The sequence below is a fragment of the Phaethon aethereus genome, assembly GCF_964289735.1.
Source record: "Phaethon aethereus genome assembly, chromosome: 20".
Taxonomy (NCBI): domain Eukaryota; kingdom Metazoa; phylum Chordata; class Aves; order Phaethontiformes; family Phaethontidae; genus Phaethon; species Phaethon aethereus.
In genome coordinates this window covers 9,906,535-9,969,780 of record NC_138596.1, presented here as the reverse complement: position 1 = coordinate 9,969,780, position 63,246 = coordinate 9,906,535, and the positions used below count along the sequence as shown (strand labels likewise).

The following is a 63,246-nucleotide window of genomic DNA, read 5'->3' as shown; positions in this document are numbered from 1 at the left end:
GCCTGCCCACCGCTCCCTCGTCCACCAGGTGCCATTTTATCTGCGACCGTCACCGCCGCGTCTGGGTGGCGGGAGGCAGCCGTGAGGATTCACCTTCTCTTTCCAGCTGATCGAGAGCGTTTTCTAGTTTCTTCATACGTTTTGGCAGAACGTCACAATGTAATTGTTGGAAACAAGAGCAGGAAATATTAGCAGCAGCGGCACAATAGGATTTTAATTTAGCTTCAGGATAGAAATGGGTCTCTAGCAGAGTGCCAGGCTCCAGGATTGCCTGCGAGTACGAGGAGCCTGGAGTTTGCCTAATAGTTTGCACAACTGGGGTAATTCTGTAGGGATACGAGGGACTTAATTGGGCTCATGCTTAAACATCCTCGTAATGCGAGGCACACTGCGTGCTCTGAGCATTATTATTAAACAGCCCATTTCGCTTTTTAATGATCATCTCGGATCACCGTAACAGTGATCAGCAAATAATCCTGGACAAATAAACATCTGTCTGCAGCATTTCCCCAGCCGGGGCTGCCGCTGGGCTCCGAGCCTGGATGGGGTGGCGGGACAGCCGTGCCCCCAGGCCCACGGAAGCCCCACGTATCCACCCCCCCCCGCCCAGCACCCTTCATCGGGCGGGGGGGCTCGGAGGTCGGGGCTGATCCTCAACACCAGGTACCCCTTGGGCCATCAGCGTCTGCCCCAAACGCCGCGGGGCCGCACACGCAGGAGGCACGTCGCTGCCCGCCTTGACATCGAGGTAAAATATGGGACATCACTAAATTATTCAGTTGGTGAGAGGGGCTCTCAGGATGGTGTGTTGCTCTTCTGCAGTGTAATTAATAGTCTTTAGATTAAATATGAAATCATTCCTAGTCATTAATAATTTAGCCGCAGCATGGCGATCTTTAGAGAGCAGCAGCACTTCATATTCTTCTCAAGTATGTTGCCTGAAAGGCTTTGGGGGAAGCCGGACGCCCTTTCATCCATCTCAATTACAATTGCTGGCTGCTCATTTCCTTCTTGAACACTGTTTCGCAAAGGTGTAAAACTCTTCTGCTCCTGCTTTTCCTGAGACGGCGCTTGATAGCATCAGTGCGTCCTGGGAGCGAGGGGCTGGAGCCGTACATGGATTTGCGGCAGAGGGGAGGTGCAGACCTCCAGCGCTGCCCCAGGCGTCTGTGCTCGAGCCCTGGCACGCGCCGCACGAGTTTCTGGGTCGGATTTAGCTCGAACGGGGATGGGATGGTCCGCACCCACGGACCGGCCGTGGGCCCCGGGAGGGGTCTGAGCGTGCCCCTGGTCCTTGCCGACCTCGCGGCCGGAGGTGGTGGGGTGGAGAAGAGCTTTCTGTGGCCGAGGTGCCGGTGCTGCCGCGGCTTTTTGTGGTAGTGCCGGTGACCTCGGGCACGGCCGACCTGCCGGCACCAGTCCCAGCTCCGCAGAATGGTAATCTGGTCCCTGTAATTTCCAGAAAACGGGAGCTGACCCGACTCTCCCTCCATCTCTTCCAGCCCCCAGGCCCCACCGCTGTGCTTTTTGCAGGCGGGATGGAGATGACAGCTTTTGCTAATGCTGACAACTACCATAATTTAGCTTTACGCCAGCACTAAAGCTGGAGAAGAAATTCATGTCCTGGGACATCTGTGCCACAGTTGCGGCTGCCGGCAGATTTATGCGCAGACCCAGCAGCTCCTGGCAAGGAAAACACCCCGGTGCATACGGAGAGGTGCAACAGCCCCGCTCCTCTGCCCCCAAACCGGCTCCCACCCTCACTGGTGAAGCGCTTCGCGTCAGCCATGGCGTTGCAGCTCTCCGAGCGGACCCTCCCCCGTGGGGACAGACCCCTGCGTCGCCTTAGCCCAGTGCGATCCGTGGGAAAGGGGGGGGACAAGCCCCATCCGCACCCGCTCGGCCACGCTGACAGAGGATCAGCTTAAAAAACTTTCCAAAAAGAGTGTCTGAAGTTGGAAACTGGAAAAACTTGTGGGCAATGCCCATCAGGCTGTCACTGCCGGCACTGGTTCAGGACCCACAGCACCCCAGGGCCGCAGGCGGGCAGGAGGGTGCTGCTGGAGCAGGCGGGGGTGCAGGGTGCCCTGGAGAGAGCAGGGGTGCTCCGAATTCCCGTTTCCAAACAGCGAACAGATGTTAGGCAGCTGCTGCGGGAAGATTTGAAACCAAAGCCAGGTGCCCCAGGGGTGCCAGCAGCGGCTGCGGCGAGACGGGGCGAGGGATGAGGCTGACCCCGGCGCGGGGCAGGGGACGCAGCCCGGGGCTCTGCGGGGCGACGGCGGCGGCTCGGGGGTCCCGGCGAGTCCCACGGCCCCGGCAAACGCAGGCACTAAATGTCACGTCTCCCAGGGCGCCCGAAATAACCGTGGGGCCGCTGTCACCTTTACAGAGCCCTCCTGCCTCGCGCCTTAGCTCTCACAGTAGGATAAACTCATTCGCACACCCGGGTGCTTTAATTCCTTCGCGCCGCCCCGCGGCTTCCCCCGAGGGCCAAACGGCTCGTGCGCTGGCGGAGGCTGAGCGTCTGCTCGCCCCCACACCGGCTCCCCCGGCAGCCTCCCCCGGGACGGCCAGAGCCCCTCGGGCGCGGGGGCTTGGCCCAAAGCGCGGCGCTGGCCCCGAGGCGCAGCTTTCCGGCGAGCGGGAGGACGTGGGGTGATGGGGCGAAGGGGCAGCGAGAGGCCAGCGACACCTCAGGGGGCCGAATGGCCTCCGGCAGAGCCCCATGGTGTCCGGCACCCTTCCAGGAGGGGCTGGCCCCCAAATCCCCCGGTGGTCCCGCTCCCGAATAACGGGATCCCCACATCCTACGGGGAGAGCGGCCGGGGCGGTGGGTGAAGGCGCCGATCTGGTGCTGGCGAGGAGGAGACAGTGCTGGGTCTGGACGGATTCCCCAAATCACCCCAAAGGTGCCGGCGTCCCCCCGCTGCCCACCGGGGCGTGAGGGGGGCTGGGGGGGGCCGGGCGACCCCCGCCGGGGCTGCCGGGTGGTTCCCGAGCGGTGGTCCCGAATTAAACAGGACACAGACCCAGGCGGGGACTACAGAGGCGATTTCCGAGACCTGTTTCATTCTGGGGACCAGGTTAGTCGTAGCCCTTCCGCACGGTACGGCGGGGTGAAAAACGGGGCCGTAAGGGAGCATGTAATGAATATGGAAACCTTCTTTTCTGGTATTGCGCGCTCATAAATGAATCCACTTTATAGAGCCATAGCAGAGAGGAAATGACTATTCGGAGCCTGATTTATCTGCTCAAATGCTTTGTAGTACTTCGGATTAATAAAAGTATTTAATAAAGAATCAAGATGGTTTATCTGTAATGCAAAGAGAATCACGTCCCCTGTATTTTTATTACTGAAAAATTGGAAGCGAGAAGAAATAATGATATAAGCTACTGTATAAATGACAAAAATACCCATTCTAGTTATATGCATTGCTGTACAATCTTTTTCTATCCTATAAACATAATATATTCTTATGCCTATTTCAACTGATTCAGTAGTCATATGCTGCATTGTGCGGTTTAATACCATCCCGTCCTCAACAGCTCTGGCAAGTGATTAAATAAGAAATAAATTTTGCTGTCATTGCATTTAAAATCAAATCAAGGATCATTTGTTACCCCAAACGAACCAGTTATCCTTCTCTGCTCATAAGTAGGCTGCTGTTTGCTGAAGCATTTAGAAATGTATATATAGTAAACTCTTTGCATAATGGCTTGTACTGTAATATGATCTTTATGAGCCTGCCGCTCCGGAGACACTCGGAAGAACCAATAAACAGTACATTGCTTTTTTAATTTAAAGTTATAGGTATGAGACGTTTCATATTCTCCTCAGATTCACCCGAGCCTCCTTGGCCGTGCCAGAGAGCTGGGGCCAAAACTTCGCTTCCCACCGGTGCCCCCCAGACCCGGCACGGCCGCGGGGCATCGCCGCGATACCCCCCCGCTGCCGGCGGGTGCCGGCCGCGTCCGCGAGCTCTGCCCGACCTCTGGAGCGTCGGGGGTCCCCGGCACCGCTGCCCCCCGGGGCGAAACCCAGCAGCGCTGAGCCCCAACCACCCAGCCCGGAACGCACCCGGAGCCGGAGGCCGACGGCCCCATTCGCCAAGGACCTGAAATTTAACGTCACCGCCTCGTTAACGGCCCCTCGCGTTACAGAAACTCCCAACTTAACCGCGGTACCTTCTAAAGCTTCTTTAACTGCTGCCGAGATGAAACCTGGCTAAGCGCCATAATTTTAAAGTCCAGTTTTTTAGAAGATTGTATCTGACCAAACTTCTTTTGTTGGCTCGTTATTTTAATTTCCCTCCTCCCCCCCGAGACTTGCCATTTTTTGGCCACCGACACGTTGTCGGTCTTCACTGGAGGGCGGCTGCTATTTCTTATATATTATATATTCTTATATTTCTTATCCATATCACTGATGGATGAGCCTACAAAGCTCTGACGAGCACCCTGCCTCGTGCTCCAGCTGTGTGACGAAGCCCGTCATGGGAACCTCTTTTCTTCGAAAGAAAAAATAAAAGAATTTTTATTAAAAAAATGACCGTTGTAAGAAAAAGGGTGTTGCCCGGGGTGCCCCACGCAGGGTCGGGCACCACCGCTGGCTCCCGGCCCCTCGCCGTCAGCCCTGCGTCTGCCACGGATCCCGCCAAATCCAGTGGGTAAATTATTTGTTGCAAATTATTTGCTCAGCTTTAATTATCAAGTTTTGGCACCCATTAGTTAAACCGGTTAATTTTATTACAGAGAAAACAACAAATCACAAGGCTGACAATAATGAGGATGAACAGGCATTTAATTATCCTTGTTCTAGACAGAACAATTATTAATTTTAAATTGCAAAAACTCATTTGAAAAGTTTGGAGTCTGGAGGATTATCGCGGGCGGCATAATATTGCTGCGGGAGATCTACGGTCAGCTGTTTCATTAATACCAGTAAATCAAGCAAATCAATTCCTTCGCCGGCCTCTTCCTCCCCGTTGTAAAACGCAGGAATAAAACCAATAAACTTTTGTGCCGGCGTCAGTCTTAAAAGAGGTCTGCTGGCCCCAGAAGAAGGCTGGTCTAGAGCCCCTCTCCCAACCGCCGTGCTTGTGCCGGACCTGGAGACGTTTGCAGCCCCCCTCTGCGAGGGCATTTTATCTGAAGTCAGGGAAGGGACCCCCCGGCAGTGCAGCCGCCGGCTGGCGGGCGACCCAGCCTCGACGGGCACCCATGGGTGTCCTTCGGGGTGAGCACTGACCCCCGGCTGCAGCAATCACGGCTCGCCCCGAGCACGGTGTCCCCCGGTGAGGACGAGGAAGGTGCGATGTCCCCAGGTGCGATGTCCCCAGGTGTGATGTCTCCAGGTGAGGACGAGGAAGGTGTGATGTCCCCAGGTGTGATGTCCCCAGGTGAGGATGAGGAAGGTGTGATGTCCCCAGGTGTGACGTCCCCCGGTGAGGATGAGGAAGGTGTGATGTCCCCAGGTGCGATGTCCCCAGGTGTGATGTCCCCAGGTGTGATGTCCCCCGGTGAGGACGAGGAAGGTGTGATGTCCCCAGGTGTGATGTCCCCAGGTGTGGTGTCTCCAGGTGAGGACGAGGAAGGTGTGATGTCCCCAGGTGTGATGTGCCCAGATGGGATGAGAGCAGAGGGGTGGCACTTGTGCTCACCAGGGCACAGCGTGAAGGAGCCCCACGACTATGGGACACTGCAGTTCCCTTCCCGCAGGTCCTGCCCTGAGCAGCTCAGGGTTGAGGCAACCTATAGGCAAAAAAAAAAAAAAAAAAAAAGTCAGGAAAAAGAATCTGAAGCTTGAAGAAACAAATGAAATCTCATCATTTATCCCAGTGGTCAGTGGCACAGATAACATTTTTCAAAGTGTAATTGCAGTCAATTGTACTTTCCCCCCAGTGCCCGTCAGCTCATCTTAGTTGGCGTGATAAATGTTAGCTTTTAAGCAAGAATGGATTGATTATTAATAGCTTAGATACCAGTTACAGGAACTGCAATAAAACTAGATTTTAATTTCCCTCTCTATTAAGGAATCTCATGTTTCATTCAACGCAGAGAGAAAATAGGGGTTTTTGCAAAGATATTAGATTTACTGCCGCTGTAAAAGATCACTGATACACCCGACTCTGGGCTACATCTGACCCAGATCTATTATACCTGGTTTTTCACCAAAAGGCAGCCCGGTGGGTCGCCGAGGCCGCCCGGCGCCCGGCTCGGCCCTCGCGGCGGGCCGGGGCTGGCGGATGCTCCGGCAGCGTTAGGGCTTTACTGTAAAAGAACCAGCACCTCAGGGCAGCGCCCGTCTCCTGTGCCGGGGGAACTCGCCATCGGGGTGGCGGGACGCAGCACCCCGGGGTGCCCCGTGCCCATCCCCGCGCCCCGAACCTCCCCGCCGGCGGCGAGCCAGGGGTTTCTGCGGCATCACTGACGGCAGCAGCGCCCGGCACCCGCGCCCGCCCTGCGCCGAGCGCCCTCCCGCGCGCTCCCGCTCGCCGTTAAAACAAAAATCCCTGCAGAAAATCGCTTAATCAGGGTAAAGGATGTTTCGGCTGTGATTTGTGTCTAAATCAGGAGAAAAAGCATAAAAGCTGCCTTGACTGAAGAACACAGTTGTGCATTTTAATCTCTTATAACTTACTTTTATGATGTAATTCTGAATTATGTTATTGCGTTTGTATTTAGAGAGCACACCAGATGGTGCACGCAGTAACACTTTAAATTAGGGTTTCCCAAATACACATTAAATTTAGATTTAATAAGACAGTTATCACGTGGGAATTAAATACCAATTGATCATTTATAAAAAGTCACCGCTCAGCAAAGCGTGCGACTCGGCCGCTTTCTTGCGCGGCGGCTGAGGCGGGGAAGCGCACCGTTAGGGAGCGACGGGGGCTCCTGCCGGGCGCCGACGGCCACTGGCCTCCCCGGCTCCGTGCCACCTCGTCCACCTCCTCGGCAGCTTTTTCGGCAGCGGAGGGTGGACACGAAGGGAGGGACTCCGCCGTCCTGGCCCCAGCCAGGCCAGCGCCCCGGCGTGCCGTCCATCCCAAGCGTCACCCAAATCGGAGCGGCGACTCCCGGCCCGGTGGCCGGAGGGGGCTGCGGCTCATTCCGCCGTGCCCGGGAGGCCCCTCCAGCCACAGAAACCCGCGCGCGTCCCCTTCGGCCGCGCGCAGCCATGCGCGTCGCCCGCGGCCCCGCGCCTACGCCCCGCCGGGCACGGCGCCGCCGGGAGGTGCTGCCGCCCGGCTCGGCCCCGTGGCGGGTGCCGGTGGCACGGGGGTCCCCGGGGACACGGGGCAGCTCCGCCCTGGGGTGCCCAGGCACAGGGACCTGGACCCGGCTCCATCCGGGCAGCGATCCCAGCTCAGCCACTGCCCGAGCGGCTCCGTGCCGTGAAAACATTTAAGATCCTTTGCCACCGCTGATTTATTTTCTTTTATTATTATTATTATTCAGAACTGCAATATGCTGCTCATATACTCTGGGTAATTTACTTTTCTAATCAAATTGATTTCCATTCAAATGAATTCTCTTGTCCGTCTCTATTCCAGTAATGTTATTTTAGGCATAAGCTGTGTCTTGGTACAAATGTATAATCAAAGGGGTAGATGCAGAGGGCATTGTGGTGCTTTGTGGTGAATCGAATACAAGTGAAATTATAGAAGCTTTTAGGCGCAATAATTTATGTATTGTAACTTCTGGTTGGGACCAGCGAGTGAGATCACATTCCCCTCCTGGATTTATCTGTCATCTCGGTTTGTGGCTGGGCGTTTCTTCTTCTTTTTTTTTTTTTTTGTCTTTTTTTTTTGTTCTTGCATTGAATCTAATTCCTCTCCCAGAGGGAGCAAAGCCCTGGGGGGACGCGGGCCGGGCGAGGGCTGCCGGCCTTGCGGGACCCTGCCCAAACCCGGCAAGGAACGGACCCCCCCCGAAGATTTGGGGTGCCCAATCCCCACCCCAGCCCCAGCACAGGCAGCATCAGCTGGGGCCCAAAATCGAGCGCCTGGTTCACTTAGTCGCCCTCCCGCGACGCGTCCCCGTTAGCGGCTCGGGGGCGGCCGCACGCGAATTGCCAGCACGCCGGCGGCAGCTTTCCGCAGGAAACACCGCAGGAACGTGGTAACTGCCGCCGCGCTGCTGCCGCGGCCCCGAGGATGTGGCCATCCGCCATGCTCGCACTCCAGCCCATCCCTGCCACGCCCATCCCGTCGCCAACCCCGGGGCGTTATCGTGACTATTTTTATTATTACTCCTACAATAGCGCTCCAAAGCCCTGCTTGCCGAGGCTGATTTACGTGCCAGTGGCAATCTTGATTCAGCGCCGGCGCACCCAAGTCAGCGCCGCAGAGCGAGGCGGGCACGGCGGCGTGCGCTGGGAGCGATGCGGTTCCTACCCTTCACCCTTTATTTGTATTTTCTGTCCTGTACGATATATATCAGCCAGCGCCGGCGCTGGAGTGCCGCTCCACAGTCTATTATAAAACGGCTTGGTGCAAAAGATGCATATAAATAAGAGAGGCTGTGAAGTGTTCCTCAGCCGCTGGTGCGGGGAGCGCTCGCCGCCGTGATTCATGGCGTCTGCTCGATGGGCCTCTCTGACATAAATCTCGCGCTTCATTCACACGTATGGAGCGAGGGAGAGGGAGCGGCAGCACCCCTGGCACCCCGTGGTCCCCCCCGCGGTCCCTCCTGTGCGGCAGTCTCGGGGAAAAGCAGGCAAGCCGGGACGGATCCGGCCATACCTGGTGTCGGCTCCGGCCAGGCGCAGCTCTCGCTCTCTCCTCTTTCCCGCAGCGCTGAGAGCAGGGATGGTGCTGGAGCTCGGTGCTGGAGGAGTAGCGCGGTGCTGGGATACCGCAGCCCCTGGTGTCCGCTGGCCGCCCGCCGGCATCCCCAGGCTGCAAAGGCAAGGACCAACGCCTTCTGCAGTGGCCACCGCCTTCTGCAGTGGCCACCGCCTTCTGCAGTGGCCAATGCCTTCTGCAATGACCAAAGCTGTCTGCAATGGCCAACACCGTTAGTGATCGCCAACAGCTTTTGCGGTGGCCAGCACCATCTGCAGCGGCCAATGGCATTTGTAATGGCCAATGTCTTTTGCACTGGCCAACATGGCTATGCCCGCCCGGGGCCGTGACGCACCCCAGCCCTCCCGGACGCGGTCCTGGCCACTGGCTTCCAGAGCCTCCTGCTTTCCCCTGTCTACAGCTCACATTTCGGGACCCCCCCAGGCACCTGGGAGCAAGTTCCTGGCCCTTTCGGTCTGGCCGTGTTTGGTTGCAGCCGGGCGGTCTCACCTCCTCTGCCGCGGTGCGTGACGGGCTCCCCTTCGCCCTCCTGGGGTGGGACATCATCAGGAGCTGGCGCAGAGCAGCGCTGGAAAAGATAAACTATAAAAAAATCAAAACCCAGCCTAAATCTGCAGGCTGGCGGGGACAGCGGCAAGCGGAACGGCTTTCACTCAGTTTGGGCTTTTTGTGTGCTGGGGAAGGAGGGAGCCGCTGGGCGCTGTGAGAGACCTGGGTGTATTTTCTCGCCGGCCACGCAGGGCGGCGCAGTGTCCCTGCCCCCCCGGGGCTGGTGGTCCCTCACCCCAGCACCCACCTGGCTGCGTCCCAGGGGGCCCATGGGAGGGACAACCTGCACGCAGGGCAGTCCCGTAACACCCCGGGGACCGAAAACCGTCGGGGATGGAGGTGAAGAGGCAAATTCCCAGAGTTTGAGCGGGTGCAGCGCTCCCGTGCCTCTCCCTCCGGAGCAGATCCCAAGAAAAAGATGACAGGTCGAGTCTTGAAAAGCCAGCGCTGCCTCCCAGAGAGCAGCCGTGGCCCAGTACAGCATCCGCAAATCGACATTTTCTAATGCCCGGGGAAGAGCGCACCCATGGGTGCACCCATCGCCCCGCCGCTCGCCCTCCTCCCTCCCAGCCGGGGGGTGCTGCCGAAATGATGGCCCCGCGCCGGGCAGGGGGAGACCGGCCGTTTTATAACGACAACAACAAAAATAATAACATTAACATCACGAGGAATGCTTTCCCCACCCGCATTCGCTCCGCCGGTTTCCCGGCGCGGCACGCTGGCTCCTCTCGGCTGCCGCAGTGCGAGGCACGTCGCAGCGCGGTCCTGCCCCCCCCCGCACACTTTCCCTCTGCACATTTCTACGGCAACGTCGTTTACTTGGTTAAATAACTCATTTATCTTTTTATGCTCTCTGCAGATCATAATACACCCGCTCTGACAATACCGCACACCAAAGACCTAATTTTAGAAATGGTGTTTATAAGTAATCAGTTTGAAATATTGGAGCGGTCGTACGATGGTTTTTTTTTCCTGAAACACTGACGTTTGCAAGAAAGCTGCTCATAAGGAAAATTCTGATTATAACAACTCATTTAGAATAAATCAGTTTGAAATGGTTTATATAACATGGCAGTATGTGTCGTACATGAGCATCCAAGTTTCTGTGTTTTTCCTTTCAGTAAGATGAGATTAAATGAAAGCCCAAATGCAAGTGGTTTTGGGCACTTTTTTTTTCTCTTTTTCTTTTTAAGCAGAGGAAATGCAGCTTCTCAGCAGTTTTATGGCCAATTGGGTTGGGGAAAAAAAGAAAAAAGACAGACAAAAATTACGGAGAGCAGAATTACCAGCCTCGCAGCCCGCCCTGCTCCCAGCCGCCCCGACACCCCGGCGCTCCCTTCCGGCTGGGGGGGGTCCCTTGCACCCCGCCGCACCCGCCCTGCAAGGGCATCTCAGGCTCTCGGGCTTTGCTGGGGGCTTTGCAACCCTTTTCGCCCCCTCCCCACCCCAAAGACAACACCAGCCCCTGCAACCAGCCCATCCCTGGCCAGAACCCGAGCCAGGAGCCCCGGGGCAGGGCTCGGACCTGCCGGTGCTCTCCTCCGGCCTCGCCGCCGGCGCATCTTCCACGTCCACGCCGGTACCTCATGCCCCGGCGGCAGCGACGGCGTACGCAGCCGCAAGCGCCGCATCTCACGGAGCATCCTCACCCCGCGCCGGGGCCGGCCTCCAGCCACCCGCTGCCCGAGGCCCGGCAAACTCATCGCAGGGGTCCGTGGGCTGGGTGCCGACTCCCACCCTGGAAGCGGGGCTGCCCGGCCGAGGCGCGGGGGAGCCGGCCGGCCGAGCTGCCCCTCGCAGCAACGATTGACCTGCCCGGATTTTCGGAGCCCGGCGAAGGTGTTCCCCGGGTGAACGGGCAGAAGGGGCCCGGCGGAGCGGGGCAGCGGCGGGTTGGGCTGGGGCGGCGCCCGCCGGCCTCGGCCGGGCTCCCGGCGGCGCGCCCGAGCGCCGCCCCGGGGGCTGTGAAGTCCCTTAACAAAACGCTCGTCCGTAAAGTGAGCGCGGAAGCGAGGGAGCGTGTGACGCCTCCAGGAAAAAAAGCCAAAAGGTGCCGAAGCTCCGGTGAGGTGGGGGCGAGCCCGGGGCGGCGCAGGGCCCCCGAGAGCCCCCGAATTTGGGCAAAACCACGCAAGTGGCCAAGGCCGGGGCTGGTTTCACACCTCAAAGCGGCGCCTGGCCCTCAGGGCAGCACCGGGACGTGGGGCCCCTGCAGCACCTGTTAACTTCCCATTAACCGCACCCACGACCCGGAAAGAAAAGGGAGCAAAGAAAGGCTTTTAATTGTAATTTACTTTATTATTTTGTAAATGTGAATTTTACAAAGCGTTTTACAATTAATGATCACGTTGGGTTTGTTTCTTTTTAAATGGATTTTTCATCATATGAAAACAGCTATGAGCACAGTTCCAACTCGGGGGGGGGGTCTTAATCTTTTCTCTTTTTTTTAGTTACCGATATATTGTGTCAGCCGTGGCTACAAAATAACAGTCTTAACTATACAGAGTAAGAGCACATAAATACTAGTGAATAATGCACGATTAAAAAAAAAAAAAAAGAAGCTAGCATCGTTCGTGGCTGAGACAGTTGAGGAACAGAATTCAGTGGTACTGTGAGATTTCCTTACAGCACAGAAATTATTTTTAACAGTCATGAATTACAGTACTACTTAATACCCTATGAAGACGCTTTAAAAACAACCTTGTACTTTAAGTCCTTTTTTCCCAAACATTCTGTCCAAAGGATTAATGTTCTATTTGAATCAAGTGCCATCCAAATGTTCAAGTCAAAAATATTTATACATTTATACTCAGTTGTTTTTTATTTATTTATTTATTAATTTTTTTTTTTGTCTGCTAAAAATAGTATTGCAAGTTTTGGCTTTTACCTTGACATAAAAATCACAATTTTGTGTGCAAAACGCTTAACAGTGGAAGAAACTCATGGGGAGAGTGGAGGGGTTTCCCATGTGAGTGCGTCAGACGTCGGGCCCCCCGGGCGCGCGGGGCCGGGGAGCTCCCCGCTCGCTTCCCTCCCCGCCCGCGCGCTCGGGGTCGCTTGGCCGACGGCGCGGCCGATTCGGACAGCGGGAACGCTCGGGCCGGCGGCTGAAGCCCGCGATGGCTGCGGACTGGCGACGCGGCGGTGGGGGTCTACAGCCGGGGAGGCGGCCGGGGCTCCTCCCGGCTCCCGTTCGCCCTTCTCCCCTCGCAGCAAGTTATTTCCAGAAAAACAACGATCCGAGCAAAACCCCGGGGGTCACGGACTGAGGGGACGCGGCACCCCCGGCACACCACCACGGCTGGGATGCCCCGCTCCCTCCAACGCCGGCTAAGTCACGGGCAATTCCAGTTTCGGGGGGCCGCGTTGAACCCCTCGCCCGGCCGGAGGAGCGGAGCTCCGGCGCGTGCCACCCACGGCCCCCGGTCGCCCCCGGGGGAATTTCTAGGGTGAAACCACAGTTAGAAGAATTAAACCATCAAGGTGGCAAAAAGGACCCGCTCCCCATCTTCCGCCGGCGACACGGCGACGCTGGCGCCGTCCCTCCTCCCGAGCCCCCGCCCTGGGCAGCTCCTGCCTGCGCCGGCGTCGCCGCGACCGTCACGGGCCCGTGGGACGCCGGGGGCTTCGCCGCGACGCCGGCCCAGAGCCGGACCCGCAGGACGCCGAGACGCGGGACCGCGGCGCGGCAGAAGGTCATGCAGCCCTTCCGCAAGCGGCAGCCCTCGGGATGGTGCTGTTAATTGGCGCTAACGAGGAGAGGGGCTGGCTTCTACACTATATGGCAGCTGCAGGTAACTTGTATGCTTACACTCCGTTTTCTTTAAAGGTGCTTGGTATAACTTTAGATATATAATATACATGTAATATTGCTAATAGTCAAGCATAAGAATAAAGGTGCAGACATACCATAAATACTGACGCTTTGATTTTACGCTACCAGACCTAGATGAATGCAGTTTCCTATTCACATTATAAAGCAGCCCCAAATTCTATAATTTAAAATAGTGTCGTAAACAAAGAGGAGGAAGGAGTCGGTTATGATCTGATCTTCTTAATCTGTTTTCCTTGGAAAAAATGATCAAAAAATTCTAAGGCACTCAGGAAAGCCGCATACAATCGATGGACTGCTCTGTTCTCACCTTACATTCAGTATTTTAAAGGGGTTACTTTTTTTTTTTGTTTGGTTTTTTTTTTTTTTTCGGAAGAATACAATCATTACCATATAACATTTTCAAACATATCATTAATCCTCCACACACAGGAAACATTAGTGCAAAATGCTTGCCCTCATCTACCAGATAAGGAAAAAACCCAACACCCTTCACATTTTAGAAGTTTGCCTTCCTAATAATAATAATTAATAAAATAAACAAACCCAAATAAAAAAAAATAAAAAAAAGAAAGAAAAAACCCCAAAAATATACAGGAAGTTGTGCTAGGTATAAAAATATATATTTTCACTGTGCAACTTGACTCTCTTCAGACTCTCTGTCCTAAGCCATTCAAGTACTGCTGCCGCCGCCCCCCGGGGTGGCCCTGCCGCCGGGGCCGTCTCTGGGCGCGGGTTTGGTCCAGGATTAACACCTACAGCCAACTGCGGACCCCGGCTGGGGGGCTGGGCCCGCTCGCAAAGCCCAGCAAGCGCCGAAAGGAGGGGGAATCCTTTGCAATACCTTTCACGTGTGTGTACGTACATACATAGATATAGCTATAGATAGATGTGCACATGCACACCGAGAAGGGACGACTTCAGATCTCCAAGGCCCGGATCCGCTCCCAGCTTGCCGCAAGCTTTTGGGGAAGTGACGGGGAACCCGGGAGGCTCCTCAGCCAAACCTGACCCCGAGAGCCGGCCCCCAGCCACCGCTCGGGGGGACGGGGACACCCCAGGGCCAAGGCACTGGGCGGCTCCATCTCCTCGGGGATGGCTGGGGCAGAAGCCCACCCCAAGCTCAGCTCCCTGGTCCCCCTGCTCGGGCTTGTCCTCCCGCGGTGCTGCCAGGCGGGGGACGAGCCGTGCCAGCTCCAGGCCTCGGCAAGAGCGCGCGCTTTGTTTGCTGATGTGGGTAAAGTGCAAATTAGAGCCCTCGGCCGCGCTCGTCCCCGCTCCCCGCAGCGCCGCGCGCCTCCGCACCAGCTCATCGTGCCGCCACCCGCACCGGTCCCCGCTGCGCCGCCGCCGGCGGGACACCCGCTGCGGGGCGTCGCGGTCCGCCCGAGCCAAGCCGCGCCAAAACCCGAGAGCTGTGCGAGGCGCGAGGCGGAAGCCACCCCGGCATTGAGTTTGATTTTTTTCCCCCCTCAGGGCAAGGAGCAGCGGAGCAGGCTGAGCGCCGGGCAGCTTTGTTACTAGGATGCAAAAAACTGCTTCAAGTATCGAAGAAAAAAAAAAAAAAAACAAATGGCCAAAAGTTGGGTTATCCTCTCCCCCCCCCCCTTTCCCAATGGAAATACAAAGAAGGAAGAAAGCCCTGAGCAAAGCGCTGTCCGGATTCAGGAGCCAAAGTGGGGAAGAAGAGCGGAGCCCAGCCACAGCAGCCTCCGGGGTGACTCTCTGCGCACCTCGCGCTTGCTCGCAGCCCCCAGCTTGTCAAAGAACAAGCTGTGCGTATCATTACAGCAGGCCGTTTAGTCACAGTAAAAATAATAATTAAAGGAGAAAAAAAGCCATACTTGGCTTTCACGTCGCTGCCCCCATCCCTCGGGGACAACCCCGGCCGCGGCCGCCCCGCGGGCGCCCGGCGAGGCCCTGCCCGGCGGCAGCAGCCAGGGCGAAGCTGCAGCAAGCGGGGACGCGCAGCGCCCGCGCCCCTCGCCCGCAGAAGGGGTTACGGTGGCTTTGGGGCATTTCCCAGGGCAAGCGGGCGGAGCCGGCGCAGGCAGGAGGCAGCGAGCGGGGGGTGAGCGGGTACGCGCTGCCGGGCCAGGAGCTGGGGGCACCTGTGGGTCCCATCCTGGCGCCCGCGCCACCCAGCCAAGGCCGGCCGGGGCCACCGAGGACATCGCAGCGTGGGGACATCGGCTTTCAACAACCCAGTCCAACCAGTAACTCACACTGAGCTGTTCCCGAGAAGGGCCTGGCTGAGGATGAGCAAGACACGAAACGCTTCCTCCCCCACAAAACCTCTCCAGAGGGGCACAAAGCTAATTTCTGTTAAACCTTTCTGCATCCAGTACACTCCAAGTTATTAAAAAGTGAGAGCCCGGCTGGCCTGGGGTGGAGGAGAGGGGGCAGCGGGCGAGCGCCGCACACCGGTGGCTACGCCACGCTCTGCCTCCGGCGCGAACGCTGCCGGGAGCCGACGCCAAGAGCTCCCGGCTCCGTGCCCTTCGGAGCAAGAACAACGTGCTTTCCGTGCTCAGAGTCCTCTCCAAAGCCCTTCGCAGGCAGCTGAGGGGGGCTACTCCCCCCCGCAGGAGGTGGCCCCTGGACTTGGTCCGCCTGCCTGCGCTCCCCGCTGCCCCGAGGCCGCGGGGCGCAGAGGGTGACGCGAGCCGTTCGCCCAAGAAGCGGGTGAGGTGAAGGTGCAAGCAAGGAGAAGCAAACGAAAAGGATTCGCTGGGAGGGAGGGAGGGAGGGAGAAACCAAACCCAAAACCCAGCCCTCTTGGGAAAAAAAACAACAACAACCACTACACCGGCCGGGGTCTCCACCTGCACCCTGCGCAGTCCTCCAGACACGTGCAAGCCTGAACTCCTGCGGAACCGTCCCTGCTCCGGGGAACCAGCTAAAACTCCCCGAGACAACGGCACCGAGCCCCCGCCAGCCTCCGGCCGCGGCTGGGCACCAAGGCACCCTGCCCCGCAGCACCCATGGCAAGGGGCTCCCTCCGACACCAGAAGCCTCTCACGATCTCCCCCACCCTGTCCCACTTGGCTAGAACCCTTCTGCTAGAGACATCGCCAGTCGCAGCACTTGTACCGAACACACCTTGCTTTCCTGTTACGTGACGCTGAAACTTCCTTTAGAGGACACGGTTAACGATGGCTTTACTTCTGAGCTGAGGAATGGATGGGGTGGTGATGACGGGGGTGGTGGTGGTTGGGGGGTGGCTAGCTTTTCTCCTCCCCTTCTTAAAATTAAAAACAAAAAAAAGGAGAAAAAAAAAGAAAAAAGCTACAATCTTATAGACTAACCTCAGGAATATCAAAAAAGGAGCCCAATATTTTTTTTTAAGTAGGTCGCCACAGACCTAGTCGTTTACAGTATAACGAATGCGATTATTTCCTTCATAAATTTTAAATACAAGCAGAATAAAAATCACATTTTTTTCAGGCAACAGTAGCAGTTCAGTAGGTAAGTGGCTTGATCACATTTTTTGTTTTGTATTAGTAATGCATGCAAGCAGCTTTAGTATTACAGATCCCTTATAGGTCACGAAACGTTTGCTCTCTTTATAAAGTCCCTCCATAAGTACCATCTTGTCTTCTCACGGGAGTTTCGGGCCGGCTGGAGGAGCCTGAACCTTGTTCAAAAGGTTGCGGAGTGCTTTGGGTATCCGATGCCATAGCATCTGTGGCAGCTGCCTCCTGTATCACAGAGCCAGCCCCTTCGGCATCCTCGCTCTGTTCGAAGGACTGGCTGGATCCATTGCTCAGCTCTACATTCACCGTGTTAGTTCTCAAGGCTACTATAGTTCCTGAATCGCTCCTCCGTTCTGCATAGATTCGCTGCTCAAAGACCTGAGCAGTGTTGGGCTGGAATTCAGGATCCAGAGGGACACTGTTTGTGGTGGAGCCCATGACCGTGCGGTACATCTCCATCCCCTCCGGCAGCATGGACTTAATCTTCGGCAGCCAGCGCTTGCGGACCCGGCGGGCGTTGGTGCACATATCGGCTGCTATGACATTCATCTCGCTTTCTTTAAAGCTCGGGGCAAAATTCTGACAATACACTGCAAAGACAGGGATACATACAGCTGAGGATTCAGAGAAAGCAACACAAAGGCGGCACAAAGGTGATCACAGCCTCTGCCCCGTCCCAGAGACCTGCGCGAGTCTCAGCACGGGCTGATGCCACCCACGTGCCAGACCTCTCGCAAGGAGAGACTTACGGACACGGACTCCTCAGCTCGAGACAGAGACAGTCAAGAAGGGATAAAACCGGAAGGCGTAAAAATCCCAGGTAGCACGGGGCAGGGGGCTGGAGAAGGTGGAGAAGGAGCACTCACTCCCGGGAACCCAGCGAGCCCCGGAGGTACCAGGCTCCTGCCTGCAGGACCCAGCCTCCAGCCGCAGCGCGGCACCCGCGGCCGCAGCGCGCTGGGACGGTCAACAGCAGAGCTGGACACGGGAAAGGTCAACACAAGCTCCTCCACAGTAGATCCATTAATGGCTCTTAAAACCACGGTGGGGCAGGCACAGCTTGCAGGGCTGGAAAATGCCAGAGCCGTTGGCGGCCGAGCAGAGGAGACTGCCTGAAGGACCGTCCTCTGCCTGTCCTACGCCTCGTGCCGGCCACCGCAGCGACCGGTACGCTGCACAGACCACCGGCCCGGCCAGCGCGGCTGCTCCAACAGCCCACCACCAGCACATCAGCTGGCACGTACCCCGCAGAAGCCCAGCAACACGTCGGCTGCAGCCCTGCGAGGAGCGTAACGATGTTGTGGAGCCGGCCAAGCACCCGATGGTATGGAGCAACACCCAAGGAACTACCACGGCGAATAATTACCAACTACAGCTTGTGCGCAGGATAAAACTCAGGCAGTAAGAAGCCATCTTATGCCCTGCCCCATGACAGCACGTCGTAGGCACTGTCACTGGACAGCAATGCCTTTCCAACCTCTGAAGGTATTGGCAAGCCTTAGCAAGGGCCAAGGCTGGAAGGTCCAAACCCAGGGCTCTCCAAGGTGAAGCTGCTAACAGGGAGGCTGTCTCAGGAAAGCACCATGCACGAGCTACAGGCAAGCACCAACAGCACAGTTTAGCGATTATGTCTTTATGTATTGGACATCTGCCATCTTATCCTTTCTCTCCACGTGCTACAGATCTCAGAGGGTGGCTGGAAGGACCCTGGAGTTCAGCAGCACAGCAACAGTTAGGGAGAGGAAAGATTTATGTTCCAGATCTTAAAAATAAAAAATAAAAAAAACTGCTTAGAGTTTCATTTTCCAGTGCAATAACATATACATAAAGATTTACTATCCAGAATCCAGTGAGGGTGAGAGAACACATTGCTTTCCACGGTGTATCAAGCCCATGGTTAAACGGGCTTCGCCACACTAACCCATCAGGGTTTCCTACACCACCCAGGTCCTCAGGCACCAGTAGGCACCTTCTGTCCCACACCACGTGCCTTGTTTTCAAGGAGGACTTGCAAGAGCCAAATATTTAACCATTTTTTTCGGGTGCCTGCCATAAATAATTAAACTACCTTGATGGAAGTAACAAAACTCTCCTTTTCTTGTATAAACACCAGGCGCTGGGCACAAATATGCACAGTGAAGCAGGTAGCCCTGCACATCCCAGCGCTGGCCGAAGTTAGGGTGCCGTGTAGTCACGCAAACGCAGGGGATCCTGCCTGCGGAACAGCAGAAGGGGTGCTCAACAGCTGAACCTTTTGTAGCCCCGGCTCGGAGACAGAGCTCAGCGGCTCTACTCAGCGACAGACCGGCTAGCTGCGCTGCGTGGCGTGACGCAGAACTTTGCGGTTCAAACGTTAAAAACAAAAGCTCCTGTTGCTTTATGCAATCTTTTAAAAAAGGGCAGTTATTTGCAGCACGGCTCCCATTTTACTTTTTTTTTTTTTTTTTTTTTTAAATGTCTACAAAATATATTCAAGGAAACAGACTTGTAAAACTAACAGAAAGGCTGCCAGCGGGACGGGGAGCAGATTCTCCCACACTACCAGGGCTGAAGCAGCCCGTGGATTCCCTGATTCCCAGGGGCCCATTTACTGCTGAAGACCACCAGTCCCAAAAGCCCGGGGCACTGCAAAGCACGGCTGCTCGCGGGCACCGTGGGGCCAGCCCCACCGAGAGGGGTGCGGAGGATGTCTCTGGGAGACGGACCGGAGCTCTGCTCCGCTCCTGTAAACCAGGGGATTTGGCAGAGCCCTGCACTTGGATGAATGCGAATGCGAGCCGGAGCCCAGGGGCATAAAAGCCAGCACATGGAGACAGCCCGTTTCAGCGGTATCAAGCTCTGAATGTTGCCAAAAACATAATTTCAATTTCCTTCCTAAGCACCTATGAATGAAATAATTAACTGCAAAACGAGTGCTTTAAAATATAGCAAAAAAGTCAAGTAGCAATGTTTTATATTAAGATACTGCCAAAATCCAGCAAAAATTAACTTCGGCACCCCGAAATGATAGAAAATAAAAAAGGAATTAATTTTCCTAATTTCACCATATATCGTTCCTATTATTACGCAACAGAGATAGCCTTCCCTGCTTAGGTTTCAGCTTTGCTCTCGGCATGCTGTTCCAACAGAGCAGCAGTAAATCTCTCTCCTTACATTTGACTGCATTAAGAACCCTGCTGTCCAGGGGCTTCCTGCTGGGATCGCTCGTGGAGGACCGGATTCCAGTTCCGCAGCTGTTGGCAAGCGTGTTCCTGCAAGAAAGGCAAAGGAAGATCCTTACGCCGCCGCCTCGCGCTCTCCCCCCGTAGGTTCCTAGGGAGGGATCACCACATTACACGATTTTACGGTAAGGAATTGGAAAACTTTGTGCTTAGGTTCAAGCGCCATTGAGGAAACGCACAGAGCTCGGTGCGGCACACACGGAGGGTGAAGCACTCGCGGCACGTTACCTACTGACACGGTTAAAACACCAGAGGATAAACCGAATCCCTTGGGAGAGCACGAAGAGCCAGAGGACATACCGATCAAAGAAGGTGGCCAGAAGACGTCTCAGAAGGACCTTGTGTTTGACACCGGCACATAAGTGGCAATTCATCAGCTGCCCGCGGGTGATGTAAACACCTGAGCCTGGAGGGTGGGAGAGGGAGAATTCAAAATTAAACCCTTGCGTCGCCGGCAGCACCGCGTCCGAGCCGCCAGCAAACTGCTCCTCCTGCGCTGGTCGCTCGGCGTGGTGGTGTGACACGGGAGGGAGCGCGTTCTTCACGTGCTGCTACGAGAGCCCGACAAGGACAGCAGGATTTCTTGAAAAGCCCAGCCGGGACTGTTAGCGCAGTCCCTCGGGGTCTTGGCAAGTCCCAGGTAATAATAATTCCTAATTTTATCTGTACAGAAAGGAAGTCTATGAAAATCAATCCTTTCAGACTCTCTTTTTTTTCCTTGCAAATACACACAGTGCAAGGCTTTATACTGTGATTTTATATGTACGGATCAGATTATTTGTTCTTTCTGAAGGAAGAAATCCCCAATCCATTTGGCCTTTTCTTTTCTCAAGTGAAATACTGTAGAACATATCGCTAGAAAGAGAAGAAAAAAGCCCGTCTAGCACAGAAAAGGTACTCGGTTACACTACGGATCTAACTGTGTCCAAAAAGCCCAGCCCATCACCTCTTGATACTTCTGGCGAGCAGGGAATTTTCCTTCTAATGCACAGGAACTGCTGACTTTGGAATACACTGCCTCTAAGGATGGTCTCCACAAGAAAAAGGAGCCGCTGCCGAAGAGGCGTTACACGTCCGGGGGTTTGGCAGCGCTTTACAGCAGGTTTCTTATCAAATCCTTCTACTTTGCACATAGCTCACAGAGACCAAACCACTCCTGCCTCAGCGTCGGCTTGCAGGGGAGGTTATCCTATTTTTCAAGTGTACTGTTATATGAGAGGGCTTTGGTATTTGCTTTTAATTAAGATTAAATAACGGGTGGTATCTGGGTCCAGAACACACTCTGTTCTCAAGATACAAGAACATCTACTGCAGAAATAAAATTACCCGCTGGATTTCCAGGAAAGCCTACAGCTGGCTGTCCCTGATCTTCTGGATGAAGACAGAGCTGCAGAGCAGCCCACGCCGCCGGGCTGCGCCGGGGCTGGCACCCCGCAGCTCCCCACACCCGACCCTCTGCCCGGCGACGGCAGCTGCCCGCACCCTCCCTGCACCGCGGGCAGCCCGCGACACCGGTCCTGCCCCAGAAGGGGCAAGCACGGCTCCGGAGCTCAGAGCCGTCCCGCTTCTCGCCACGCTCCACGCACGGCGTCCGTCCATCAGACGTACCACCATGACCGCAAGGCTCGTCGAAGACCCTCTCGGAGAGAGCTGTTGAAGTTTGCAGAATCGATTATGGCATGAAAAATCGGAGACAAAAGGACAATCCCCCGCACGGGGAGCTGAGGAAAACTCGCGCTGCGGGGTCAAGCCTCCCCCAGGTCTCACCAGGCTTCAGACAGCAATTCTCTGCGCAGCCTTTCTCTGGCAGTGGTACTTTGAGAGATAAGCCATCAGACGGAATGCCAGATGCTACCGAGGGTAACTTCACTTTAATAAATAAAAAATAACCGAGGCAGCCACTATTAGTTAGAGATATTAATCTACTTTTTTCCCAGATTGAAAAATGTAAATCAAGCAGAGCTGCCTCGAGCCAATTTGCAGCTCTCACTGTGAAAATAACCTGCACCACTTGATGGTTTTAAGAAGTCTCACATAAAATGTAAATGGGTACAAAATGAATATTCCAGATACAAAATAAATACTTGTGGTTGTACGCTGTGCTGCGGCGTGCGCGTTTTACTCCTGCCTTCCATCAAAGACCCATCCTCCATCAGATGGAAACCTTCCTGGGCATCCCCTGAAAGTCAGATTCCTTCTACAGACTGAAAATAAAATCGTGCTACTCGCTGAGAGATAAATGACCGGAAAGAAAGGACAACTGATTTGGATCGATTGCGTTGCCACACGTCGTTTCTGTACCGAAGGCTTTACAGGTATTAATTAAACCTCCCCGCCCGGGCAGCAGGTACGGGCTGTCGTGCGAAGATCACTTCATCTAACCATAGCCACATCCAAGGGCAAAAGCCTTCACAACGGCACGGGCTACAAGCCGAGAGGACCTCTGCCGCAAAGCGAAGCTGGGGGGAACTCATCAGAGCAGAATATAATTACTTCAACTGGAATTTGACCCGGACACCCCGGTCAAACACCCATCTCCTGAGCAGTGCTTGGGCTACCTGGGCTGCAGACTGGCACTTCACGGCTACCGGATTTCCCTCTTCATCCAGCTCCACAACACCACTACCGTTAAAAACTTAACAGCCCCATCTTCCACCTCAAGCTGGCCATAGATCCTTTATAGAGCGGTGAATTCTCCCAATATTGTAAATACCCCCAAAGCTGAAAATAAAGATAGAAAGACCAAAACCAATTCCTTCTCCTCCTTCCTACTGCAGCAGTTCACAGTTGAGTAACAGCCCCTATTTTTAAAAAACTTTTCAGGTTTTTTCAAAGCTTGTTCAGTGACACAGATTTTATCTCCATCGCTTTGTAAATCGTATAATGCAATGCGTTTTTTTTTTGTGTGTGTGTGTGTTTTTGGTTTTTGTTTTGTTTGGTTTGGTTTTTTTTTAGATCTGTGCGTCTAAATCAAAACAGAATTGTGATGCAGCCCACACCAATCAGGAAGAACACATGCGGGATAATTCAATTAAAATGCTAAATTAATTCAATTGAATAAATCCTGTTAATGACACATTTTTCTATCAGCAAATTAAAGGAAACTTAGAACTTTTAAAAAGATGATTGGTGATGAATAATCCAGAAAGACACAGCAAGGGCACACAAGATGCATGACTCCAGCAACGGTGCAAGCAAGATGAAGAATCCATTTCAAGAAGGAAAACATCACTGATCTCCAGGCACTCTCAAGCAAAGACAAGTTACCCCCTCATTACCTGCAACGAGCTCAAGTTTTTCTCCAGGATCTCCCTCCGAGTAGAGTTTTGGGTGGCAACGGTATCCGATTTGACTGATAAGACTGGCTGGGAGAGCAACCAGATCCCGTCGTATGAGGACGCAGGAGCGGTTCTCCAGTGGGATCTGCTCTGGCTTCTCTTGAGCGACTTAAAAATTAAAAGGGAAAAACCATTAAAACAGTTTATTACGCAGGCACAACATTAATAGAAGGTCAGATTTTGACTTTTTCGTGCAGCTCTTGGAAATATTCCTCCCTCCAAAAGTACAACCATTCGCCAGGACTATCGGCCGCAGGGCAGATGCCACCTGACAGCATGGAAAGATCCCCTGGTCTCCCCAGTCATTTACCACGGCAGCCTCATATGCGCGTTTGTGTTCCACGAGAGGGATTCTTGGAATCTAATTATGCTTTAACTTGTCCTAAGTTAATCATTTATGAAAATGGGCAACTCTGCACAGCTGGCATCATTCTAGAAGCGCAGCATACAGAGCTGCGTCCCCAAACACTCCCAGGAGAAGGGCAGGTTACTTCACCACGGGTTTTGAAAACAGGCAATAAACTGCCTGAGTTTGATAAATACCTGCATCAGTACCGTAACGACTTCTCTTGATGTTCTTGTTCCTGCTGAAGTTAAAAATCGGACTCTGCAGATACCCCCTGCACTGAGCAAGGTCACCGCAGCGTCCCCGGAGGACGGCACCCACGGCACCCACCAGCCACCTCCTGGGAGCTCCAACTCACCCCCCGAAGCACCTTCGCTGACTCTGCCTCTTGCAGGCTAACTTTTCCTCTCGATAACAAGGGAGACCCCAACTGACAAGCCAAAAAATGTTATTAAGCTGCGGCTTCAAAACCAAATTACTGGGTTTTGCTGGGACGCTGCGGTGGCTTCACTTCGTGCCCTGACGTACCACCCTTGGAGCCCACCACCGCCCAGCAGCAACCAAAAAGCTGAAACTCCCGAGCTGTATTACCAGCACCGCGCAAGTTCAGGTCTTGTGGGCGTACAGAGGATTCACTTTCCAAAGCACATTTGCAGTGCAAGTCCACAGGTTTGCTTAAAATTACAATTTTGGACAGCAAAAGAGGATTGACACGGGTGTACCTCAGCCTCAGCTGCACTGGGCCATGGTGGGAGCAGTTACCGTTCTGAATGGCAGCCCAGCACTACAATGATCCATCTTTTTTTCCCAAAACTGCCTGATAACGCGGCAAGCGCCGCGCATAAAATCAAACCCAGCTCTGGGCTTCGATAATCTGTGAATACGGAAAGAAGAAAAAAATCACAGCAATTAGCATTTCTGAACTCAAAATGTCTCCTACTCAAGAGGTGTCTTTTCCCGCAATTATTTCAGTGTTCTGGGGGCCACTTTTCCCCTCTCTAGATAAAATAACAAGTTTTGCAGACTTGTTGCTGCAGTAACCAAAGGGTGATGGCTCCCGTACAATGGGAGCAGTGTTCTAACTAGGACATGCCCCGCGACGCCGTGCTGTGCCGTGGCATCCTATCGCAGGCACCGGGCTGGAAGCATCCCCACCCTCATCGCTCCCTCCTTCCCTAAAAAGTCGGGATACCAGGAGGATGCCCCTCGCTCGCGGAGCCGCGCCGCGGCAGAGCAGCGTTTCCTCCAGTGATCAGGGACCAAACAGCGGCAGAACAATTCACATGACGTTTTTAACCCAACTTCTCTTGCCGTCGCAGCCCGATTGTCTGTGCAAAGTGGCAGGGCTGCGTAGTGCTGATGCGCAGTCCCGCTGACAAACGGAATTTTCACCAACTACGCTTTTCCCTGTTCAACAGCACCTCCAAGCATCCAGGCACCCTCTCCTTGGGGATGGGAGTCATCTTCTGCTCGCACGGAGGAAGCGCCCACAAGACCTGCTGTATTTCTGATGCTTTCAAGCAGCGATAAGCAGAGTATATCCAACTAAATACCAGTATTTTTTCCAGGTTAAACAAATACAAAAGCCGAGGGGCACTAGGTATGGGGCAGGGCCCGCTCTGCTGTCCTTCGCAGGCTTGCTGGCTCTGGCAAGGCGTGCTCGCCAAGCGCAAGGGCCACCGCAAAATAAACGCGCGTCTCCAGGGGCGAGGGAGCAGCAGGTATGGAGGACATCGCCGCCAGCTCCCACCCAGCTCCCCTCCAGGTTACAGCCGGGCTGAACCACGAGGTAAAATGATATACACCACACACGAGCTATTGCTCTGCTGGTAAATCCCAGAAACCAGACCGGGACGTCCAAGGTCTTCAACAGCAGCCACAAGAGATAGGCGAGTGATGCTATTAGGGGTAAAACAGAATTCGGCAACAGCTTTTTGTGCTAAGCGGGCGTCCCCGAGCCATCAGAAGGGCGAGGACGAGGTACGGGGCTCCTGCTGATCGCAGGCAGCTCGTCAGGGCGAGCGCTGCCCAGCGCCGGGCTCTCCACGGAGCCACCGCTTCCGCTGCCCGGCAAGAGCGGGAGAACCACCGCAACGCCTCCCGAGCACGCCGCTCCCCGCGGGCTGCGTAAAGCCGCGTTCTTCGTCTTTTGTTTTCACTTTTGACTGATGACTGGGGTGAAAAGCACCCATGACATTCACCACCACCTAAAAAGCTGCCGAAGGGAAACCGGGCAGACTCGTACGGATTCTCAGGCAGTTTCTTAGAGGCCTCCGGTTATTTTTTGAGCGGTATAAAGGCTGCGGGTCTCCAGGGGAAGTTGTTGCAATCAATTCCCCAAACGAGACAGAGTCCCGAGCAGGAGCGGCAGGGGGAAGGTCCTCGCAGCGTGTGACTCGATATTGCTGTAACGGGAACAGGAGAGAACTCGGGCTGGCACCCACCCGCTGCTTCTTCAAGGCTGCTGTCACTGAAGACATTAACCATCCACAACACCCAGCCAGCTACAGTGGGCGAGGACAAACCCACCCGCTCTACCGCCTTCCGTAGGCAAACACTCAATAAAACCCGAATTTTGGGCCAAGCAGGCCCAAAGGTAGCAATAATGAGGCGGGCAAGAGAGAGACCAGAACAAGCGCTGTGTTCATGCTACCGTCCTGGAGAAATTTGGAAGGATTTGGTGTCAAACCTGGTTTGTTGAAGACAACGCTGCCACGCTGAGACCTGTGCTGAGGGGTCGGTGACAATCCTGCCTTGAAGAAATTCTTTGCTTTTGAAGACATTTCATCTCCTACACGTGGAGCCACTGAGAATTCTGCATTTCTTCCTGTGAATCAAATGCTTCAAAAACAAACTAAAATTCAGGCTAAAAAGACCAGGCGTAACTCAATCCACTCTTCTAGCTCGGTTACATCTGTCCTGCTGGCTCGCGGTCTATAAATCTCTTACTAAACATGGGCATGAATCATTTTTTGGACTTTGTTTCCATTAAAGCATTAGCACAAATTCAATGAAACTAAACAAAAACGACCGAAGATTTAGGCCTTTCAGTGCCACCTCAATTCAGCAGATAGCAATCGGTTATGTAAAAAAGCGGGACACAAGAGACACTTTGGTCCCATGTTTTCAAAGAAAGCCAGTCTGTTTGGCCTTTATGCTCTGCAGAACAGGATAGTATTCGCTTCTAATTAATTTGTATCTTCGGAGGGCAGCGGCTCCTTCCCTTTGAATGAAAGGGCAAACAATGTGAAGTATTGTTTAATACGGTTTTGTTCTTAACCAAGGAGCCTACCAGCTAGCGGAGAGGGGCAGGAAATCATTACGGAGGAAGCAATGAGAGCTGCCAGCCAAACACTGGTATGTTTTATTTATTCAGAGATATGCTTTCATCTCAAACTTACATGGACGCTGCAGCTTGCAACAAGCGGTTCAGAACGGGAAATATCCCGAGCTTTCTGGCTGAAGCAGCAGCCTGCAACCTACTCCCTGGTCCACGTTCAGAGGAAAGCTGGAGTCATGGAATTACCGTGCTCCACGGCTCCAGGCTTTGCGTGACATGGGGGCATGTGTCCTCCCTGTCCCTAAAACGTACCGGCTGGCTTAGAGGTCCGTCACACCACTCTCTTGCTGAGCCTACGATGGTTTTGGCGACGCCAGAATGGTTGCGCACCCCACCCAAGGTGCCCGGCACTGGAGATGCTGAGCCCACGTGGCTCCTGTTGGCCCTCACCTGTGACGGGCAACAAGCTGCTCGGGCAACGACCAGGCTGTGGCAGCACTGGGAACTGTGCTGGCCACGTACCACTTACTTCCTTAGTTCCCGAAAATCCAAACATCAGGGTTTCAAAATTATTCACGAACCCCCAATTCCCACCAGTCTGGGTTCTCCTCTCGACCATTTACTGGATATAAACTTCAACATACTCCTGTGGGTAAGGAAAAACTACTTCTGTTTTAGGAATGGGATTTTGAGATACAGAAATATCCGAGTGATGGACCCTCACCCAAATGCTGAGGTTTACAGAGCCCCAACACGGAACCACGAGTCACGCGCCCTGGTCTGCCGCACCGGCTACAAAACCATCTCCATCTCCAGTCACCACATATGAAACATGTAGATAATTCTCCCCTGTTCTCTACATGGTGAGAAGTTTCTTTTCAAACAGCAATGTTTTACGAACATTTTTATCCCATTAGCCTATTTTCCACTGGCAGTGAGATTACCCCAAAAATAGCATCCCGGCCACAGCCCCGGCATCGCCAGCATCTGCCTGCTTATGTAAACCTGTACCGCAGAGGACACACGCACGCACCGCAGGACAGATATATGATACAGTCCCAACCGGGATAGTCTGTGTTTTACAAATAGTACATTTATAACAATGCACTGGAATGTAGAGATTTGATTTGTGACCTATTTATACAGGGAGGTAATCTGGAATTAGTATTGGAAAAATCTTACTGGTTTATAAATACCCCTATCTTGCCTTTGCTTCAGATCTCAGCCAGGAGTGAAACATCTGCCAGCCTAAAATTAAACATCTGTGTGTTACAGTGAGGAAACCGGGATTGGGAGTTTAACGCCAAAAAAGGGCAGAGGCTGCGCGCCCCCGGCGCGGGGCTCTGCCTCCGGCCCCTCCGGTCCCCGCGCCGGGGTGGGCGATGCCGGCACTGGCCGGCTCCCGGCGGCACTCCCAACAGCGGGGCTGTCTGCAGCCGTTCGAAGACCCTCAACGAAAAGCCACAGGGAAGGAGCTCTGGCGAATGGACAGGGCATCCTCTCTTCACCGCTTTATTCCCTAAAAATAAGAATTGCTCTTTGCTCGCGAGCAGCCGCCCGCGCAGCGCCAGACCGGCCGCCGCACGGCACTGGTCCTCGCGGGATCAGACAACCGTTCCCGCGGTGAGAACCAGCTACTTTATTACGGCTGCAATTACCTGGCGTCGCGAGCCGTGATGTAAGTCGCTGCAGCGTGTCGTCCCCAGGCTTGTTTCGGGATGCCGCACGGGCTGCGCCGGAGCCGCTCGTTACGGATTCTGGGTTGTTCCTTGCCCTCTTTCCTTACTGTCAGGAATCAGGGGCCAGGAGAGAAAACTATTCTCTCAGCTAATTACCACAACTATTCTATAATGGCTACTTTAGATGAATTTTTAATGAAGTGTGCTCTTGTCAGTTCGGGATTTCATAACTTTCAAGTCCAGCCTTTATGTTCCAGCCATTTGCTGCACCAAGATTTCGCCTCTCCCCTGCAAAGGGGAGCAGGGGAGGAGGACGGACCCTCGCGCAACTTCGCTTGCGCCTGTCAAAATTAAATTAACTGCATCTGCTAAGCAGCAAGTTGACTGACAAGAACGCGGTTCAGTGCAGAAAACCGCCGAGCATCTGCAAGTCCTGCTGAAACCCACTTCAGATCAGGCCCACAACACTGTAATTAACAAGGATAAAAATACTTTGCTTTTGTTTAATATTTTCTGGAGTCGTGCGTTCCTCAGATCAGATGCTAGAAACCTCATTAAGTCTCACTCGGGTCCTCAAGGCCCGCCTGTTCTCCATAACCAGACCTAGTTGCAGAATAAGGAGCCATTTTGCCGCGACGCTCCCAGCCTGGCACGGCGGCGGTGACACCGCGGCCACCGAACGCGGCCAGAGGCCGGTGGGAGCCGACGCACCATTTCCTACATCCCTCTGCAAGCTGCCGCTCTGCCTACTGACACCTAAGCCTAACCCTCCCATCGGCCTGCGTCTAAGACTGGGCTTATCCGCTCGTTTATCTGCAGCTCCTTTTGCAGGTCCCAGACCTTTCCTGGGCCATCGCGCCGGTGCCACATCGCTTAACGAGACCTCCTCCTCCTCACTCCCGCTTCTACCATCAAACCCTTGGCCCAGGCGATGACGCGCTCCTTGTCTCTCCGATCCCGGCTCTGGAGATTCGGCGTGGTTCTGGCTACAAAAAGGGGTGAACAAAAACAGATTCAAAAGCCCCAGCCTTGGGGCAAGAAGAGGCTTCGTGACCCCCCGGGCTCGGCAGGGTCCCGCTGAGCGCCTTCCCCTACGCTGCGCCGGCCTCGGGAGCGGCGGGTGATGACGCTCAAGGCGGGTGATGCTCAAGGGAAGCGAAGAGCATCAGCCGCCGGCGTCCCACCACACACTCACCGGCATTAGCTCGGTCAACGCTTCAGCTGAGGAAGGAAAAAGTGGAGAAAATGGATGAAAAAAGAAACCTCTCTGAAATTCAGGGCTTCATCCGCTGTGCTCTTCTTTGGCTTTGTTTTTGTTTTTACAAATGGGGCTCTTGGAAACCTTGGCAATCGCTATTTTAAAGGGCTCCCCCTTCCCCCAGGCCTTTGTAAGGCTGTCGGGATCTACATGCCAGGAGCAGGATTAGCTGGCTTCTCTCTTCCATCTTACGGTTTTATTATTCTGCACCTTTTGAGGGTACAGTTTATCCCGAGTAATTAAAACACAGTTAGCTGTACAAGTCCAAACCATAATGGAATAGCTTAGGTTTTATTTTTTTTAATCTCTTTTTTGTGTGCCCTCTTTTCCAGGAAGCCCGATCCTACAGCTGGCTTATTTAAAACAGGAAACTCCCTTGAAATGTGCTGGTGTGGAAGAGATATTTTAGCAGAAACGTGGTATATTAGAGCCTTACAGCAGGGCCGGGCAGCGCCGCGCTCCCGACCTGCCTCCTCCCTGCACGGCCCCTGCCTCGGCATCACGGCACAGTTCAGGTCTTCTCCCTACAGAAACCAAGTAGGAAAACTTCGGGACGTCCGGCTCCGACGCAAGGGCTGGACGGCTGCAGCATCTCCAGCCGCACCCGAGAAAGCGGCTCGTATTTTCACTTTTCCAACCGGGACAGCGTGACACCGCAAGAACCAGGTACAGCCTAATAGCTGCTGCCTGCACGGTGCCGGGGCTGGTCCTGCCCTCGTCTTCTGAATTTGTTTCGTTCTGTTACTGCATGAACTGGCCCCGCGACAGCGAAGGAAAACGCCGTGTCCAAAGCTATAATCCCATTGCTCCAAGGAATAACGCTGCGGGCCCCGGCGCTGGAGGCAAACGCACCGCGTGCTCTACAGCGGGGAAGCGCAAAGCAAAATAAAACCAAAACCAGCGTGCGGGAAAACAGCCCGATTTCTGTTCGGTCTGACTCTAACAGCAGCCGGGGCACAGGGCTCCCACTCCTGCTGGGTGGGTGGCTGCGGAGGAGACCCCGACTTCGTCCCCATCCTCTGAGCCCACTCCTCCTCACCTGCCCGGTACCAGCCGCTGGGACTTGCAGCGCAGCAGAGAGAGCAGACAGGCTTTTGAGGCTCATTTTCCACGATTGGCTTGTCCATTTTGCTCAGCAAATATTTCTAAGATTAAAGTAGAAACATTGCTACCAGTATGCTTTCCCCCTTTTCCACACGGCTCAGTAAAAATGCTTGGAAAATATTGCTTCTCTGCTGGCTACCTGGCAGGGGACATGCCGAGGGGACGCTGGGCTCCTGCTCCTTGGGATGGGACAGCGTCTGGGGATGAGCCTGTTCTCAGTACTAGGGAAAGCCTGGCTTTAGGTAACAGAAATGGTCGTATTTGTCAAATCCTCTCCCTTCCTTAAGAATAAAATCAAACGGCTTTGAGGAAAGCATGCCAGCTCTTCAGCAAACGAGAGTTCAATATTTGCGAAATTATGTCCAGCAATTTCGGCGCAGAACCGTAGCGGGGAAAGCAGCCCCAGGCGAGAGGCTGCTCCGCGCTGCCAGAGCCGGCGGGAAGACGTCCCTCCCCGGGGAGCGCGGCGGATCGAAGCTGCCGCCACAAACACCTGCAGCTCCGACGGGGAGGCCGCTGCGCCGAGGCCGAGCCTCCGTGCGGGACGCCGTGGGCTGCCTCTGCCGGGATGGATGCCGCAAGCTGCCCCCGCCGGGATGTCAGCCGGGCATCTCCCGCTCCGGGCCCGAGCCCCCGGCTCCGTACCCCCCACCTGCCCCTGCTCCTAACAGGGTCCGAGCCCTGCGAGGTGCCCGGGGCAGGGGGTGGGTGCCTGAGGACGCCCTCTCCTGCGTGGGAAGAGAGAGGGAAGGGGCCTCGTGCCCCAGCGCCCGCCCGGGGGCTGAGCCGGCAGCTCCCGGCTGAGCAGCGCCAAAGCGAAGCCGCCTCCTCTAAGGCAGGGACGCGCTTGACAGAGAAATACAGCGTCGTCAGGAGGCCCCCAAATTACTTTTCCCTTTGTGACAGCAACGTGCCGGGCAGGGCTGGCAAAGGAAAGGGGGTTCATTCCAGGCAGTGGGGATAAAAGTCCTTTTTTCCTTTTTGCAGATATTCCTAACGAACAACGTCCATGAAAATGATTTATTTGATGTTTTTCTCCCTTCCTCCAAACGTCGTATGTTCATCACTTAAAAAAAAATTATTCTAAAAGGGCAAGACAGAGGGAACATGCCTTGCACCTCGCTGACGACTAACTCCCAGGCCCACCACCTGAGCCCTGCTGGGCCAGCAAGGGCTGACCCTTCCCTTCCCACAGAGGACCATGCCTCTCGGGTGACCCACGGCAGGTGAGCTCAGCCATCGCCGTCGGACGGCGTCACCACCACACGGCTCAGGTAACCACCAGGCTGCCTGTCGGCAGCCTCCACCAAAAAGCGAAGGGCTAAGCCGACCGTGGGGGGTGCCGTAGCCTCTTGTCCCAAGCGCCTCTCGGCCGGGGACACAGCCCGTCAGCGATGGCACGGGGGACCTGCCCACACCGCACCTGGACACCGGCACCGAGCCCACCACGTGCACCGCGCTACGTAAATAAACAAACGAAGCCCCCGAAAACAAAAGCCTGACGAACGAGCCCAAAATGACTCGTGCTGGCTGGAGAAGGACCAAGCAAGCACTGAAGGAGAGAAGAAAGCCCAAGGAGAGAGACTGTCCATTACCAGAGTAGCCTCCCGAGGACTTGATGTACATCTGCCCGTACTGCTCCTCCACCATGGTGTCGTACGCCTCGTCGTCCTCCTCGTCCTCCTCGTTGTGGTAGGAAGTGGGGCTGTCGGTGGTGGGAATGCTGCTGGCGCCGGGGCTCGTCCGCTCCCCCTGCGAGTACTGGACCTGCTGGACGTTGGGGATGAGGGTGGCCAGGTTGGGCATCCCGTAGTAGGAGACGCGGGAGAGCTTCAGGGGTCCGGCGTTGGGGCCACCGCCACCTGCACCCTCCCGGGCGCCGGGCTCGAGGGGCCGCTTGCCGGGCAGGCCAGGCAGGGCAGCCGCCTGCAGCTCGAGGTTTTCGTGTTTGACACGCGTGAGGAGCGGGATGGGCATGGAGGGGGACATGACGTAGGGCGCCGAGGCCGACTGCAGCTGGTTGCAGGGACTCTGCGGCTCCGAGCTGGGGTCTTCGATCATGGTGGTCTGAGAGTCACAGTGAGGAGAGCTGACCTTGAACATCAAGTCCGTCCCTTTCTCCACGATGTGCTGGATCTGCAGGAAGCCCGCCGTGTACATCACCACCAGCTGCTCGCTCGCCGCCATGGTCAGCTTCCCGGTGTAGCAGAAGGAGAGGATCTGCTGGAAGCAAGCGGGGGGGACGGTACCCGGCAGCTCAAAGGCGTTTTTGCTGTTCCCACTGAACAAGTCTCGGAAGTAGAGGCTGCTGGCGGCCAGGACCGCCCGGTGCGCCTTGAAGGCTTGGCCCTTCACCACGATGGAGACATCGCAGTACAGCCCCAGCAGCCGCTGCTCGTTCAGGCAGCCCAGAACGGTGTTCCCAAAGTTGGGAATCTCTATGTGCAACATCTGCGACATGGCTCAGGATCGGCTGGAGCTCCTCAGACATTCAATGCAGGAATATCCAAAGTAGGGCACATCTGAAAAACGGAGAAGACGGGGAGAGAGGCACAGCATTTTTAGACAGTTCACCACAGCAGGCAGAAGCAGAGGAACCCACCTCACCCGACATCAAAGGCTCAAAGCTAAGCTCTGAGAGCAATGCGGAAAAGCAATCGCTTATAAAAATTACTTATCGATGTTTTCAAACAACGTGGGAAATGCTATTGGTGGGTGGCAAAGGATATTCCAAAAATGCAAGTATTTGCTTCAGTTTGTGGTCTGTTTAAATAAGCACCACGGATTTATTCCCCAGGGGGGTTTTACTTTATGCAGGAAAATCTGAACGGTAATGGGAGAGGAGCGAACAGTAAAGCAAATGTAAGACAGTCAGACAGATCTTGGGTAGCATTATATAAGAAACACAACAACCAGCAGCTATATTGAAACTACAGAAAAGATATTTATAAAACAATGTGCCATTCTGCCTGAAATAAATACAGGATCCTGCCGGAGCGACAGCTCCCAGGAAAAAGCACTTTGAAAAGCAATCTTCCCATTTGCACCAGAAAGCGGGAGCATTTCAACAGTTAAACTTCTTCTCAACAGATTGATCCTCCAACAAAACGCGGCTTATCTCCAAATTAAGCCAGATATTTGAGCCCCAATAAAACAAACCGACGTGCCGCAGCGAGCCGCCTACCAAGTCGCCTTCTTATTTTTCTCCCTTAGAGCCAAAGCAGGGCAGGGGCAGCCCCAGCCCAGCCCCTCCTGCGGCCGCAGCCCCCGGCCCCCCCAGCCCACCGCCGTGCCGGCCCCAGCCCAGCGGCACCGAGCACCCTCCAAGCAACCTCACCCCAACGGGCTCGAGGCGGTGGCTCTGGCTTCGCAGCCCAGCGCGGCCGCTCCGCTAAGGCCAGCCGTACCTTCTGGCCGTGGGGATAATTCCTCCTTTCACCGACCAAATAAAGCCTCGCGTCGGAAGGGGCCTCGTGCACGTAGCCCGTGCGCCGGCGGAGCAGGTAGCGTCAGTGCAGCCGGGCACTGGAACTCCAGCGAAGCGAATCACTGCGGAGTCACTGGCAGGAGCCGAGCCCAGACCCCCCCGTCCCCTCCCCGCGCTCCGTGCAAGGGTCCAGGAGATTTAAAACCCTGTTTGCCTCCAATACTACTGAAGAAAAACTACGGTTAACTAGTGCTGAAAGCTCGTAAGAACAACATTTAAAAAAAAACAACAAAAACCCAGCAGTTTATCTGAGAAAGATTGAAAAAAAATCTCCTCCCAAAAGAAAATAATAACCCACAAAGAGCTGCTCTGTTCCCACTGCTGGGGAAGAAAACCCCACAGTCCTATCTGCAAGGCCACGGGGTAACAGGAAGAAAAGAGAACACACTCGGAGCCAATTTAATTGTATCTGCACGGTTAAAAAAAAAATTCTTCCGAGCGAGGAAGTTCCCGGTCCCCTCGCCTGGCTGGGAGCGAACGTACCTTCAGCAGCGCCCGTCCCCGGCCGCCGGCGGAGGGGCTCCGCGTCCCTCGGGTCGCCCCGCCGCCGCGCTCTGCGCAGCAACGACAACCGCTCAGGGGAGGGGGGGAAAAAAATAATATATATCTCGTATCGAACCCTGGGCTTGTATCTGCTGTAGCTCAGGCTTTTACCGAGTCAAATCTCCCCGGCAGCGCACAGCATCTAAATGAATAGGCCGGATGCAGATTAACATTCAGGCTGCTCTCTGCAATGAATAGAGCCCTTTGATTAGGGACCTGAAGTAAATGCCAGTTTCAAACCGAAGCTTTAAAAACAGAGAAATATCAGTGCCAGAGGAATGCTCTCAGTGTTGGTACAAGACAGACTTTTGATGAGTCACTGCAATGCAAACAAAGATGGCAGAAATACTGTACTGTATGCTGATGAAATGCTTAGTGGTGCCACGGCAACTGAGACAGGTTTTAAATTTATAGTGCAGTTTTGCATATGAATTACGCTGTAAACTGCCTCCCCTGCCATCTAGTACATCCAGAGTGTCAAAGCATTTAAACTATTCCAAACAGTCTGCAGAGCTGGCACCGCGGCTGGTTAACTCCTGCGGCCGGAGGAAGGCGCGGAGAGCATCCCCCCGCATCCCACCACCCCACCCGGGGGGCTCCCCAAAACCACGCGCCCAAAAGGGCGGCTCTGGGAACGCACAAACCTGCCTCAAATAAAGGTGCTCCTTAGGCAGCCACAGTCCGGACTCCCACCCCTCCCAGCCCCCCCACCACACAAAAAAGCCTTTCAAATGCAGGAAAAACGTTTACCCCTTGGGGAAAGCTTCTTTCGGTCTGTGGCTGAATCCACTAAAAGCAAATCCATTTGCTTAAGTAATGAAATCCTAGTCACATTGTCTCCTGGATTCAGATTTTAAATTACCTTCGCATTTATTGAGCATGTTTGGTGCTTTTTTCTGGGAAAGAGGGTGGGGCCTCACTTTGCTTACTTCTCTCTTGCCCAGAGCGTTTTTGTTCCTGCCGTGGCTCGCAGATTTCTTCCAGTGGCTCTGCTCCGGTGGCCACACACAGGTAAAATTTAAAAGATGAGAGACGAAGCCATCCTTAGAGGAGGACGGCTGCAGGGAGCGCAGACGGGGCGGCTGATGCTCTGGCGTGACCCCTCCCTGCCGACCGCGCGCGGCCTCCGCGTCCACCGGCCGAAGTTTGGCACATCAAGTTCAAGGCCACGGCAGCAAGCTGCTGCTGCTCCCAGGCGCACAGGGCCCGGCTGCCTTCCCCTGCTCTTCCAGCAAACGGCACTAACACGTCTGCTCTGCATCCCGCAGGACCTTGCGGCTTCCCGGCGCTTGGCAGAGCCACGAAGCTCCCAGCCGGGGACCTCCAGGACCTCCATGTGCCGGGAGCGCTCCGCGGGTCCATCCAAACCTGGTGTCAGGTCAACGGGATCTCCACCTGCGGGTGATGAGGAGGCTAAGGCACCGAGAGGGGTCCGAGGTGACATCCTGCGAGGTCAGAGAAGACACCACAGCAGCCAAGCCCAAGAGCCCAAGACCTCTTCCAATCATGGCACCACCAAGCTCCACCGGAAAAGGAAAGGAGTCTGCCCCGGCAAATGCAGATCCACTCTGGATCTGTGGAAATTACTGAAATTAAATGTGCTTTACAGAAATATAACTTCTCCACTCAAGAACCCGAAGGGAGCCTTGTCCATGTGGATGGCAGACCACGGGTGGAGAAGGATCTCCTCCTCTTTCCTTCCAGCAAGAGCTCCCTTAGAGCTGGAGGGACCAGGGTGGCACTGGATGGGACCTCCTTGGACCCACTCACAATCCCCTGCCTCGGAGAAACCCGGCAGGGCAGGATGAGTGGACAGCTTGGCAACGCAGAACCAACCAACTTAAAACAGGTATCAATTATTAATGTTGCTTAGAATTTGCTCTACAAACAAGACAGGCATGCCAGGAAGAACCCATGTCTCTCTAAAACCACCAAAATTGTGCCGGCTCAGGATACTTTTAAGCTGGTGAGAAGCACCAGAATGCCTCAGCTTAGCAAATTATTGGCAGATTTCACATAAAACCCCCATGAGACATCAGTCTGAACCAAGATGCTCCACACAACCGATCCCTCTCAGGGAACACCTTTCAGCAGACTGCGGTCTGGCCTGACCACCCCGAAGGGATCCCCCAAAATCACATCACTCCAGCTCCCGGTGGCCTTTTCTTCGATTCCAGCAGATTTTGTAGCTGCTGGTCACCAAGCGGCCGAGCGAGCGGGGGAGCTTGCCAGTGGCACCCAGTGACGGTCTAAACCTCTGGTCTCCCTGGAGAAAAAAAGGCCCTGAAATGTGCTCACAGGGAAATGGTGAAAAAAGCAACTGTGTTGGGTCTAGAAACAGCACCGAGGACTGCCAGCAAAGCCGCACCAGCGAGCTGCGAAAGTCTAAACCACTTCAACAAACCATAGGCCAGGACTGCCGGGGCTTTGTTTCTTCCTCCCCACTCAGCCCCTGCCTTTTTATGACCAGAATATAGAAAAAAAAAAACCCACCCAAAACCGCCAACAACCCAAGCCCCCCCAAAAATCCAAGAAATAAAAGTGGCAGTCTTGAAAGCCAAGGAGAACCCATTCACCACGAGACCTCATATCCCCTAAAAACAACAGCAACAAAATATTACTGCGACTAGATAGTGAATGCAGTAACACTTGATAACGTCTAACTTAAAAATCTCCTCTACTAAATGTACTTTTTTTTTTTTTTTTAAATAGAGCACCAAGCTACTTTTCAACGGTTTGAAATGGCTTCAGTCCATTTGACACGGGAAGAACTGTGCTGCAGGGAAAATGCCCTCAGCAACTACAGATGTAAACTGTATTTTGCAGTCGTGTCTCCCATGCTGAGATGTGCCCCAGGGTGCAGGAGGAAGCCCCAGCACCATCGCCACCCCAAAAATCCAGTCCCTTTTGGCCTGCCATGTCCTACAGGTGACAGATGAGGAGATGGACACTTCCCACCAAACAGGAAAACTTGGACAAGACTGGATGAAAAGCATCCACCTCCGATCGTTTAAGATACATGACCATTCAAGCCAAACATCATGCTGTCTTCTACTGGCAGCCTCTTTTTCTCCAGCTCTGGGATATAGCAGGACAATTTGTACATGTCTGTACGATTTCTGTAAAGTCATAGCCTTTGTCACAAGGTGTTCATAAAAAATGCAGCTGTTATTTGATGTGACTTCCACGAGAGTTTGAGAATCCTCAGTTTCCGCATTCACGTGCTTTGGGGAAAAAAAAAATAAAGCAGGTTTGCTCTTTTCTAAACTATTTTCCTGCTCGGAGGCCTGAAAGGTCGGGGTGAGGCGACAACAACAAAGGAAAAAAGCATCGACCTAGAATAAGATGCTAGCATCAGAGCTCCCCCAGGAGTTATCAGAAATAATTAGATAATGTATTTAAATTGTCTTTTTCCTTAGCCGACATACAAAGAGACTCGGAGACTTCCCCCCCTCCAACAAAAAGCCCCCCAGAAGCCCCGAGGTCCCCAGTTTCCGGCAGGAAGGTGCGCTGGGCAGGGACAAAGGCGGGGGACAAACCCCGGGGTGGGAGACAAAGGGCCGAGGGTTGCCCCCCCCGCCAGCCAAAGCCCCTCAAAAGAAGAGAGCTGAAAAGTCCTGCCCTTGAAGGCCCCAAAGGGTCAAAGGAAACCTCCCTTTCTTCTGCAAATGAGGCGAGGGGGGGAAAATCCCACCCTTGGATTTGAGGCTGGCGGGGGGATGTCACCCAGCCGGGCAGGGGCTCCCCAAAGCCGCCCGCCACCCCGGGCTGTCCCCGCTCCCCCCCGGGCACGGGGCTGCCACCCGCCCAGCTCTTGCTACAGGGTTTGGCTTCGGTCCCGTCCCCCCGTCGTCCCCCCCCCTTAATGAAACGGAAACGCACTTTTTACATAAGCCCGAAGGAAAATACGCAACAGCTACCTGCACAGCGCGGTGGCAAAGCACCACTCCCCGGCGCGGAGCCGCTGCCGTGACTTAAAGAAAAGAGATGGTTAAATAAAGTCAAATAAAATGCACTTTGGTCTACGCTGCGCAGGCTGCTGCGTCGGGGGACCGAGAAGCACAAAAGAAAAGTCTTTGCACCCCTGGCCCCAAAAACGAGCCTCCCCTCTGCCCGCGTCGGGGTTCGGGAGGGGACGGGAGAGGGACGGGGGCACGGACGTGAAACGCGGCGAATGCCTGCGCGGTTTAATGCCCGTCTTTGGCAGGGGAAAGAAAACAAGGTTAAGTTTGGTAATCAAATGACAGTCATGCCGAGACTCCTCTACCCTTTGCAGCATTTCTTTCTGCAGCTCCAAAGTATTTATTTTTGAAATGCTGCAAGTGGCAAGCGGTGAGCAGTGCTAACGGACCCTATTTTTAGCGTAGCAGCAGCGGCGGTGGGTGAAAGAAGATTATTTCTGCCTTATTAAGATAGCAGAAACTGAATTTGCAAATATTACTCGGTGACACATAAGCAACGCACACGCTGCAGCCGTGCGGCACGGAGCTGCCTTCGCTTTATAACCCTAAAAGTTCGCAGGGAAAGTGAAGAGCCGGAGGGTCGGGCAGGGGAACGGGGTAAAAAATGGAAAAGCGACCGACACGAGGACCCAGCCCAGGCGGGCGCAGCCCCTCTGCCCGGGCAGCCCGGGGACGGGGCGCTGGGAGCTCTGCCTGGGACCCCGGCGCAGCCCCGGCAGCCGCCCGGCTCCGCGCTGCTGCAAGGTGAGTCACCGGCAGCCCGGGCGCACCGGCGCGGCTCGAGGTCACCCACCGGCCGGCTGCTGCCCGAAGGGTGCAGTCCTCCAGCCGAGGCGACGCGTGTTCTCGCCATTATTTTTTAATTAGCCGTCCCCACCCCCCCTTATCTATCACTGATTTTAAGAGCTCTCAAAGCAAGGAGAAGCAAAAACGCAACACAATTTTTTTTTTTTTGCAGATTGCTGCAAGGAAAAGGGTAAGGGAGAGACATGGATAAAACCCACAGTTATTCTGCAGAATTTAATTTTTTTACAATCTAATAAAAGCTCAAGACCCCGACTAAGTTACATCCCCCAGAAAGCATCCAGCACCCCATTACTATGCCTTCTGCAGAGCGTGCATTGCCTGCATCCCATCGCAAACATTAATTCCCATCCGTAACACGTCAAAAAGACAAGTGCCATGCTGAATTGTATTCTCTTCACTCCTAGCACACAACAGCAGAGCTAGCAATATATAACATGCATGACTCAGTTCTACCATCGTGCCACTACGGAACAGAAAGCCTTAAAATAAAGTAAATATCTTAAAAGGTCAATTAAAAAAAGCTTACAAAACATCAGACGCTGCTTCTTGCTAGAGCTCATTACCTAGTATGGTGGAGCTGCCTGTGTGTTTTTTTTCTTGTGCAAGTTAGTCTGTGAGTCAGCATTAACACACATGAGAACATCAGGAATACTGCCTAGTTCTGATGCAATGGAGGTTGTAAAAAAAAAAAAAAAAAAAGAGAGAAGAAATCGCGCTCCGTTTGGACAGGAGCCTGTAATTCAATTGCCTTTACTTTTCAATTACTGCATAGCCTACCCTGACCAACCTGCAGAGGGGAAGGAAACTTTGCTTACATCTCTGTCTTAAAATTAATGACTTTTACTTTTGGCTAGAGCTTATTCTCCCTGCTTTTAAAAAAAAAAAAAAGGGAGCATAATAAAATTAACCCTTCAAGGGCAGCCGAGCCCTTGCAGCTATCGGGATCTCCATGTTTTTATAGAAATTTCAGCACTGGAAAACAATACTGCCAAAAAGTTCTGGCGAAGGAAGACATTTATACATTAAACTTTTAATACTCTATAAAGCAAAGCTACAATTGCATCTGAGCTCGATCCTTAATGGAAATATAAGCTTGCAGAAAAGGAAAGTTATAGACTGCAGAAATTTAACTCTGTACTTCCAGGTTTATAGAAGCAAATACTAGATTGCACAAGATGTTTTTCAAAACTGAGGCGTCTGGTCATTGAGCAAAAAACCCTGAGAAACCTAAAATCTGTGACCTGAGGTGGTCACCTCAACCTGATACCCACGTTCCCCAGGACGATGAGGAGAAAGCAGAAGGGCTGCATTTTTCATACACTGCATTTATTGTTTGCACTTCAGCAAATAATTCCCTGTCTCCCGCCTTCCCGGGGGGAAAACCCCACTGCAGACCCAGCTCCCACGCCCAGGATCCGGCGCCAAGGCAGGAAGGTACAGGAGACTCAACACCAGCTTTTCATTTCTGACTTCTCTGCTCTTGCAACAGAACCCCTCACCGGTCCAACAAATTTTGCCCAAAGCTTCAAAATGTGACTATTTCTGCAACGTGCTCTAAAACACCCCAGCCAACACCGCAGCCCAGAATATTGTATTTTATATGCATGGTATTATAATACATATAGATCATATGTGGTCAATATATTATATTACATATATAATACTGGGTTTTCATATATATCATATATAGTCAAGTAAGTCTTCAGAGCCAGCACTGACATCTTACAAGTTTTGTGCTGCTTGTGCCACAGCTGAACTGCCAGCGTCCCCGGGAGAGCCCCGTTGATGCACAGCCCTGGCTAAAGCACATACGTGGCTTAAATTTGGGGGTTTTAGGGAGATCCAAGCCTCACGCAGGAGAGGAAGCTCAGAGGTTGGAGGTAAGAAAGTCTCCCCGACGTTCACATGCTGCAAACACTGAGCTGATCCCACACCAACAAACACTGACCGATCCATCAAAAAACACAGGTGTGGCTAATACATATGGATTAATAATCCAGTGCATCACGAGCATATTATAAATGCCAGTTTATTTTGCGGGTTGTTTTCATGAGTAGACACAAGCACTATAAAATCCCTTTTTTTTTTTTTTTTTTTAAATACACAAGTCTAAACAGTTATTAATGCTCATTAACTGACGAGGAAACCCCGTAATATTAAAGGTCAATCACTTCTGCAGCCTCCCTCGCACACAAGGGTCCGTCCCAAACCAGTATGAGCCTGGTGGGTTTTTTTTTTCTTAAGCATGTGGGATACTTGAATACAGATGAATTGGGTTTTAAAGGAAAAAAACCCAAGCAGCAACTTCTGGGCCAAGTTCTCGTGTGCCAAACTTTTCAACTGCCACAGCACAGCTCGACAGTGTTTCAAAAGAATTTAAGCACTGTTTTGAATACTGCTGACAGTCTTCCTCATCAAAATTTGTAATTTAAATACCTCAAATCTGAAAAGCACGCTCCCTGGGGCACGCTTCATTCTCCCTCCCCGCCGCCTACCGTCCCCGAGCCCCGTTCGGCACAAAATCCGTTGCCTTCCGTATCTGGCTGGGTTTCCCCCACCTCCCGCAGCCCCCCGGCATCCCCCCGCCGCGTCCCGCAGGGACCCCAGCGCTCAAGCAGAAGTTTGATCTCCAGACCACCCGTGGACGAAATCTCTGCGCACGCTGCAGCGCCCGGAACCACTATCGCCTCCCTCTTTTATAACTACGATGCTGGCTTAGAGATAAAACCGTTGACTGGTTTAGCGATAAAACCGCGCTAACCGGGCTGCCCAGACTCCTACGGCAGGAAAGGGTTAACGCGAGGAGCCCTGCTTCCCAACCTCTGCTATCCAGGAGATCAGACGTTCCTTCCAACGCCTTCGGATGTGTCAATAAACCCCAAAATAATTCTCTGTCAGTAAGTCTAATCGGTGAGGAACGGCAAAATTAATTTCTCGGGGTCTATGCGACGCTACAGGCAGCAGCTCCATTTTGGCAGGAGCGCGTTTAAGATTCCCTCCCAGTGCTGCAAAGCACCTTGAAAGGTCGACGAGCGCTTTCATATTCTCAGATCCATCTACAACGCCGCAGCAGATGAAAGGGATTGACCTAGGCGAGAACCGAAACGGTCTCTGTGAAATAATCCATCACCACCCCTCGCCAGCCGCAGCCGCCTTTGTCGCGGGCACGCTTGGGAATCGCACCTACCTCCTGCAGCCCGGCCGGGGCTCGGGAGGGTTTAAATCACAGCCCCGCTCTCCTGGGACGTAACTGAGCGCGGCGTCGATAGCCGCAGAGCCGCCGCGGCGGCACGCAACATAAAATACCTCCATATTAGAGCGTGTGCGAAGCCCGTGCCTATTACCGAACTCATTAAAGACAGTGGTACTTTGTAACATACTCTAATCTTTAATATTCATAGCTTGCTTCATTTGCATGGCATGCCATAAATAGTTGAAGCAGAGGTAAAACACAAAGCGCTCTACTTGCATTTCTAATTATGCCTAAAATCAAATGTAAATCACAACGCATCCAAGACGTGGAAAATATTAAACTTGCTGCCTCTCAGTTAAAAATATTTTTTAAAAAAATAATAAATAAATAAACCCCACACACACGCCCGATTCTTTTTAAAAAGAAAAATCAAAGGGGCTCGTAGGCGCGCGTGCCAGGGATGTCACCGTTTGAAGAGGGGAGCTCACAGGTCCGAGCCCCGGCTGCACCCCTCGGGCCGGCGCTGGCACCGGCGCATCGCCCCAGCCCCTAAAAAACCTGCGTTCGCCGCCGAGCTGAGCCGCAGCTGCTCATTTAACCTCCGTCTTTGAAGAAACAACAGGAGCCTTTTCCTCCAGGGCAGCTGGGAAAGCCGATCTCCAGTGAAGGAGGGAAACTGGAAGAGTCAACTGGAATTTAAACTCCTGCTACCGTGCTGGGCTGGCCGGAGACGGGCGCTTCGGCGTCGCGTGCCGGCGCTGGAGGACAAGCGGCCGCGGGGCCGGCAAGCGCCAAACCCTGAGGTCTAAGGGGAGAAGAGGCGTCTTGGGGTGCCCGTGTTCGGCAGCTCCCAGACCACGAGAAACAGATGATTTCCGTTCAGAACCTACCGAAACCGTGCCGAGGCAGTAACAGCGTGTTTTTCCCTGCTCTGCTTTTTCCGGAAGCAGAAGAGCCCTGGGAGCCGGGAGCTGCCCCGCGGTGCTCCCGCGGCACCCACCGGCGTCAGTCCCGCGGAAAAGGCTCCAGCTCCCATTCAACTGCCGGTGACGCCGCCCCGCGGAACGGCTCGATGCCGCGGAGCCGCGCGCCCTCAGGCACGTCCCGGGCGCCATCCCGTACCGTAAGGGCTGGAGCGGATTCACCTGCCTCCTCCAGCACGGGCAGCGGGGAGCCCGGTGGCGCGGCTAACGGCTCGTGGGACTTCAGTCCCCAGCCGCCGCGACCCCGGAGGGTCAGCTCCCACGACAGCTCCGACGTTATTGGCTTTTAAGGAGGGAGAGCTAAGAAAACTTCATGGCCCTGGTGCGGGAGAGGAGCCAGGCAGTGCTCAGGCGGCGGCAGAACCGAGGCCTGGTGTCCTCACCCGTACAACCGAATTAACCACACTTCCCCCAGTTCACAGAGGCATCAGAAGTCTTAATATCTGTAAAGCAACCCGATATCCTTGGATGAAAAGTATTATTAGCACATCGCCTCCAGTGGCATAAATAATTTCCCTTTAACAAGCTTGCTTCTGCATCAGGCACCGGGGTCCTTTTGATTTTATGCGAGTCCATCGTCAGCAACACCTGAAAGTGGACGTTTTTAGTTCAACCTGCAAGGCGGGTTCCTCGTGGCCGTGACCCACAGGACCTGCCATGGCCCCGACGCCGCGCTCCCACCCTTGCCCGCACCGGTCCGACACACTGCTGCTGCTCCCGGGATGCTCAAAACCTTCCTCCTCTTCATCCACCTCCCAAGAAGCTACTCACAACAGAGAGGTACAGCATCCACAGTACTCAAAATAGAAGTTTTCCAGATTTATGCCCAAAGATTTAATTAAAACCAAAGGAACTAAAATTTGCAAAAGTAGGACAAAACCCGCGCGTTTTGGGGAAGCCGTAAGGCGCCCTTGCCGGGCAGAGGAGCGCGGCGGGCTGGCTGCCGCACGGCGCGGCCGGCATCCTTTCCCACTTACCTTCCCTTTACCGCCGGGACTCGAGCTGCATAAACCCACTACGTCTTAATGAAAGGCTTTTGTGGGTGGCTGTGCCCAGGAAAAAATGCATTTTTAAGTCACTTGAACTGAGACCGATTTTGAAGAAAGAGGCAGCTAAACATCCCCAAAGGGAGCCGGGCACCCGCGGTGGCCCCGGCCGGGAGCGCGGCTCCGAGCCGTAGCCTCTCCCTCGTTACATTTTCCCCATCTTACAAAAAGGCTTTAAGAGACTGCTGAGAATGAAAAGCTGAAAGGGGAAAAAAAAAAATGTTTATCATCGCCACGTTCTGCTCCTACTCGTACGCTGGGTCTCCAGGGTCCCCAAATGCCATCAGTGAGTGGGTCCAGGGACTCGGGTGAGGGTCACCCGGCCCCCCCAGGCTCTTGTCCTCCCCTGGCACTACAGCTCGTCCTGCTCCCTTTCCAGACTTGCGTCCAGCTCAACAACAATACTGCATCAGTTCTGTTAAAGAGTTAAAGGATCTTTTATGCAATATCTACTTCCAAAGAATTCCAGAGACGTCATTAAATTTAACCCCAAAAGGTGAGCGTTTGCGCCGTCCCCCGAGCCTGCGCCGAGGGAGAAGTGAAAGCGAGCTGCTCGCAGCCTGCAAAGCCTTTTTGCTGTTCGTATGTACCCTGGCACCTTGCCCGGACCTATTTTTAAGCCCATTTACTAGAAATCCCACAAATTAAAGGAAATACGGATAATGTTGTAAGAATCCTTTGGGCCAAATAAAAGCTACACATAATTTTCCTTGTGCATCAGAGTAAGATCCTTAACCACAAAAACCAGATTTCCCCAAAGCTCTTTTGCAACAGCGAGAGAATCTTGTTTTGTAAAAAGTTGCTTTGATTCACTCCTGGATTACAGGGAGCGTGGCAGACACCACTGCCTGCCGGCCAAACCGGGAGAGGCGATTACTGTTATGAAACAGAAAGGTGTTAGGGGAACACAAATAAATTAAACATCTCTACCTCCGGAATGGTGACGGTTAATGACAGTAAAATATGCAGAAGGTGCTCGCGGAGAGAAGCCGTAGGACGGTTACGGGGTTTTTTCTCTGCATAGGAGGCTGTTGTGTGTTTGTTTTCCAGCCTCTGTCACGCCGTGTGTTCACGGTGCTCGTGAAGGGCCAACGCACGGCAACGTCTCCTCGGGCACACGCCGCTGTCCTGGGCAAGCTGCTGCTCGGCACACCTGGTCCCCGCTCCGGGACACCCCCGAGAATCTTCTTTTGACGCTCCATCAAATAAGGAGACCACCGAACTGGTTTCACTCATCCCCTTGCCAAAACCTGACCCGTTCCAGGCAGGACAGTCAGCACAGACCCACCTCCCCATCCCTAAGCGCACCCCGGTGCCGCGGGGCTGGGGGTGCTGCCCCCCACTGCCGCCCGCCCGCACCCTGGGACGCGGGCTGTGCATCACGGCTGCCGCGGTGACGGGTCTCCACAGCGTCTCCTCGGGGGTTTTATGCGAAACAGGGATTTTATGCAACAGCGAGTCGGTGCTCTGTATCTCCGGACCTCCTGGGTTACGGGGGGTCTCTCGTGGGGGGAGCCCAAGGGAGGACGGATTCCCCCGCAGAAGCTCCCCCGCCGCTCTGGAAACCTCCACCGCGGGCGAGCGGTGCCGGTGCCTGGGGGCAGAGCCCCTCTGCTGGGCATCAGCCCCCCGTTTCCCACGGCCCCCCCCCACCTGCCACCCAGCAAACAGAAAAGGGGCGGGCGGCACCGACGGCCCTTCCCCTCCGCGCGCTGCCCTGGCTGGAGGGGGCTGCGCCCTTCCCCTTCACCCCTCGCCCTTACACACAGGAGCACCCCACGGCAGCGCCTTCGCACCAGGGCTGTTGGGGAGGAAGGAGAGAGCCCATGTTTCCCGCAGCGTCCGCAATTTTAACTGCGCAAAGACCCCACCGCGTTAAATAAACTCCACTAACGGTATTTTGGTAGGATTGAAAAGAAACTAGCAGCCAGACGCATGTTCCAATAAAACTCATAAGACAAGCAGGAGCAGCCCCAAAGCACAGCGGTAACAGCAGCATTTGCGGTTAGTCCTTGCGGGGAGGGGATGAAGAGAAGGTGCTTCATTTCCAACAGCGATAAAGCGAAGCGAAGCAATCATCATTAAACCTGACTCTCCCTTCGCTCTTGTTCATCCCCAGCAGTCGCCTAAAATGTCTTCCTCGCGAACATTTCAGCTTCCTTTTTAAAAGAGAAATAATTATGCGGAGGAATAACCACTTCTGTTCTACAAACGCAGAGATCTGAACAGTTAAACACGCAACTTCGGGAACTTTTCCAAGATTTATATGTTTTGCACGGAAAGCAAATGTTTTTTTTCCTGCCTGGGAAAATATTTAAGTGCTAAGTTTATGAAGCCAAGTCCATTTATTCCTGGTTTATGTTGCTGCTCGGATGGAATCTAATTAGCAGTTTAACCGGCAGCGTGGCGGTGCAGCGCTGGCCGATGCCGCGAGCCCCCGACCCGCGGCTGTTGCCGGCACGTGGCCCTGGGGACGCTGGCCCAGAAAGGGCTTTTCTCCGCAGCACGGGAGGGCAGGATCGGCTGAGGGATGGCACGGCGGCCACCCTTCCCCAGGGCACCCTGAGGTCTCCTTCCAGCCCCGCCGGCCGCAGTTCACCGCCATCGCGCTTTTCGGCACAGTGAAAGTCTTTCTACAGGGATGCTCTTAGAAACAGCAACGCCTGACTCGCGTTTTCCTGCGCGCCTGCCTTTCTTACCGCAGCGCTGGCTTCACCGCGCGCAGACCGAAACGTCTCCTTGTCCTCCCAGCTCAGAGCGGCTCCCTCCTCCATCGGTCCCGCTGGGAGCGGCGCCCGCCAGCCGAGGCAGCGCCGGGGAGCCGTCCCGCCGGCGGCGGCTGGGATGCCAGCGCGCGAGAGCGGGGACCGGCAGCTGTCCCCGCCGAGGTGGCGTTATGTCAGCGAGACGCACGGAGCCGCCGTTGCGGTACGGAGCGGCAGGACTCGCTGCACAAACGCTATCGAGCGTAAACCAACCCCGTTTCTCAGGCCAGGCTCTGTTTTCAGCCGCGCCGGTGCCTGCCACAGACGCGTTTCACGAACGCGTGAAATGCATCTCCCCTCCTCTTTTCATTGCCCGCCCGCGCGGCGCCCCTGCCCCCGGGCAGCCGGAGGGGATGCGGAGCCGGAGGCAGCGGCCGGGCTGGGCGCGGGGCACCGGCGGCAGCCACCTCGCTTGGCCCCGAATTTGGGAACCCAGAGAACAAGCCTTGGTCCTTCACCACAGGCCAATATAGGAGCAGGCGCGGAAAAAAGCCCCCATGGGGCTGGACGCCCCGCGCAGGTGAGGAGGGGGTGACCCCAAGGAGGGACCCCAGCTCTGCAGCACCGGCCCTGAAGCGCCGCTGGCAGAGTGGGACGAGAGCAGCCCCTGCAGCCCCCGGCCACTGCCCCCCAGGGCAAAACAAGGGAATATGGCTGCAAGGGCTTTCCATCCTGAGAAAGAGCTTCCACGTCAGGGCTGGGACCCGCCACCTCCCCGGGTCCCTGCCCGCGGCGCAGAGGGTGGCTCGCACGCCGGCCCCTCCCCGCGCGACCACCCTTTTCCCGTTTCCTATGAACCGGGAGTGACAAATTCCCTGTTCCCAGGGAACTCTGAGCCTGGGAATTACTTCTTATTTCTAAGAGGGGCTTGTTCCGGCCTGCCCCAGAGCAACATCTGCCTTTTATCAACTAAAAGGTGATAAAACTCTCAGATCTGTTCAGCTCCCAGTCTCAACCCCTCGCTCGGGCACCTGGAGACTTTTCACCTCAGACACAAGGTCCTTCAGCTACTTGCAGCAACCCAACAAGTGATTTGCCTCTATTTTTCCATTTGTGTATTTTTGAAAATCTTTCTGGCCAGTTAAACCAGAACCATCGCGATTGCGAAATCCAGGAAATTTGTTGCAATGCTCTGTAACACTTGCAAGGCAATTAGCCAAAACCTCACACAAATAAGCTTTTTTGCCACACTGTTCTAACCACCAAGCATTAACCCATTTTCTTAGGAAACAACATCTGCTGAAATAACTTCCTAATCTAGGAGCAGGTGTGGAAAAAAAGAGCTGATGCAGTATCTCTAGTTCATGGTAAACAAAATTTTCCGGCAGAGTTGTCCCACTCGGAGGGCACCGCCTCGCCCCAGCTGAGCGAAGGGCTCCTCACGCAGACCCTCTCCCCAGAATATTTGTTACCTGGTCAGGAAGACCGACGGGGTCGGAGCTTTCCCCGCAGCACTGATACGCTTCAGAGACGGCGCTTCCCCCGAGCAGCCCGCGGCAGAGGCGACGGTGGAGCAGCCTGGGGCTTCGGGGCAGGAATTTGCACCCCTGAACACGACTGTCGTGGGGTGTGAAATCCTTGGAGCTATAGGAGCTGCATCCTATAGCTGTAGGAATAAATCACGGCACAGGCAGGACAGCTCCTGGGTAATCATTGGTAAGAATAAAGAAATCACTGGGCAATAAAGCAACCGTTTCCATTTCCTACCCCTGCGTTCACATGGCTTTTCTTCCTGGGAAGATGTCAACATACAGCAAAAATTAAGCTTTGTGATTTGTCCTAGGAAACAGTTATCACACCCAGAAAAACCGAGGCAGAGCATGAGAACGTAACCAACGTTACCCAGTGAACCAGGGCTCACAGGCAGCAAGACAAAAACCACGCTCGATACTTTTCCTGATTTCAGATTAAAATAGCAGCTAGGCTTCTGTGCTATTTGTTATAACTCATTCCCTCCCTTATTCTCTGTCCCTGCTTTCTCCCCGTTCTGAAAAAAACAATAAAATAAAATAAAAAGCTTCCTTTTGGGAACGCGGCGGTAATAATACTGCTACCATCTGTTGAGAAGTCCAAGGACCTGCGCAGGGAGGAAAGAGGCTGCAAAGCTGAAAGGGAGTCAAGTGTTTGCACGGTTTTATTGAGAAATGAAATCCAGCTTTAAACACAGTAAATCGGAGACTATTCTGAATCACCTCTTGAATTTTTTAATGCTACTCCTGGGAGCACTGAAGGTAAATATGTTAATTTGACTTCAATCATGGTGCAGGAAAAAAAAGCACGCTGTATTAGTTTAGGGTACCAAGTCTTAAAACTATTCATGCATTTCTGCATATTTTATACTCAGCAAATAAAGTTCCAAGGTTCTATAAGGAGGCTGTGAAATTATTCTGAGTAAGCAATAATGAGGTGTGCATTATATAAGGCTGATACTAATGCTAATCTATTATTAAAATATAAGAGTTATAGCAGCTACATTTCAAACAGTCCTACAGCAGTTTTTCTTCTCCGGGAAGGGAAAGCAGCAGCTGGAGGAGGGAGGCTGGCGAGACAGCGGGTTTCGTACGTGGTGCATGGGGTAACGGTCTCTGACTGAGCCGAACCCCAGGTCCTTAGGGTAATCTCGCCGATGTCTCCCTAATTAACTCTTCCACAGCGTACCGCCGCCGCTGCGGCGAGCGGCCTCGTCCAGCCGCCCAGGCACGGTCACAAGCCACGGCAGGTTTGTATTCCCAGCGTGTTTAATTCTCTGCCTGGTGTTTCAGCGCAACCGATCTCCCAAAACGCATTAAGCATTAAAAAAATCAACAGGGTTTCAAGTTTGTACATCTTCGTGAGCCTCGCAGCTATCTTGACCCTTGACTTCTCCTGCGATACCCCTCCTAGGCTGCCAGGAGGACAGGAATGTCAGCAGTAAAGCCCCACGTGCTTTTCCTACCTGTGCCTACGCTCCTGCCAAACCACCTCCAGGGCCCTCAGAAAAGCAGCATCACGACATCCAGGTCAGGTACATGGACCACATCAGTACTCAAGCACAGTAAGGGAAGAGTGCAGCCTTGCACCCTAGCGATGCTCGTCAAGCTCAAGCCGAACCTCGCTCGGTGCCGGTGTGAGTTAGACCTGCCCTGCCCGTCTCCCAGCCCCACTCCTTCCTGGGGTCAGGCGATGGGGAAGAGCCCCACGGTCAAACCTTGGCACGGGGCTGGGAACCGGCCACTCGCCCCGATGGGGGATTGCCGGACCCACCCCAGCGAGCGGTGTGGATTGTAAGGACGTATCATCTAGCGCACCTCTCGGCACTGCCAAGAGAGAAACAAACAGCCAAAAAACCCAGAATTTGGCTCATTTTCCTCCTTCCTACATCTTTTGGTGAGAATCAAAAGGAGTCTCTGGGGGCTGTAAATCTGTATCTGCCGAACCCATACAGAAACAGGCACATCAGCGAGGGACCAGGCGCGGCGGCAACGCTGGGCGTCTCCACGTTTAACCTGTTACAGCTCCATCTCGCAGGGCTCACGGGCCCCGAACGCACGCCGGGAACGCAGAGGTCTAACCACAGTGCCTGCTCCTTGGAGGAAAACCCCCCCCATCGGTGTGCATGAAATGCAAAATTAAATTTTAGCTGCATTTCGGAGTGTTTCGCTAGTGTGCAGCCAAGTTCTTTCTTTCAAATTAAATTTTTCAGTAAGTTTAGATCCCAAAGGCAATGTTCCGCCCAAATCAGAGGATAACGAAGCATAATAATTTCAGGAGAAACAAACTTAGTCTGAGACCTTTCTGCACGGAACAGGATCTTAAATAGCGACGAGCTCTTTGCTCTCCAGGCTGGCCGACGCGCTGGGAAGCACACTAAAGCGGAAAGGATGGAGCGGGCACAGAGCGAGTCGGCATCCGCCGGGTGTTTACGGCATCCGGCTGCCCGGTCCGTCCGTCCCCTGCTGTATCATTGCCTACCTGGGCCGAAGGAGTTAACAGCTCTGCTGGGACGGCGTAACAGGAGACGGGAGTTAGTCATCTGGGCATGTCCGGATCGGTATGAACCCTATGAATGAAGTTGCCTTGGAGATGCGGCCAAAACCGATGACCAGATACTAACTTTTCACAACGGGCTGCCAAGGGAGGCAGAACGTGCGAAACCAGCAGGACGACAGCTTCCAGCGGAGGCCGGGTACAACGGGAGGGACCCCCGAGCCCCCCTGGAGAAGTAAAACCCCGCACTTCTTTGCTCCAGAGGCAGAAGAAATCTCCCCTTACAAAGCCAAGCGGGCCAAGGGCCAGCAACAAAACCCTGGCCTCGGACCTTAGGGGGTGCGTAAATGACGCCCGGATGCAAGATGCTGTCTTCCCTTGGTCTGATTTTAAAGTTGATATTAAAGATCCCAGCACCCAGCTCCTTACTTCTTTCTGGAACCAGCTTCATAAGCAGAAAAAACAGCTACGGGCACCTTGAAACGAGATGTCATTAAAACAAACACATTAGCAAGTAATTCAAAGGCTGGGCTGGTGAAGGACTCCACGCCAGCGAACACCTGCCCGCCCAGCCCAGCACCTCAGCCGCCCGGCCGGGGGCCGCTGGGGAGGCGGACGGGCAGACAGGAGGGGCTGCTCCGGGCTCCTGCCCGCTCACTCGGCGTCAAGCTGAGGTTTCTCAACCTCAGCTCAGAGCAAGGCAGCTTCCTGCGGGGCGTCGCTGCCGCCCCGATGAAGGCGGGCATCCTGCTTCCCGAGGGGACGCGGCGAGGACGGCGGGTGACCGGCTGGAAGGCGGCAGGTTGCTCCAGCGGGAAGAGCATCCGCTAAAGCCCACGGTGGGTGAAGCCCACGGGCAAACCCTGTCCCCCCCGACCTCACCAGAGCACTGACCCGTGGACAGAAGCAGCTTTTCAACCACGACGAGGCTTGCGCCGCACGAGGGAAGCCGGTGCACCGCTCGCCCCACCCCGGGCAGGTGAAGGTCGCCCGCTGCTGGAGGGCACACGCCGACCAAGGACCACGCCACGACCCGCCGCTTCCTCACCCGAAGCCTGACCGCTGACGGTGTTTTTCAGCCCCTGCACCGCACCTCGCTTGAGCTCCCGCAGGGAACGACTTACAGCCGAGGGTGGGACGCGGCAAATCCCCCCAGCACGGCTGCGCCGGACGCGAGACCCGGCCCCCGACGAAGGCGCCGCAGAGCCGCGCTCCGGGCTCGCCGGGCCATGGCGGCGCGGCGCCGCGCTCGCTCGGCAGAAGAGCGCGAGGCGAAACGGACGTGTTTGGATCAGCGCCCGAACCGCAGAAAGCTCCCGTTCCCACCTGCACGCCAGCCCCTTGGTATTTTTTCCCAGAAGGAAAAACAGAAGATGCTTTCCATAAGCAGACGATTTCAGCAGCTAATTTTACCATCACTTATGGTCGACTTTATGACTAAGATCTCATGCTGACTATATTAATCCTGTCAAGTTTCAGAGTGAGAGAGGAATGATATTGTATATTTTATGGCTGCAATAACTTCTAAGCCATTAGACATGCATGCTGACATGAAAGTAATCAAATTGATTTTTTTCCTATTACAATGAAGAACTTTGTATGAGCAAACAGTCTTTCCGGCACAGGAACGAAAGCCCAAGAAGCCCGCGCTCGCTCAGGAAATTAGGAAATTGCCACGAGCCATTGTTCAGAAATTTGGGTATTCTGCTTACTCACCCGTTATTGTCACCAAAGCTGAAAGGACACGTTAGTCAACCAAACGATCGACGAAAGCCAACGCGAGGGAGAACTGGAGCTTTTCGAAGCAACGTTAAATATCGCCGAAGTTGCAGTTAATTGGCTTCGCAGCGCCCACGGCTCCACCGTGGGTGTTTTCAGCCTCACCAGACACACCAAGCCCCCCCCCGGGACTGGCCACTTCCCCGGGTGGGGGGTATACACCCAGAACAGGTCAGAAGTTGTTGCTTTGAGGGCTTCTCGGCAAGTCCTGAAGACCTGGAAGTATTAACAGATATACTGCAGACACTAAGGTGAAGGGCTGAAGCCGCGGGTGCACGCGTGTGCGTGCCGAAGCGGCGGTAAATGAGAAAGCCCGTGTGCGTTTCTCAGGTCAGCTGAGAAAACCAGCTTCGTTTTCAGCCTGGCCTCCGCTCCGTCCCTCTGCAGAAAGCAGAGAGAAAGACAGATCGTTTAAAATAGTTCTTTACATGTATATATATATAAATACTTTATATAGATAAATATTATATATTTATATATATATTATATATATAAATATATATTATATATATATTTTATATATATAAAAATTTATACATGTATAAATTCCACTTGCTTACTGGTTTGTTGGGTTTTTTTAAACCCAACTCTTACCTACACTCGAAACTAGGAAGCCCTTCTTTGACATACAGCAATTACCTAAAATTCTAATTTAAAACCCTTTAATCCAACACCTTTGCAGAGTTCCAGAGAAAGCTGGGTCAAAACGCACCCGGGGACGGGCAGACAGGCCGCAGGGCAGAGACAAGGGTGCTGGGTGCCCCCGCCACGGGCGGGACCCCCCATGCGCAGGCACCCCGTGGTCCGGGGCGGCACGGCCGCTGCCTGCACGGGCAGGGGCTCCGCGAGCCAGGCCTTGCACGGGAAGGGTGAACCCGTCCGCACGCCTGCGAGCTGCAAAAACCCGTGAAAACCTGTTTTCTTCCTCTGATCTGCGAGTGCATGTCGGGTGTGAGAGGACAAGATCGGCCGGGCTCAAAATCCTCAAAGACGCGGCAACCAGAAGCAATTACGGGTACAGAACACGTAAAACGTGAGAGACTTGCACGGCACCGCGACAGCCATAGTCACATCTCTTCTATAGCCAATAAACTTTACGATTTTTTTAGATTTTTAAACATGATAAATAGATTTTTAAATATTCTACTTTTTTTGTAGAATATTTATATCAATCATTAAATAACCTCAGATCGTTCAAACCAAGTAAGCCGCACGTCAAAAATTTGCACAAGTATGTGCTAAACCTGTCTAAAGGCTCAAGCGCAGGGGTGTGGGGGTGTGTGGATGGATGTGCGCGTAACTCCGCTGCGCGAGCAAAAGAATTGCAGCTTTAACATGCATTTACTTGCAAATCAAAAAGCTTTAATGGCTCTCCATCAATAAGACTTTTTCTTTGGTTTTGTTTTTTTTGTGTTGTTCGGGATTTTTTAAAAACGAATTTAGAAATACAAAATCATACACCCATAACGACATGGATCACCTAAACCAAGATTAGCTAAATGCCAGTTTTAGTGCGTTGATTTGTCCTGATGCACAAGGTATTTGTAAAGTCATCGGTGCTGCCGCTCCAGTCCAAACGTGCAAAAGGTTTCCGTACATGTTATCAAACAAAATGAACTTTTTGGATCACTTTTACGCCTTTTTTTTTTTTTTTAAACTTAGCTTTAATTCTAATCTAAGATTTAGCTCCTTTCACAAATAGAAGTTCATAAGAGCACAGAGACTCACGCTCGCATCTATAAAGCCTCTTGCTGCGCACCCACGTAGACGCGCTTTATTACCGATCTCTCACCTTTCAAAACTCGAATAAAACCATCCTGCGAGTTTGCCGTTACCTCTTTTAGGAGAGGAGAGCTCTGCCCAAGCCGGGCTGAGCAAACGTCCCTCTTCTGCCTTTGCTGCTTCTTCCAGTGTTTACTGTTCACGTCTTTTTTACGTGGGTCCCCTCCCGCGCGACGCAGCGGCAGAGCGGTACGCGTGACGCGGGGAGTTGCCGCTCAGCAACGCGCGTCGTTCGTCGCCCGCATTCCTGCGCGGTGACCGCGGCGCTCAGCACCGTCGGCGCTGCCTGGCAGGGAAGGGGGGGTCGGACGCGGGGAACCCCGCCGCGGCGCGGGAGGGCAGGGGCAGCTTTGAGGGTTCCGGTTGCCGCAGCTCCAGCCTCCTGCAACCGCGAGAGCGGAGTTGGGTTTGGGTTTTTTTTTTTTGGTTTGGGATTTTTTGGGGGGTTCTGCTTGTTTGTTTTTTGGGGGTTTTGGTTTTTAAAATTGCATATAAGCAAACCCTTTCCCAACAAAACCCAAGCCAGAGCCTGGCCCAGCACACCGAGCACCGTTAGCCAGCGCCCACCACAGGGGTCCCCTCCGCTGGCCCTGCGGTTTCCAAGGATGCCACCTCCCGCAGCAAGCCTGGTCCCGGTCCCGGCTCGGGATCTGGCGAGCGGCAGCTCCCCGGGGAAGATGATCAGTCACAATCCACAGCCCGTAATCGGCTTCACCTGAGCCGCGCCGCCTTCAGCTACCCGGCAGGAAAGAGAGAATCCTTTTAGCCAAATTTGCAAAATTGTACTTTAAAGTTATTACCCAAAACCCCCAAATCCATAGTTTTGCAAAGGTAGGAGAGGTCTCCCGGGAGAGGCGGCGAGCAATATCCATGGGTTTCTCATGACCTTACAGAGATTGCCATGACAACACCGCTTCGATCCTCCAAACATGGATATATTCATTTGCACTACCGTGATTGAGAATAATTAGAGCAAGATTCCCCGAGCCGGGGAGCCTGGGAGTCACAACCATACGGTGGTTCACGGCAGCGGAGCCCAAGTTTCGAGGGAAACAGCCTCAAATTTAAATGTAAAAAAGAAAACCCACAACACTCTTCAGAGCCGCGTGACCTAATTCATTACAAAGAATGTCAGTTAGCAAACCTTTTAAATAAAACATTAAGCTAGAGGTAATTTGAAGCCTTGTGGATTTTGTTTTACTCAATTATTTTCTAACGCTTCAACTTCAAGAATAAATATGCAGAAATAAAAAAAAAAAAAACCTAAGGGTTTCATTTGATTCTTTTTCAAAAGAAATGAAGACATACTAAACCAAAATACCCTCAACCAAGCCAGATTTTTAATTAAAACTTTTACGTCCTACAAGATTCTTCAAGGTTGTAATACCTACTTCCACATCCACGAGCTAGCATCACGCTTGCAGAAAGGCGAGCCCATCATTTACGTCAGAATAACCTGTGCATTAGTATAACTTATCTCCAAGACATATACTCACAAATTAAACCAGGTTTGAATGTTGGGTTTTTTTCCTTGCCTGTAGTTTACATCCACTTGCAATTTTCACTCTGTTTGTTGGGAAGGGTCTCCCTCCGGCAGACGCAGAGGCAGCAGAAGACCACGCTGGCCTCTGCTTCGGCTTTGTAACGGCGCGACGGTAAGAACGTGGCAGTGAGGGAGGCAGGAATTTAAAACCTGGCGAAGAGCACGCAGAGGATAAAGCCACTGTTGATATGCACAGTCTAAAATGAGGTTAATTGGGAAAGGGAGGAAAACAAAGGGAAGGAGCTTGATGATTAGCCCTGCAAATGCTTTTCTAAGAAATACCTGAAAAGCCAAAGAAATTGTACTTCTTCCTGCTGTAGCCCTTCGTACAGAGGTCGGGCTTACCTACAGCAAGAATAATTTAGAGTCTAGAAAATCTCACTGTACTTTAAAAGACTCTGAGGTCTTCCCTCAGCTTGGACAAGTTTTTCTGAGCGTTCTGCCCCGTCACTGGACAGGTTCCCAAAGGGAATAGGTGACTCACGTGAAGGGAACGGGGTGCCCTGAGCGGGTGCCCACACACTCTCCCGTGGGTCTGGGTGCTGCTCTCGACACGGCCCAGCCCCACGCCGGGGTCCTGCCTCGGCAGCCGCCATACAGCGCTCCTGGTCTTTGTACTTACAGTCTTTCTCAAAAGAAAAAGAAACAAACCCAGCTATTTATATGCAGAGCTGTTGTGGGTTTTTTTAATTTCCTAACTACTGCAGCAGTTCAAGGGAACAAAAGTCACTCTACCCCATTGACAGGGAATATCCCCGGATATATTTCCGACTGGAAATACGAGGGGAGCGTAGGAAAAGAGAGATCAGTTGCCCGGCATGAGAGAGAACCTTGCTGTCCTGGCTGACCCCAGCCCTGGCACGCAGGCAGCGGGACAGGCAGAGCCAACGGCAGCAAGCCCAGAAGCGCAGCCTGCCCGCGAGGACGGAGCCCACCCGCGCAGCCCGAGGAGCGGCCGCTGCAAGCCCCCAGCCCCTCGGGATGCGCAGGGAGGGAGGCTCTCGGCGGGACGGCTGCTGGTCCCTCCTCAGCCCGTGTTCTGCGATAAGCAAATACAGTCAAAAGAGGGAGTGCCTGGGAGGGGAAAAAAAAAAAAAAAAGTTTATTGCTAAATATTTTATTTTCATTTGGCAGCATCGCCATTTTCAAGAGGATACCAGAAAGAGATTTGCGGAAACGTGCTTAACACCGCGCCACTAGCCAGTCCGCGCATGAAACGCCCAGCAAACGAAGAAACACAGAAGAGAAAAAGATGCCTTTCTGCCGCCATGCTTCGAGTAGAAGACCTCGTTACTCTGAGTCGCCCTTCCACGCGGCCCTTAAAGCAAGGAGAAGCCACCCCTTCCCAGCAGCTCATTCAGCGGGTTCCAGCGCGCGCCTCCACGCTCCGCCAGCGGCCGGCTTCGCGGCGAGCGGGACGCCAGGAGCCGCCCGGGGCAGAGCCGACTCCTGTCATCGCTCACCGCCGTAATTGGCACGTCGCAACCACAGCCCGGGGCCGCTGCTGGGGCGTCAGAAGTTCTCCTCTGCGCCACCGAAACGGGGAATTTCGCCTTGGCACGAGGCGTGAACGGCGGCGCCCGGCTGAGCACCGTCGCGCGCATCGCCGACGCGTCCAGCCGCCCGGCGCGCTGCGGCCCGGCTCTCACCGCCGGCTGCTTCTGAAGACCCAAAACGACGCAGGCAGCCGTTTCTCCGCAGCGGAGAATAAACAAGGATCGGCATTCACCCGACGGCCAGCGGGAAAGCTGCAGCTAGAGGTGGAGTCAGCCCAGGCCTGAACGTCCAGCCCAAGTTGCTTGACGAATGCTAGCTACGACTTCCAGCTTATTTATCTAATTTGGTTTGATTTTAAAATACCGAGTTACCCAACCAGACACGAAAACAAAGCCTGAGAATTTCCCGTGCTGATGAAAACACTCTCTGCCATTTTACGATGCTATAATTCAATATATATCTCTGAACATTACTGACTTTTCTCAATGACATTTATATTGAGAAATGCCTAAAAAAAATCAGGACAAAGGCTGCAATTTTTCTAAATGATCTTAAGTGCCTGAAAAACGGTGTTCTACACCGAATGAGCCTTTCCAACTCTGACTGCAATCCGCAGTCTGTAAATATTTTAGTCACTTAAGCCGGTTACAATATTTATTAGGGTCTATTTTTGTCAATCAATCTATAACAAGAGCAGAACAGCCGATTCCTATAACACAATCCTCTCGATTACTTCAGTAGAGTCTGGTTTCTGTATTAGAAAGGGGCAGCTCTGAACCCACACAACCAGTTTGCCAAAAAAAAAAAAAAAAAAAAAAAAAAAAAAAAAAAAGGAAAAAAAAGGGGGTGAAGTCAGTGGCAAAACCTACAATGACTTCAGCCAGGGACAGGACCTCCTCCAGGAACGCGCTGATGCTCAGAGAAACCCAAAGAAGATGCCGAGGCCGGACCGCCTCGGGGCAGGACCACCCGTCCCATCGCGGTGTCCACGGTCCAACCTCCCATCGCCCAGCCAGCGCCTCTCATTCCAGTCTTACTGGTACCAGCGACACAGAGCCTTCCCAGCGCACCAGATGGGTAATACTGGACGCGTGGGGAGCCCGACGCCGCGGCGCGTATGCACGTCGGGTACCCGCAAGGCGCTGCTCACGGCGAAGGCGCTGCTGCGCGCCCCTGCCCGTCGGCAGCCGGAGACGCCGCCAGCTCACTTCAGCGAGCGATGCGAAAACCAACGGGGCCCACGGTGACTCTCACTGCGGATTTGAACCAATGGTCCAAACGCGAAAAGCCTCCCTGCCAATTCCTGAACCCCCCACCCCAGCCCTCATTTTAAAATTCATCCTTTATCAGCTTGCGTCGAGAAAATCCAGCAGAAAGGCACAAATGGATTGTGCTAGTAAGCAGAAAAACTGTTACATCTTCTGAATGTAATTTTGCCAAAAGCCTCTGCACAATTTTTTTTGTCACGCTTTGCATTATGAAGGAAATTTCTTTTTAGAAGAACAGGAGAATGATTTGCATAATATTCTTTGCAAGTTAATATCAGCCTCTGATAATGATCTCTGCATAATGCAAAGACGTTTGAGAAGACTGTTACAACACTAAGTAATCATATTTTAAATTATGTTTCCCTTTATAGAAAGGTGTTGCAAAAACACACAGACATGAAATCTGTCTGTTGAAGTCCCGAGAACCACCTGACCATCTTCCCACTATTCTACTGTTACAGATTGCAACACCGCCTTTCAAAATCTTACAAAACAAATTACGCTGCAACAGTCTGGCTTCGCAGAAGGCAGAGCTTTTTCCTGTGCCGATGCTCCGGCGCATTACATTTCACAAGAGCTTCTGATGCGCTGCACCAGTTAAGCAAGGACCTAGAAATTAAGATGTAATGCAATTAAGACGTACCGCAGCAATTAAGGCGGATTCTCCCGTCCGCACTCGTGCCAAGCCGTGCCACGCTGCCGAGCCGCAAGGGAACGTCGAGCGGAGGTGGCACCACCGAGGCATACCCTAATTGCCACCAGGTACTGGGAACACTGGTTTATCTGGGTTCCTTCTTTTGCCTGGATGGCTGCAGAGCCATTTACAGCATGCTGGGAATTAAGATCGTGCCACCAGTGCCGTGTCCCCACCACACAAGAAGGGTGTCCCCTCTGGCTGCCAGCGATCTTCCCGAAACCTCTCCGAGGGATTAGGTGTTGCCTGATGCAGACACAAGATCTCCGCTACCGCCGTCGCTGGTGCCTAATCAGGCCCGGGAGCACACGTAAAAAGAAGAGGTCCGGGAGGAAGCCACTTGCCCGGGCACGCCGAGCAGCATCCGACTAGATGTGGGCACCAGCTATTTCCCTCAGCCCATCTCAAGCGGGGGATGTGGGTGGGAAGCTAATGCACTCGGATATTAAATGCTTAATATGTCACTTAGACTTAACAACCGCAAGCAAGTGGTTTAAACCCGGGCTAACCTTCCCCGAACTAAACTAAAACTGCGAAAGGAATTCTTGGGACAGCCCTTGCACGAGACAATAAAAATACAGGAGTCACACACGTCAGTGAAGCAAAGACAGGCAGCGCGTTCCGACCGATCTACTTCTCCTCATCCAAATGAGGGAACTGTCTCGGGTTTGGAAGGAAGCATGAGGCAGGATTCAGGGCGCAGGCTGTGCGCCCGAGCGCGTTGCCACGCAGCGCCAACCCCGGTGAAGCGCCCCAGAAAGCGAGTGCCCGGCCTCTGCCCGTAGCATCCTCCAGCGCGCGCTACCCGCGTCTCTGACGTATACAACAGGGCATCACTCGGCACTGGGGGTGGGTGGGGTTTTTTCCCCCACCTACAAAACTAAGTCTAAAATTCAAATACCAGATCCGCGCAGTCAGGGCACGGAGAAAGTAGTCTCTGGCATGTCGGAGCAAGCTCGGCACGGCAGTTGTGTCTGCTCAACAGCCGCACTCGGTGTAGAAATCCCAACAGAGCCCTGTGACCCCTCCTCTCCCCTATGAGTCCCGGTAACTTGCAGAATTTGTCCAACCGCGTTCAGCCGCGGGCAGGAGAAAACCCACCAGGTCAGTTCTCAGACCAAAGACGGGCTGGGAAGTGTTTAGGGGAGCATTTTCACAGACTCATTTCTCGGTGGCGTTGCCTGCCGCAGTGCCAGTAGCCCGCGTACACGCTCAGATGATCTTGCTGGGCCTTCAGCCCACTGAGTCTTCACAGAGCAGGCTGGACCTACAGACGCTCTGGCACGGCGGATACAAACCCCTCCACGTCCCCCCGCTGCTCAGCGCACCACGGGGCCGGACGCTCCCGCGGGGACCGGCGGGTCCCGGCACACCCCACCCAGAAGCAGCCCAGCCTAATCCTCTGACAGCCCTCGACTCCATCCACTGCTCCTTGTCGTACCTTTTCACGAGTTCCAAACAGCCCCTTTGCTACGCCTCATCACAGGCTTCCTCGAACGGCTTTGCAAACGCCTCGCCCGAGACCGCCAGAAACGCCGGCGCGGAACCCGCAGCAGCGTCCTCGTCTCTGCGCTGGGCTCGGGGCACCGGGCTCCTCTGCGGCTCCAAAACTCGCGCCGCGGTGACCGAAATGAAAACCAGCGACGGGCGCAACGCTGGCAGAAGGGAATGTTAGCGGGTGCCCCCCAGGCTCTCGTGCTCGGGCGCAGACGGTGCCCGTGGCTATGAGCACACGCCGAACGGCGGTACAGGGTCAGGGCGCAGATCGGCTGCTGGATGCCGCAGATCTGGTGCTGGGCACAGAACTCCTTACAACTATTTAATGAGCAGATTTAAAATCAGCTGACTTGGTTTGCGGAGATGCAAGCTGTGACCGTGGCAAGGAAGCCTGGCTGCTGGCTCGCGGGGCTGCAATCGCACAGAAAGCCCACGGAGAGGTGGCCAGCCCGCGCACGAAGCCACCAATGCCTCCGGCCGCATCCAGCTGGGTCTCCAGCAAACCTTCAGAAGAGCTTCCCGGAACAGCAGCATGGGCAATGGGCTTTAGTCCCTGAGGACCAGATAAAAACTGATCCTCGTTCGTGATGCTGCAGCGCGGCTGGTCCCAGGGCGAAGCCCCTAATGCTCTGACCGCTCAGGGACACCGAGCGACGCAAGCAGCATTTGGAACTTTTTTTTTTTTCAAAAGGTGCAAGCAAATCTCTCCCTTCCTGGCCCAAACTGACATATTCATCCATCTCGGCGGGTGGTACCACCAAATGCAATTCAGATGCCCGCTACCCAGCTCCTGCGTGCCTGGCAGCCCTCACCCGGGCACCGAGAGGGAAAGCTTCTCCGAAGACCCAGCAAACACCGCAGCCGTCGGCACGTGCGCTTGGGACATCACAGGGCTGTGGGACCCACCTCGTGAACTGCCCGAGCAAAATACTTCTATTGCTAATGCTGTACTTTGCGTTGTACGTCACATTTCTGAGACACAGAGGAGGAGGTTTAGGAGCAGGCTGGAGGGTGGGGAGCGGGCAGCCAGCGCACTGGCTGCGAGACAGCCGAGTCATTCCAACAGCACGCATCCACGCTGCACAGTCGAGGGAGGCTCTGAGAGCAGGGCTCCTGTTGGGCTGGCACTCAGCATTAATTTGTGTTGCTTTATAAATATAATGCAATTGAGCTGTATATAAAATGCTTTAAGAATCTGAGGGGAAAATACCAGTTTGGAGGTGTGAGGGCTGCATTGGTTTTTCAAGGCGGTATAAAATCATGGCTGCCATTACATAAAACCTTATAGAACAGTATTAAAGGCTACCGGAGTATTTTTGTTCTTTAAAATGACTCTAAAAGCAACATGACACACTGTGGACATCACCAGCGGACACATGTACCACTGTAGCGGTCCTCTGTATTTTGTTGGTGGCCAAGCAGAAAAAATAACACTCGAAGCTCTGCCGAGCTGCGGTGGGTGCAGGACCTGAACCCGGCACGCTCAGGCTGCGGGTCCTGCTCCGGATGCAGACCAGGAGCAAGGTCTGCCCAGAGCT

The 63,246-nt window shown here is 53.8% G+C and overlaps 1 protein-coding gene across 1 annotated transcript; it reads right to left on the bottom strand.

Moving 5' to 3' along the window:
* Positions 1-15,574: 15,574 nt before the first annotated feature.
* NACC2 (NACC family member 2) lies at positions 15,575-33,356 on the bottom strand (the record flags this gene model as incomplete). Its single annotated transcript, XM_082008877.1, has 5 exons — positions 15,575-17,260; positions 19,824-19,921; positions 20,192-20,297; positions 23,170-23,337; positions 32,492-33,356. 5 exons carry the CDS (start codon positions 33,354-33,356, stop codon positions 16,761-16,763), a joined length of 1,737 nt encoding a protein of 578 aa, XP_081865003.1. The 3' UTR covers positions 15,575-16,760.
* Positions 33,357-63,246: the final 29,890 nt, after the last annotated feature.